This window comes from Xenopus laevis, chromosome 9_10S, assembly GCF_017654675.1.
Source record: "Xenopus laevis strain J_2021 chromosome 9_10S, Xenopus_laevis_v10.1, whole genome shotgun sequence".
Lineage (NCBI taxonomy): Eukaryota > Metazoa > Chordata > Amphibia > Anura > Pipidae > Xenopus > Xenopus laevis.
Genome location: NC_054388.1, coordinates 93175575 through 93247663, shown reverse-complemented (window position 1 = coordinate 93247663; position 72089 = coordinate 93175575). Strand labels below are relative to the sequence as shown.

At 39.6% G+C, this 72089-nt stretch overlaps 1 protein-coding gene and 1 long non-coding RNA gene across 2 annotated transcripts; one reads left to right on the top strand and one right to left on the bottom strand.

The window, feature by feature from the left end:
• Nucleotides 1-32323: 32323 nt before the first annotated feature.
• On the bottom strand, nt 32324-43499 carry drg2.S (developmentally regulated GTP binding protein 2 S homeolog). The gene is made up of 13 exons (NM_001086514.1): nt 43398-43499; nt 41719-41879; nt 40711-40800; nt 39962-40022; nt 38160-38250; nt 38005-38077; nt 37807-37897; nt 36434-36531; nt 35185-35261; nt 34093-34181; nt 33018-33076; nt 32788-32841; nt 32324-32698 (listed from the first exon to the last, which is right to left on the bottom strand). Exons 1-13 carry the CDS (start codon nt 43459-43461, stop codon nt 32612-32614), a joined length of 1095 nt encoding a protein of 364 aa, NP_001079983.1. The 5' UTR covers nt 43462-43499; the 3' UTR covers nt 32324-32611.
• A 54-nt stretch (nt 43500-43553) lies between these two features.
• On the top strand, nt 43554-54839 carry LOC121398869. Its single transcript, XR_005964562.1, has 4 exons — nt 43554-43612; nt 52149-52264; nt 52430-52606; nt 54595-54839. It is a non-coding gene; the product is annotated as an uncharacterized LOC121398869 (long non-coding RNA).
• The last annotated feature ends 17250 nt before the right edge of the window (nt 54840-72089 follow it).

Below are 72089 nucleotides of genomic sequence, written 5' to 3'. Positions count from 1 at the left end.
GTTCAGTTTGTTTCAGTCCAGAATTGGTCTCAAGTCGCCTGACTTTTTCTGGACCAGGAACAGGGGAGAATAAAAGCCCTTTCGCAGCTGAGAATTGGGCACTGGAATCACTGCTTGTTTCAGAATTAGTTTCTGGATATACTCTTTAAAATAATCTTTTTGTCTTCCTCCCGAGGGACCGGAGTCTGGATGAAATGATTTTATCTGGGTTTCCAAAGAAACTCTATCATATAACCTCGGGTCGCAATTGTTTTGACCCAAACATCCTCCGTCTCCCTTGCCCAGACCCCTGCAAATTTTAATAATCTTGCTCCCACAGGAATCTGGACAGGCCTCATATCATTGCTGCTTGGCTTGCCCTTTGGGGGATCTAGCTTCCTTGGGTCTGAACCCCTTGAACACATAGGACTGCCCTGTCTTCCAAGTGTTGGGACGAAAAAACTCTTTGCCTGGTCTGTAAAATCTTGTGTCCTCCTTTCGTCTAGGCATGAAACGATCTTGACGTCTAGGAGGGTTCCTAAAACGTCTGGGAGTTTGAGGGAGAAAAGTGCTTTTCCCTCCTGAAGACTTATTAATGATCTCTTCTAACGCCTTTCCAAAGAGCATCTGCCCCTCAAAAGGAAGTTTACATAGAACATTCTTAGAGGCAGTATCCGCAAACCAAGCCTTAAGCCACAAGGCTCTACGGGCTGCGACCGAAAAAGTCATACTTCTAGCCGCCAATCTGGTTAAATCCACAGCAGCCTCGAGACAAAAATTACATGCCATCTTGATGTCTTCCAGAACCTGCAAAGACTGCTCGCTTAAAGTCTCCTCATTGGTATTAACAGCCACCGACTCCGTCCAAAGAGACATGGCTTTAATTACTGAAATTAGTGAGACTGAAGGCCTCAACATCGCCCCAGCAACCAAATAGGTCTTCCTCAACTCTGTCTCCATCCTCTTCTCCATAGGATGCTTAAGTGCTGAGAGATCATCTATTGGTAATGCCGTCTTCTTAGAAAGGCGTGCTACAGGAGCATCCACTGTAGGGGGAGAGTCCCACACCTTGGAGACTCCAGCAGGAAAGGGGTAGAACTTTTCCAATCTTGGTTCCACCGGAACTCTTCTTGGTCCCTTCTGCCACTCGGCAGATACTAATTCCTCAACTTCCTTATGCATAGGAAAAGTTTGTCTCACCTTCTTGGAGACAAAAATGGACGTGGATGCCTGCTCTTCATCCTGCAGAGTAAGGGAATGCCTCACAGCCTTGATCAAGGCTGGAATAAATTTGACATCGAAAGAGGGATCGGATTCATCCTCCGTATCTTCATCCTCCTCTGAATCCTCTTCATACGGTACTTGTTGTCTATGATTTGAAGGGCCGGGATTCACCGTTGCTTCCTTAATGCCCTGTGACACAGCTTGAGAAATCCATGATAAGATATCCGCTGGAGAAGGATCAGATAAGGCAGACTCAGCCCCCGAAGGGGAAGCTTGACTATCCAGCTCTACGGATCTTGCTTTTTTGCTAGCTGGAGCAGATTGACCAAAGTCTTTGTCAAGCAATTCGAGGATGCATTGTTTGCAGAGCCTCTTCCCCTTAGCAGCGGGATTTTTGCAAGCTCTGCAGACTATCACAACATCAGATTCAGAAGTCAACCTCCTTTTCCCCGATGGATCTTCCATCTGTAAGAAACAATTTACTTTCAGTACAGATAATGCCTCTTGAGAGATAATGCAGAGAGAAAAAGAAGACAGGGAGGAAGTAGGTAGGTGGGGCTTTAAACTCTGATAGGGGACACATCTGTCAGTGGGAGGGGATACCCGTCAGTTAAATGCTGACGGGGGATGGCCAGGGAAATTCTTCTTACTTAAACTCTTCTTTTTCACACTCCTCTTACTTATGTCCAAGGCTGCAGTTACAAATCATGGAGAACCATTCTTTAGGTTGGCAGGGCCCCCACAGTAATTAGTCCCCTTCTGGGGGAGGGGGTAAGCCCAGCATAAATAAAACTAACTAAATTTCATTCCTGGTGCTAAGAATAACTGAAAATAAAATGATATGTAACAACACCTGAATTAGTGGATAACAGCCATTTGTTTTAACTATAATGTAAATATTATGCTTTCTGCATAGTATTGCAGCTATTTGGAATTCTGCAGTAATCCCTAACAATCATTCAGCAAATTTTTATTTAAGATTATGATTTATGGCCAGTGGTTTTAGACTTTAAGTTACAAGAAAATCTAAGACAACAAATGATTATCAACACTAGCAATTTCACTCTTTTTGGCTTTAATGCTGCAATTCTAAGAAAATCTAAGACAACAATAAGTTTTCATTTTTGCCATCTTAATACTGGCCCTTTATCTACTTTGTGCCCCATAGTGGGGCCAACTCACAGTTTGGGAAATCAACAGGGTAAATGGTAAAATAAGTTGAGCGTCAAAGGGGCAAATTCACTAAAGGGAGAATTGTCGCCAGCAAACATTTCGCCAGGCGAACATTAGTTACCACAATGCTAATTCACTGAAATGCAAAGTTGTGTCCTGGGCGCCAAATGCTGGCGACTTTTCGTTAGCGTTACTTCAGCAGTGCGAGTGTTTCAAATCGAAATTACGCTAGTGATCACTTCTGCCTATCGAAACTGGACGTCTTTATTAGAGATGTTGGTGGAAATGCTTGAAGTGGACACTTATTATTACAAATGTCCAAGGAACCTAAATAAAGACAAAAGAGATCCTATAATGTCCTAGGCATGAGCCCACCCTAAAACAAATGTGGCATGCCCCTCAAATGTCTGTGGAAAAAATATTAACCCAAAAAGGTTTAATAGACTTTTGCAGGCAATCCTGCTTAAAAAAGGACGTCACCAGCGTTTCTACAAATTAAATTAGCATTTCTAAATTAAAAGTCGCCATAGTTTTTTCAACTTTTAGGAATTTCTGGCAGACAGGGTATGATGTAACTGACATAAGATTGAGGAAGATGTAGCTTCATTTTAGCAGTTTGCCTGGTCTGAGATGGCAAGATAAACTCTGGCGAAAGAGGTAACGTTTAGTATAATTCGCACTTTACTGAATATGTGGAGTAACTACTGTTCACCTGAGCAAAAAGTCGCCTGGCGATAGAGTGCGAGCGAACGCTAGCGACAGTCTAGTTCGTTAGTGAATTGCCGTCTCCCATAGACTCCATTTAATCCAAATAATCCAAATTTTAAAAAAATAATCTCCCTTTTCTCTCTAATAATAAAACAGTAGTTTGAACTTAATCCCAACTAAAATATAATTAATCCTTATTGGAAGCAAAAACTATCCATTTGGTTTATTTAATGTTTTCATGGTTTTCTAGTAGACTTAAGATATGAAGATCCCAATTACAGAAAGATCCATTATTCAAAAAGCCACAGATCCCAAGCATTCTGGATAACAGGTCCTATACCTGTATATGAAAGACTAACGGAAAGAGTTTGTACTATAACATCATTGGGCCGCAAAAGGGAAATCTAAAATCATCGTTATTTAAATAAAAATGCTGTTTTTTATACTTTATTTTTTATACTTATCCTTCGGTTTTACAGGTCAAGGAGGCTGAGGGGATAAACCGGTTCACTGTTTTCACTGTTTGTTGACAGCATGCATAATTTGCAATAATTATAATAAACACCTACATTTGTATAAGCAGTTTAAGTCAGAATACTTTAAATTTACAGACATGACAAAATAAAAAAATGAAAAAAATTTTTAATAAATGAAGCCAAGACATACCCCCACCTGTACCTATATTTCCATACAGCCAAAGTATCTTCAGGTTCCTTTGCTTTTCTAATGTCTTGTTACAGAATGAGAGCCACACAGTGTTGGACTGGGCTGGCGGGACACCGGGAAAAAACCTGGTGGGCCTCGGCCCTCATGGGCCCCGCCAGCCCAGCCATATTCCCCCGATCGGGCACCCCATTAAAAAAACTTTTGCTGCTGCTCCTCTGTGCAGGCGTGCGATGTACCTGCTTTCGAACAGGTGTGTGGCACTGGCACAGAGGGCACAGAGGGAAGCCGGGAGGCGCAAGAGGAAGGCACACAGAGGGAAGCCGGGAGGGCCCCCCGATAATTGCCTGGAGGGGCTTTCATATGGCAGTCCTGGTGGGCCACCATTACTCCAGTCCGACCCTGGAGCCACAAAAACCACATATAAACAGGGTGTTTAAAGTATGTCTTTATACAGATTTTACACTAACGAATAAGCCTGAGAAATGAGTGAAACTAAAAAAAACAGGAGAACCACACTGGACATGTTTTAACACAGTCCCAGAAAGGCTATAGTTTTAGCCCTGAATAGCTTTAAAGATGACTATGCCTAAGGATTAATTTGAAATAAAACAACCAAATGTGTTTCATATTTCAAAAGGTATGAACTATGATACTATGATTAATATTTGATGTGTGGCATTGCTCGCTGACAGTGAAACCTGTCTTTTCTCTTTTTGTTAACATTAATGCTTAGGAGAACACAGCATAAAATATATAAAAGTACATTATATAAATGAAAGTGTAAATAACCTCAGGACAGTAGTGAGATGCAACTTGGATTGGCACATGTTTGCTTTTTAGTGTTTAGTTCTCTTTTAAGAACACCAGCCAAAACCAGCTGCCATCTGACAGTGTTTTGGTGGGCATACAGATTGCATTAAATAATTAAAGGCAAACTCACCCCATAACTAATAAAAACCCATACCCAGTACCTTACATAGTCCCCCTCCCTGCTCTCCCCCCGCAAAAGTGATAACACTTATAAGTACCCCATATCCTTTACTTACCTATAGGTGCAGAGTAAGCGCAACAGAGCTCATGGGCGCCATCTTCCAGCTCTTTGGTATTCTTTGGGTTCTCTTTCTTTCCTTCTGCAATTTCCGGCACTTTTGGCGCAAGTGCACGAAACCAAAAGACTGCTCCAACTGTGCATGTGCCATTACAACGCTCTCTTCCTAAAGTAATCTGAAGAGCCGGAAGATGGTGCCCATGAGCTTACTCTGCACCTATATGTGAGTAAAGGATTAAGGGAAGCTATAGGTGTTAACACCTAAACGGGGGTGGGGGAGCAGAGAGGTTGGTACTATGTAGGGTACTGGGTAGGGGTTTTTATTAGTGGGCGGGTTCATTTCTCCTTTAAAGGAGGAATATAATAAAAGATGCAAAGTTTGCCCAGGTGTTCTAAAATACAGCAACCAATTATATGTTTGCATTCAAACAGGTAACCACTAAATGGTACCTGAGGATTGGTTCATAGAGGAGAACAGGCATGCAAAGCCTATGCATCTATTATTACATTGCTGCCTAGAACAGGAGTGCCCATTCTTTACTACTGTGAGGTCTACTTTTTTATCCCATTATACATCCATAAAAGCTTTGTTAGCATTCTGCTCTACGGAAAATATTACTTAAATATTGATTTATTCCTTTGATATACAGTAAATCATTTGTGCAAAAAAGAATATTTAACAAACTATTTCTTATGTAACCTTAACATAATAAATATATGAATGAAAAGAATGAAATATGAGGGTGATTAGACAAGCTTGAGATCTACTGGTCAACAGCTAAAGGTCTACTGGTAGATCCCGATCTACCTTTTGTGCACCCCTGGCCTAGAATATCAAATCCCAGCCAAAATATGAGTATTGCACCACCTGAATGTTTATTATATAATTCCCCAGTGTCGGACTGGGACACCAGGGGCCGAACCAAAAACCTTAGACCAGAGGCCCACCATAAAACCTTAGACCAGGGGACCACTTAGAGTACTAATATTCTTTATCTCCTCAATCAACCTCTATTCTCCTTGTCTCTTTTCTTCATACTATAATCTATTATTCCATCTATTTAGCCTCTTTGTTCTCATAGAAATAGGGAATGGCCATGAAATAGGCCAAATCTTTAACAGCACAAGGGCGCACTGACACCTGGGCCCACCGGGAGTTTTCCTGGTATCCCAGTGGGCCACTCCGACACTGTAATTCCCTGCTCTCCATAAAAACACAAGAAGGCTATCCAACAACAGGCTATCCAACAGTTCTCGCAATTACAGTTCTTGATTATGATGTGTTGTATGTATTTATAACTTCCAAATTCCACGTTTTGTCATCTATAACATTTCACAAAAACATTTTGACTCCAATGTATTTTGCTTGAAAAAATGCCCTTTGACTGCAATGTATTTTTTTATTTTTTAAGAAATGTGCAGTGAAAAAAATGTCCATTGACTTCAATGTATTTTGCAAATTTTTCCATGGTTTGATGAATTTTTTGGCAAAGCTCATCATCACTACGGTAAGTACTAGTAGGATTCCCAGCAGTGCACAATTGTACAAGGTAAGTACACATAAGGAGGACAAGCATTATAATTAAAAGTATAAAAATAAATACAATATAGATTAAGTGCCATGTGATCATAGACACTGTAGGAAATAGGTCCCAATTGTATCATTCAGATATTCAGTATGTTTGCCAAATATTTACCCATAAAGGACATGGGTCATTCATTGAGCCTCCCTTGACTGAATATGTGCTGATCACTGCATGTATGGATCCAAAACGATCACTGCATATGGCCGTGAACCAACCACATGCATGGCCCCTAGTGTGAACCACCTCGCGAATTGTCTTTAGCTTCTTGCTGTAATTAAAAAATATACAATCAGTTATAGATCAGGCTATGTTAGAAACACTAAAGACACATTATTTTCCTTAATAAAATTGTAAAACACAAAACAAAAAATTCAAATGATTAAATACCAGTTAACCTAGCCAGTATGTTCATCCACTGGAAATGGCAGCCTGCATTTTGATTGCAACACGATTGAGTTTTTTGTCTCTTATTCAAGCCATGCTGTCTGTTTTCAACAGAAACCCCTGACCATTGTTATCATTATTCACTTGCTGATTCATTTCCTTGTGGGGAACACCCTGCAAGATCTACAGGAAAATTGTAAGTTGGGGCAATATGCGGGATAGATTGTTGTAATAGGATTTGTATATATTCTCTGTTAAACAACACAGAAACAATAAAACTAAAAACACATTCAGTTTACATTTGGAAGGAGGTTATTTAAGGGTCAAATTTCGAGTTCATGGGAGCTTTTTAAAATTCCCATAAAATCCCACGAACTCGAAATTTGACCAATCAAAATTTTTTTAAAAAATAGAATTTTTCAAAATTGTGTGAATACTACGGACACGAAAACTCGAATCGAATTAAAATTCATTTTTCTGTGCAAAAAACTTGAATGTCAGGAGGGCTGCAAACAACTCCAAATTCATCCCAGGATGTCTTCCTTAGTATAAAAGGCAACTTTTAGGTGGGGAATAGTCGAATTTGAGTTCTTAAAGTGTATGATAAATCTAGAAAAATCTAATTAGAATTTTTGGAAAAACTCGAATTTTAACAATTCCCTAGTTGAATTTGACAGTTTTGGCCATAAAAAAAACTCGAAGATTCTAATTTGAAATTAAAAATTTCACTTTGACTATTTATAAATCTGCCCTTGATCTCACATCCCGCTGCCCCTTCCAGATTACAACCTGCGGTCTTGATACATATAGATACCAATGACAAAGTAAGAGAAAGGGAAAGTCCTCAAGAATGATTTTGAAAAACTAGGTGAAAAGTTTTTGGGCGAGGACTTCCAAGGTAATTTTCTCACAAGTGTTGTTAAGAAGCTTAGGTGTGGCTGAGAGATAGGTGTAGGGAGGAGGGCTTTGGGTTTCCACAAGCTGGGCTGATTTCTCAATTAACTACAGGCTCTTTGCCAGGGATGGGCTGCACCTCAATGATGATAGTTCAGCTGTTTTGGTGGAGAAATTGGCTAGAGGTTTGGAGGAAATTTTAAACTATGCATGGGAAGGGTGCAGTAAAGGATTCCGTAAAGACTGGTTAGATGAGGTAGTGTGCATAGTAAGGGAAAATGGGGAGGAGAAAATAGGGGTACGGAACGCAGGGGAGCGCAGGTAAAAACGCTCATGAGTAAGAGCCCTTATGGTTGGAGTTCTTCGCCAATTGTAAAGAGTCCAAATTAATTAATTAATTAATTGTTGGAGTCGCTATAGACCCCCTAATGTAAGTGAGGAGGCAGCTATGTGGCAGATGAGATTCAATGTCGATAAATATAAAGTCATGAACCTGGGATGTAAAAATATGCAAGTCACTTATACCCCTAATGGAACTTAACTAGGCAAATCCATAATGGAAAAGGACCTTGCAATCCTTGTAGCTAATAAACTTGGTTGTAGCAAGCAATGCCAGCCAGCAGTTTCAAGGCCAAACAACTCATGGGAGGAGAAGGTTATTCTTCAACTGTACTGAGGGCTGGTAAGGTGAGACAAAGGAACCATTCCGCCTAAATTTTCGAAAGGGGTTATTATACAGTGAGAGCTGTTAAGATGTGGAATTCTCTCCCTGAATCAGTGATACAGGCTGATACATTAGATAGCTTTAAGAAGGGGTTGGATTGCTTTTTAGCAAGTGAGGGAATACAGGGTTATGGGAGATAGCTCATAGTACAAGTTGATCCTTCCTGACTCCGATTGCCATTTTGGAGTCAGGAAGGAATTTTTTTCCCCTCTGAGGCAAATTGGAGAGGCTTCAGATGTTTTTTTTTTGCCTTCCTCTGGATCAACTAGCAGTTTGGCAGTTTAAAAAAAAAACTAAAAGGTTGAACGTGATGCATTTGTGTCTTTTTTCAACCTAACTTACTGTGTTATTGAAATCCTCCTTACCTGTTAATATAAGACAAGCCAGCAAGTAGACAGAGGTGAGGTATTTATATATACTGAGAGCTTTATTTCTCTTTAAACTGATTCCAGTAGGTGGAAAGAGAACACCAAAGGAATAATCTTTAAGTGCTGCTAATGAGAAAATACTATATTTATTTAACTTAAATCAGAAGACATTTTTAATACTAGCTCTCTGTAGTTGGCTTGTGATCATCATGGGTGTATTTTTTCCTTTTGAGAGACTTACTGGGTTTGCCATATCAGACCTCTGTTAGTTATGCTCTGTCATTTCACAATGTAATTTTACATTTCCTCTTGCTAATAAAGGAAAGATATTATTCTTCTATTGTTTGTTAGACCACTGGCATGAACATGCACATATTATCAACAAACAAGTGTCTTTAAAGGGCATGTAAAGTCTAAAATAGAATAAGGCTAGAAATGCTGTATTTTGTATACTAAACATAAACATGAACTTACTGCACCACAAGCCCAATCAAACAAATAATTTATGCTTTCAAAGTTGGCTACAGGGGGTCACCATTTTGTAACTTTGTTAAACATCTTTGCAAGACTAAGACTGTGCACATGCTCAGTGTGGTCTGGGCTGCTTAGGGATCGTCATAAACAAAGCTGCTTGAGTTCTGCATGGCTGGGAAGTAAGGCTCCCCTGCTGTTCATAAGTATGATTGTTTCCCTGCTCAGCAGTTAGGGACCATCTGACAATTCCTATCCACAGCAGTAAATGAAGGGAGAATTTCACTGCATACAGTCAGGTTTCTTATAAAAACGGTACACATTTTTTAATTAAAGTATATTGGAGATAGGTTTCTTTTTCATCAAGGAAAGTAAAAAAGGGATTTTATTTTTTTGCCTTAACATGCCCTTTAGGAGGAACAGTTCAGTGTGAAAATAAAAACTGTGTAAATAGATAGGCTGTGCAAAATAAAAAATGTTTCTAATATAGTTAGTCAAAAATGTCACATATAAAGGCTGGAGTGAACAGATGTCTAATAAAACAGCCAGAATCCTGCTTTTCAGCTCTATAACTCTGAGTTAGTAAGCGACTTGAAGGGGGGCCACATGGTACATTTCTGTTCAGTGAGTTTGTAATTGATCCTCAGCATTCAACTCAGATTCAAAAGCAACAGATATGACCCATGTGGCCCCCCCTCAAGTCTCTGATTGGTTACTGCCTGGTAACCAGGGTAACCAGTCAGTGTAAACCAAGAGAGCTGAAAAGCAGGAAGTAGTGTTCTGACTGACATGTTATACATCAAATCACTCCAGACTTTATATATTACATTTTTGGCTAACTAACTATATTAGAAAGATTTTTTATTTTGCACAGCCTATCTATTTACACAGTTTTTATGTTTACACTGAACAATTCCTTTAAATTACTGGGACAGAAAAAAAACACATCTTGAAAAGAAAACAATCAAGATATCCCCAGATACCTTGACTCATTAAAGGAGAATTAAAGCGTAACTAAAAAGTAGGGCAGAAATATTGTACAGTTAGCTTTGAGCTTCTACTGTATACCAGCCCAAGGCAACCACAGCCCTTTATGAGGAAAGATCTGTGTCTCCACAATTGCCCCTGTAGCTCCTAGGGTTGCCACCTTTTCTGGAAAAAAAATACTGGCCTTCCTATATATTTATCTTTTTTCCCTATTAATAACATTGAAATCAACCATCGTTTTTACCGGCCAGGCCAGTAAAATACTGGCCAGGTGTCAACCCTTGTAGTTCCCTGTCTTCTTTTCTGTTGATTCACTGCACATGCTGTGTGCTGCTGCCAGTTATGAACTGTAGGGACCAATTGAATATACAATATAAATGTCAAACTATAAGGCTGATTAGTAATAAATTCAGACAGTTGGTACATGGCAGCTCAAAAACCAGCACAATTAGCATCACAATTAATAATCATACATGTAACATCAGCTTGTATGACATGCAACTCTCATTTTCTGCTTGATGATTTGCAAAGACCCCTAAGCTTAGCATCGCAATCGCCACCCATGGCACACTGAGCATGTGCGTGTCACAGACACTCCTAACAGAATCCAAGATGGGAAATTTCTATGACAACTTTAAAGGCCTAGATCATTAGTACTATAGGGATGGTTCAATAAGTTCAGTATATAATACTGTATATGGCATTTCTAGCCATATTAATTCTTAGGGTTTAGTTCTCCTTTAATAGGGAATTATCTTGTTGCAAAAAGCATGCTTCCTATATGAGGAAAATGCAAAACCAACTATCACGCTACACCAAAGCTTGCCTGAAACTGATTCTCCCTAGATCTATAAAGTAGGCAACTAGAACTTAAATATGTAACAAGTTCAGATGCACAGTTTTAGTTGAAAGCCAAAGAAAGTTCTGGAGCCAACATGAAGATATCTCAAGGAAGTATATATTTCACAAATGAGGAAGCTTGAGAAGGTTCATCATCTGAGACGACGACTCTAGACATCATACGTTAATTTTAATACAATGGCTGTACAATGCACTGCAGAACATTGCAGGCTAGTTGCTTAGGATATCTGACTGATAGACCTGCAAGCAGATGAGATGAATGTGTTGGGCAGAATCTACTTACAGCATTCATCAGCCAGTTTTTTTTCTAGTTAACAGACTGTATAGGATTTTGTTATTTTATGGACAAAATATGATCCTCACCCACAGCATCAGCAACAGGTGGATTTCTCAGCCATCTCCCTTGTTGCTCATTATGCTTACCTTGTTCCTTCTTCTGTTGTGTTGCAAAACAGTCAAGACCCATCAAGGGAAGTCACAATCAGTGATTGTCCCTTATCATCACCTTGGACGACTTGGCCATTGGCTACCAACAACACACAATGATATTCACTACATGTTACCTCTGCCGCTTCTACATCTGCACTTGAAAATGAGATCATTTCTGACGATTGATGGGGTTTAGTGAACCCTTTCACCAGATTTGCAGCAAAATGGGTGGACAGCCAAACTATCACTATCACACCTCAGTGGCAACCGTCCTCTGCCTCTTTTCAAAACGCAAAGTGGTGGAGGAGTGTTAAGGGCCTAAGTATTTCATTAGTAGTACCTAAATGAGTGCTTAGTACTAAAGAGTTGCACTCAGAAAAGATCTTTTGCCAATAATGTATATAAATAACATAAGATGTGTGGAAAAAAAAAATAGGGAATAACATTTTTCCCCTGGGGGAATATTTTAAATAATTGTGATATTTTTTTTTAGATTGATAAGTGACTCTTCTCCTTTATCTGATAAGAAAAGGCTCATAAAATATACATTTACAGTTTACCCTCAGAGGTTATGTCAAAAAGACTGATTACATTAAGAATTCACTTTGGTTTCAGACGTTTGGTGATTTCCAGATATATTATATGTGCTTTTGACTATATTAGACGTATTAACCTATTATAGCTTCTTAAAGGGTTAATTATGCTTTGAACCTGCTTGTGGAGCATTTTTTTAAAGTGTTTGTTAAGGAACAAGAAAATCCTTACTGTACTTTGCTAGACATAAGGGCAGGTGTATAATGGTAATGTTGATTATTGGAATTAGTACAAATACCAAATTCATTCCAAGGATCCATATCCTTTCTTCCCATATCATGTGATTTGAATTGAAGGTTAAGGTTTCCGATAGGGTTATAGCAGTACCGGTGCTGACCAATATCATCCCTCTGAACAGAATTGTGTTTGACTGCTTAAAGATTTTAGTTGAATTGAGGCTATAGGGCTCATGGTTACATAGCAGATAACAACTGTATAGAATACAAAAAATCAACCCTCCCTCAATCCCACCCACTCTCTTGGATTCTACACCCCTGAACTATCCCAAATAAAAATAGCAATCTAGAAGTATTAGACCATTATAGGAGTACAAGGTAAAGCTGCCAATACACACAATCATAAAAGTTGGCAACTCGCCCCAATGAGATCAAGTTAGCAGCCTATTGACCGATGTATTTGGCCAGATATCTATCAGGTGGTTGAGGACCACCTCAGCATGTTGATGCATTCCTCATCTGAATAGTGTGCATAAGCCCATATTAGCCAAGCTTATGATCCAATGAGTTAGACCATTGCACCTTACCAAAACGTTGTTTTTACCGTCACTAAAACTGGCAATACATGAGTAGATTTAAGCTGCTGATTCAGTCTCTTTAGACCAAGCCACAGCTCATCTGACCATGTATTGGCCATCTTCAACTTTCTCCCAGATATTTATTGCCCTGGTGTAAAAATTCCATGAGGGCAAGGACCACATTGGCACATTCATGTGGTCCTCTTCTGATGGTCTGTACTGGCACCCATTATGATTGAATTGTTGGCACAAGGGCCAAATGATCTGATCAGCCTGATATGGTCCAGTCGACCTTTTCAGGCAGAGAACAACTCAGTTCTTCAGATGTATGGTCACCTTAATTCATATAGGCCATTACTAAGCTGGTCACAGATGAGCTGCTTTTTCATACACCTTGCTAAATTCAAGACCACACAAGATAATTGTCCTCAGCAAACTCTGGGAAAGTACCACACCAGCACTGATCCACCAAACAGAATGCTCTTCCGATCAATGACCAGATTCTCAGCATGTGTGTGTCAAAGGAAACCTCAATGGGTAGCATTGGATCTCTACATCTCTGTAAATTAGCCCTTGTGTAGATATCCAGGTAGCACTGACATTGTATTTTGTTGGTACAGTGCTACGCAATATGTTGGCGCTATATAAATACATGTTAATAATAATAATAATAAGCCTGTTTCATGTCGTGTGGAATGTCAGCTTTCGCAAACGAAACATGTACAAGGGTTTGTTATTGCTTGCAGGGATTTCAGTGCTTTGAAATATGCTTGGAATGGTTTGTTTGTATTCTTGGAGAGATCCCAGATTATGTAGGTTGTTACTTTGGGTTCTATATAATTTACGTGCTTGTGCAATGAACTGCTGATAGTGTTGTGGCGCCTTGTACGTATTGAGGTTTCTCAGAGAGTTGAGTTAAGTGGGCTAATGAAAAAAGTAGTTGAGGGGACCTCAATCAATCATTACCCCTGACAAAGAAATATAGAATTAAATTAAATGAGTTGAATTAATATATGTAATGCTTGTGTTGCTGCTTTACTTGTTCATTGTTATGGCTTGCTGTTTTTAGCTAACCAGGTATCCAGTGGTGCCATAATTGCTGTTTTCTTGCAAAAGGCTTAACAGATCAGGCATAAGAAACTGCTCTAGCAATAGTCTCCTTCACTAGTGAATTGTCGTTCACGCCTGTTAGTAAATTGGGGATGTCCCTGCGGATGAGATTTCTGGTGAATTTTCACTAGCGATGGCCACTTCACCTTTTAGTAAATTTGCCCCCATGGCATAAATTCCAGAAAAAAGCTAAAATTTAGGCAATGTAAAATTGGTGTTCTGTTGTATTTGCACTGAGCACTGCTGTGTTTCTCTTGCCTTCTGTTTCAAATCAAGCTCTGTTGTACCCATTGTTACAGACTGCTGTGAGGACCCTGCCACCTCCAAGCGAGTCGGTAGTTCCAGGGTTGCCACAGTAGCCTGTGTTGATAGGCGCAGCTCAGATGCACCAAATAAATCAGGTGCATGCATTGCATCAAGCGCATCTCCACCTGGTGAATGCAAATGTGCTGGAATCATTAGAAAACATACTGCATTGTTGGGAAATGTTGTTTTGCTCAAAAAAGTATTAAGTAAATGACTAGTGATGGGCGAATTTGCGCCGTTTCGCTTCGCCGAAAAATGTGCGAATTTCGCGCGAAATTCGCGAAACGGGCAGGGTCTAGTTTTTGACGCCGGCGATTTTTTTCGGGCGAATTTTCGCGGGCGTTTCGCGAATTTATTCGCTGGCGGCGAATCGCACAAATTCGCACCTGGCGAATAAATTCGCCCATCACTATAAATGACTCCTGTAGTCTACTATGGAAAATACCTTTGGAGATACAGGGAAGATATCCAATAGAAATAGTAGCCAAATAATTAGAGAAGATCAGATAGATGCTAATAAAATATTTGTTTGATGTGCCATAAAACCTAAGATCTACAGTGCTGGCTCTACAGTACCATAGTGCTTGCACCTTAAACTCTGGAATTCACTGGTCTATGCTGTGTTGCATGTTTACTGAGAAGTGGCAACATGAAAGACCCACAGCAGCACTCACTTTTTGTCAAGGGGAGATTTATTGATGGTTTCCTTTCTGTCACCGCATGAGAATGTCTGGTGTTCCAATTCAGCCCACCTCACTCAACCCTCAGAGAACTTAGAAGACCTGCAAGGCGCCAGAACACTATCAGTAGTCCAATTACACAAGCATGTAAATAACACAGATCCTAAAGTGAGAACCTGCATAATCTGCATGTTGTCCTTCCATGTCTGCAAACAAATCATTGCTAACATATTTCACTGAATCAATATGCCCCCCAGCAGGAACAAACCCATGAAAAGAATTCATTTCAGCAGACATTCCATAGATACTAACTTGTGAAAGCCTTTGAAGGAAAATACACTTTGTCAAAGCTACCTGGATGTTTACTTGATAGCTAATTTATAGAGGTATAACTAACATACGGTTTATTAGGAGTAGTCAGGTCAGGACTGGAATTCAAAATAGGCCCTGAAATTTCAAGTACAGGTGTGGGATGCATTATCCAGAAACTTGCATCCAGAAAGCTCCAAATAATGGGAAGGCCATCTCCCATTGCCTCAATTTTAATCAAATAATTCAAATTGTTAAAAATAATTTCCTTTTTCTCTGTAATAATAAAACAGTATCTTGCAATTTATCCAAACCAAGATATAATGAATCCTTATTTGAAGCAAAACAATCCTGTTGGGTTTATTTAATGCTTCAATTGTTTTTTAGTATACTTAAGATATGACGATCCAAATTATGTAAAAATCCCTTATATGGAAAACCCCAGGTCCCAAGCATTCTGGATAACAGGTCCCATACCTGTATACATTTATATACAGTTGTGTTCAGAATAATAGCATTCTGACATCACTCACCTGATGAATCACTTTTTGGTAGAAATTACATTTCTACATGGCAAATAATTTACTAGTAGGTGTAGTAGAGTTCAAAATAATAATAGCTTGTTCCAAATAATAGCAGTGTGGAGTTCCATTAGTGAAATAACAGGAGTCTATTCCAGCCCCTATTTAAGGAAGGAAGGAGCAGATGGTTTGCATGCTGATTATAGTGCATTTCTCTATGAAAATCTGAGTAAAATGGCTCGTTCAGAAGAACAGCGTACTTTGATTAAAAATTTGACTGGAGAGGAAAAAACAAATAAAGAAGTGCAGATAATTAGCAACCAGAACCTGAAAGTTACATTACGATTTGAATGGATAGAAGAATATCCAAAATGGCAAAGATTCAGCCATTGATCAGCTCCAGGAAGATCAAAGAAGGTGTAAAGTTACTTATGATACTGTTACAATTCTATGTGAAGCCAAGCTAACCACTAGAAAAAGTTCCCCCACCCCGCAAAGTCCCAGGCCCATGTAGTGTCAAATAGGCATGTCGTGTTTCCTTCCCTATTTTACTATGTTACACTGAGTTTTCTCTACTTGGAAAGAAATTGCTGGTTAAATGATGTCACTGTCTTACTAAATATATAGGAATTAAGCAGAATCTTGGTTATAGATTTTCATGTTTTATTTATGATTTATTTTTATGATTTATTTATGTTTTATAATATATATAATAATATAATATATATATATATTATATAGTGGATAATGTACCCCCTACTGTAATTTATAAAGATATGTCACAGAGGAGTTATGTGACCATATAAAAGTGTGAGGCCGCATAACTCCGAGGTGATCACATATCTGTATAAATTAGGGGGTACATTATGAATTATAATTTACAGCAGGGGTGTCCAACCTTTTGGCTTCCCGGGGCCACATTTGAAAGATTTTCTGGGGCCGCACATGAAATACATAACACTTTTGATTTCTAAAAATAAAGGAAATACGCAGAAATTAACTACAATACCTGTGCAGTAAAAAAAAGTCAAAAAAATAAATGAATATATTTGAAAATATGCCTTTTTTAAATGTTGCAAATTTTTCCACGAAGCAAAATGGGACAGATTTGACCATCACCAGGGGTGTAACTACAATAAGGCCCTAATTAGCTCTACTGCTATTTCCCTTGGAATGACCCAGTTCATCAAGTAGCTGGCACATTAATTATATCTTACTTGGGATCAAGTACAAACTACTGTTTTATTATTACAGAGAAAAAGGAAATCATTTTTAAAAATTTGGAGCTTTCTGGATAAGGGATCCCATACCTATACATATTAAACTAAAAAAGAAAGCACTTGCTGAACTAGAACTCCCCCAACCCCCCCCCCCCCAACAGTCCAGATTGTGGCTGGTACCTGAGCAGCACAAACATTCTTAGCAGTAAACAGTGTCAGTGACCCCTCTCCCCAGCTCCCTTCCAGTGTCTATAGCTTTAACCTCCCCCTATATGCCTACTGAGTAGTAGCTTTTCTCAGGACCTCACATGCTGACCTGATGGATTTATGGTGCAGAGCGCAGGGGCAGGCAGTCTCTCTCTCTCTCTCTAAAGGAGACGAGTCACGTGGCTGTGACGAGAGCCATGACATCTCCAATAACTTTATTCAGCACACGCCCTGTCCAGCCAGCTTTATCAGTAAAGCTGAAGTATTACCTTCGCCTCACTCACTCGCTCTTTCTCCCCCTCCCTCTGGAAATAGCTTTGGCGTGCGCACCTGAAGTATGTGAACTGTGCGCTCCTTGCTCGTAAAATATATTTTCCTTCTAATAGCAGATACCGGTAAGTGCATCGCCCGGCCCACTTGATTACAGGATAGAGAGGCCGTTCGGGCAAACGCCCGAACGAACAGATTACCAGTCCGGGCCTGGTAGCCAGTTATACGCAGAAAAGCTCGAACCTGCTTCTTATTAAGAGGGCGTGGCCACTGTTTAATAGCTGCTATTTTATGTACCTGGGGTTTTACCACACCTCTGCCAATGGTGTAACCTAAATACTTGGCCTCCTCCAAACCAATGGCACATTTCTTGGGGTTGGCAGTAAGGCCTGCTTTGCGGATGGCATCCAACACAGCCTGAACCCTGTGCAGGTGAGACTCCCAATCTGTACTGTGTATCACCACATCGTCTAAATATGCAGCCGCATACTGTTGGTGAGGTCTTAATATTCTATCCATAGCCCTTTGAAACGTGGCAGGGGCATTTTGTAGGCCAAAGTGCATTACTTTGTACTGGAAAGAACCGCCTGGAGTGACAAAAGCAGTTTTTTTCCTTGGCCTGTTCAGACAATGGTATCTGCCAATACCCTTTTGTTAAATCCAATGTTGTCAGATAACGCGCAGTACCCAGGCTGTCTATGAGCTCATCTACCCTAGGCATTGGGTAAGTGTCAAACTTGGATACTTAATTAAGCTTGCGAAAATCATTACAGAACCGCCAGCTACCATCTGGCTTGGGAACAAGAACAATCGAGCTAGACCAGTCACTATTGGACTCTTCAATTACCCCTAACTCAAGCATTTTTGCCACTTCATCAGCCACAGCTTTTCGTCTAGCTTTGGGAATCCTATAGGGTTTGAGTTTAACACGAACTCCTGGCTCAGTTACAATATCATGCTCAACAACGGGAGTCTTTCCTGGGAGGTCAGAGAAAGTATCCGTATTCCTCATTAAGAATTCTTTTACCTCCTGTTTTTGGGAGGTGGACAAAGTTTCTGCAATGGTAACCTCAGGGACCAGAGGGGTCTCGCAAGTTACGTTAGAAACAACATAGACTGGTACCGCAATCAAGGATATCCTGTCTTTCCAGGGTTTAAGTAAATTAACATGATAAATTTGTTCTGGCTTCCTCTTGCCGGGTTGGTGTACCTTGTAATTTACCTCCCCAACTCTCTCAATTACTTCAAAGGGTCCATGCCATTTTGCATGGAACTTACTTTCCACCGTGGGGACCAGAACTAGTACTCTGTCTCCAGATGAAAAGACACGTATTTTAGCATTACGGTTGTATATCCTTTGTTGGGCAACCTGGGCTTGGGCCAGGTTTTCTCTTACAATGGGCAAAATTGAAGCAATTCTGTCTTGCATTTGTGATATGTGTTTGATTAAACTCCTGTGGGGCGTCATTTCCCCTTCCCAGGTTTCCTTGGCTATGTCTAAGAGCCCCCTAGGATGTCTCCCGTAGAGTAACTCAAATGGGGAATAACCTGTGGAGGATGGGGAACTTACCTAATAGCAAACATAAGATAGGGTAAAAGGCAGTCCCAGTCTTTCCCATCAAGACCATCTGTCTGAGGGTGGTAGACAGAGGTTCGCAATTGTGAAATTTTAAACAATTTACAGAGTTCCTTAGTTACTCTGGACATAAAAGGGGTACCCTGATTGGTGAGGATTTCTTTAGGGATCCCAACCCTACTGAACACATGAAGCAATTCTTTGGCAATGTTTTTAGCAGAAGTGTTGCGCAAAGGAATAGCTTCAGGATAGCGAGTGGCATAGTCCATAATCACTAAAATATATTGGTGACCCCGGGCAGATTTTAACAAAGGGCCCACCAGATCCATGGCTATCCGCTCAAACGGTATTTCAATAATTGGTAATGGGATTAAGGGACTACGAAAATGTGGCCTTGGAGTGGAAATCTGGCAAACAGGACAGGACTCACAGTAATCCTTTACCTGCTGATATACACCAGGCCAAAAAATCTCTGCAAAACTCTTTTGGTAGTTTTTTCCACACCCAAATGTCCCCCCATTACATGACCATGAGCAAGATCCAACACCATTTTTCTGTATGGTTTGGGTACCACTAATTGTTCAATCACCTCATTTGATTTTTTTAATACTTGGTACAGCAAATCCCCTTTTAAAGACATGTGAGGATAGGTCAACCTGAGCCCTGGCTCAATAGGTTCCCCATCAATTATTTTCACATTTTCTCTAGCTTTTATAAGTATAGGGTCTTTTAACTGTTCTGTACCGAAATTCTCTTTGTGTACATTCAAGTCAGAGAAATCCACAACATTGTCAATATTATCTGACTTACTGGTTTCCCCAGTAGGGCTTGGACCATCTTCAGGTGCCTCCAAGTCTCCTGCTAATACAGAGAAAGGGAAAGCTGGGGTTTCCTGAGGAGGATCCTCTGAACCTGTTAGCTCTGAATTTTCTATGGGCACAGGTCCTTCAACCACTGCATCAGAGCAGGGAGAAACCGATTGATCCCAGAGATCCCAGAACTGGGGAAAATCCCTCCCAATTATAGCATCATGCAGAAGGTGTGGTACTACCCCTGCAGAGTGAGTCACTGTACCAAGGCCTGTTTTAAAGTTTAGGGTTGTACGGGATACTCCCATGTGTCACCATGAATACAAACCACACCAACTCTTTTTGACTGGAACTTAACAGGGCCTACTGAGTCTAATTTTACCAAAGTGACTAGACTGCCGGAGTCTAGCAATGCAAGCAATTGTTTCCCATTCACACTCACTTTACACATTTGCTTTTCTTGAACCGGCACCGCAGTGCAGGCAACCGTAGCAAACAGGGACTGGCGTCTATTCCTGGAAGAAAAATCACATTGCATGGTCATCAAGCAAAGGGCAATTTGCCACAATATGACCAAAATCATGCCAACAGAAACATTTAACAGTCTCGGAATTAAACCTTAGAGTCTCAGACTTTCCAGTCTTAGATGGCCAGCCTCCCGGGTTTTTTCCAAAAGTCTCTCCCTTTCAGGGTGATTTACTATTACCACCACCGTTTCCCCGTTAACAGTCTTACCAGGTGCCAGAGGGTACCTCCCTTTCAGGTATGGAGCCCGGAAAGATGAGGAAGAGGTGCCATAAATTCTCAGTGGCAAAGTACCTTTCCACTAACTTCACAAGGTCATCTGCTGTTTTAGGGTCTCCATGGGTTACCCATTTGCGCAGGGCACCAGGAAGGGACCTCAGGTAGCGATCCAGCACCACCCTCTCAATAATCTCTGGTCCAGTCAGGGACTCCGGTTGCAACCATTTTCTCACCAGGTGGATCAGGTCAAACATCTGAGAGCGTGGATGCTTGTCCGGGTGATAAGCCCAGCTGTAGACTCGTTGGGCACGAATCGCCAGGGAGGCGTTTGTTGCCTTCTGTTCAGCATTGGCTTGCTGAAGTGCAGCATTAGACAGCATTAACTGTTTCATAATCTCCTCCATGCTGCACAGTTCTTAAGGGATCACCACCCCTTTATTTCACAGTCTCTGCAATATTATCTGCAATATTATTTTGTGCCAGAGCACCCTCCACCATATGTAAGGGTTTGGGTAGCTGGGATCAGCTTTCTGGGGGTAACGCAGCCCACAGCACAAGCACAACTCATGAGAGTATAGTCTCTTTTTGGCAGTTTATTGAATCTTGCAGCAAAATAAACAAAACAAACAATTCAAATAAAATCCTTGCCGCTTAATGGGCTTCTAACTAATACAAGTCAGTTTTCCTAACTAACCAGGTGAAGACCTACCGCCTGTCTCCCCAAAACAGAGAACATACAGGAATATACAAAATCCCAAACCTTTTGGTCATTTCAATCCCTCTCACACAGGCAGCTTTCCTGTGTCTTTTCCCCAGCAAGGAACTCCCCACTCTGGCTTGAGCTGCCTTATTAATTAACCACCTGAGTTACCTCAGGACAACTTAAAACACCCGGGCTGGACTAGCAGTCCCGGAACCACTCTGTTAGGAACCTGGGGCATAAATAAGCTCCGTCCTGGACTTTCCCCGGTATCCTAGAAGTGACCTCACCACACGTGTTTATTGATGGCTTGATTTAAGTGACACTAGGTCCACAGATCCCGCATCTGAGGGGAGAATATAAAGTCATGTCAGGGCCCTGATTTCTGTTGCTAGACTATTTCTACAAACACATGGTCAATGCTAGTTTAAAGGAACAGTTCAGTGTAAAAATAAAAACCGGGTAAATAGATAGGCTGTGCAAAAATAAAAAATGTTTCTAATATAATTAGTTAGCCACAAATGTAATGTATAAAGGCTGGAGTGAGCGGATGTCTAACAGAACACTACTTCCTGCTTTTCAGCTGTCTAACTCTGACTTTAAGAGGTGCCATATGGGACATATCTGTTCAGTGAGTTTGCAATTGATCCTCAGCATTCAGCTCAGATTCAAACAAAACAGTTATGGCCCATGTACCCGTCCCCCCTCAAGTCACTGATTGGTTACTGACTAGTAACCAATCAGTGGAAACCTAGAGAGCTGCAAAGCAGGAAGTAGTGTTCAGGCTATTATGTTACACATCCAGTCACTGCAGCCTTTATAAATTAAATTTTTTGGCTAACTGGCTGTATTAGAAACATTATTTTATTGTATTTCCCCAGATTTTATTTTTATACTGAACAATTCCTTTAAAACAAACAAAAAAAACACATTCAGGATATCCCTCTCAGTTTCTGTGAACCTGAACCTTGATTTATTCATGAATCTGCCTTTTAGAGTGGCATTATCTGGAACCTTTCAAAATGTTCTCCCATAGAAATACTGATGTACTCTCCTTAGTTTTCTGCACAGAATATGTTTTTGAAGAAAGCTGCTGTTTTCAGAAGAAATAATCTTCACAGTGAAAACTGGATTTTCAGGGGACACTTGGGCCAATGGGTCAAATCAAACTGGTATCCGGTCAGGATTTCTTTTGTTTCCTGTACCTCTGCTATCTACTAATTGTCTTGTGTTATTGGTTTCATTGCAACTGGCCCTCTGATTTGGTTACTGGCTTAAATCAATCTGTCAGCGGCTTTAAAAATGATACAAACAAAAGAAATGGCACTGCAGAAGGCAGGCTTTATTGAATTCTTATAAAATAAGTAGGTGATAGATCACAAGGCCTAATAGGTTTGGCCAGATGTTCCAGTACCTCCTGCATTAGAAGTATTATGAAGTATTATGAAGTCTGCATGCTGCTAATTCCATTCTTGGAATCGGTATTGTGTGGAGCAAGTTGTACACCCAGAGCACATGATATGTGGTTAGGCATATAATTATATGTGGTGGATTAAACCTGGAGAGTGTGGTACAACCAGTATTTCTTGTTCAAAATATGATTGTCATCATCATACAAGTTGATCCGTGCCAATTTTATACACAGCATGCACTCATTAAACATCTCTTAACTAGGATTACTAGCACCTGAGAACACCACAGCCAGTTTAACCCTTGGCTTAAAGGAGAACTAAACCCCCCGTGATGTTAAGTCCCCACTGGCCCCCCTCCCTGTCTCCCTCCTGCACAGTCATACCCCTGAATGTGATATTCTGAGACAACTTGTAATTGGTTTTCATTTGTTTTTTGTGGTTTTTGAGTTATTTAGCTTTTTATTCAGCAGCTCTCCTGTTTCCGTTTCCAGCCATCTGGTTGGCAGGGTCCAAGTTACCAAAGTAACCATGTACTGATTTAAACTAGAGACTGGAATATGAATAGGACAGGACCTGGATAGAAAGATGAGAAATAAAAAGTAGCGATAAAAATAAATTTGTAGTCTTACAGAGCATTTGTTTTTAAGATGGGGTCAGCGACACCCATTTGAAAGCTGGGAAGAGTCTGAAGTAGGCAAATAATTTAAAAAACTATACAATAGAAATAATGAAGAGAAATTGAAAAGCTGCTTAGAACTATAGCATAACAAAACTTTACTTAAAGGTGAACCACCCCTGTAAGGGGGCCACATGGGACATAACTGTTCAGTGAGTTTGCAATTGATCCTAAGCATTCAGCTCAAATTTAAAAGCAACAGTTATGTGCCCCCCCCCTCAAGTCACTGATTGGTTACTGCCTGGTAACCAATCAGTGGAAACCAAGAGAGCTGTAAAGCAGGAAGTAGTGTTCTGTTATGTTAGACATCCAATCACTCCAGCCTTTATACATTACATTTTTGGCTAAATAACAATACTGGAAACATCTTTTTATTTTGCACAGCCTATCTATTTACCTAATTTTCATTTTTATACTGAACAATTCCTTTAAAATATATTGCAAGGCAGAATGCAACAGACTCACGTGGACAAAGTAGTAGGCATACAAAGATGGATAGTTTTTCCCAGTGACAATCTTTTTTTGTGAGAAAGTATCAGCTGACCGTTGTTCGAGTGGCTTCTTCTAATTCACATGATGACATGCACTAATCTGACCCTACACAAATGACATCCAGATGGTTCTCGAATGATCACGTACTGTTGTGGTTTCTCCGTGAGAATGATTATTTCCTTAACCCTTGAGTACTGTAGATTGTAGGATACACCATGTACTAATAAAACAGCTATGAAGTAGAACAGAGTAAGTGCAATTAACTTTAGACCTTGCTTTTAAATATGGGGGTAAGCAGCCTGCATGGACTTCCCAAAGTGGTAGACGTACGCAGCTCCAAAACGTATGAAACCAAATTATTGATTATAAATATATTTTTACTGGAACAGGCAAACCAAAGCAAAAAAAAAATTCAATTTCCAACTTCTATCGTCTTAAAATAGAGGCACGGGCAAATACCTTTCCACATCCCTGTATTGAGCCAATAATTCTGATTCTGTAAGACACATATTTAATTCATATTTAAAAAAAAACAAAAAAAAAGCGTGTATATATAATTTTTTAACCCCTGGCGCTGAACATGAGCATGTAGGCAATCCACACAGTAACTATATTGTCCAAGGGAGTGCTGAAATACACTCTACAGGAGAGCATGTAATGTCCCACAGGATGCATCATACTTAGGATGTAGCTCAAGAAGGACGAGCGAACCTTAAGTGACTGCTGTTAATAAATTCCTATAGAGGCACTTGACAATTAACAAACCTTAAAGGGATACTGTATTTTAATTTTGAAATCTGACATGGGGCTAGACATATTGTTAGTTTCCCAGCTGCCCCCAGTCATCTGACTTGTGCTCTAATAAACTTCAGTCACTCTTTACTGCTGTACTGCAAGTAGGAGTGATATCACCGCCTCCCTTTCCCCTTAGCAGCCTAACATCAGCGCAATGGGAAGGTAACCAGATAGCACTTTCCTAACACAAGAAAACAGCTGCCTGGTAGATCTAAGAACAGCACTTAATAGTAAAATCCAGGTCCCGCTGTGACACATTCAGTTACATTAAAAAGGAGAAACAACAGCCTGCCAGAAAGCAGTTTCCTCCTAAAGTGCTGGCTCTTTCTGAAAGCACATGACCAGGCAAAATGACCTGAGATGGCTGCCTACACACTAATTTTACAACTTGCAGGTGCAGGAATTCAATTTTATATTGTGCGTGAATTATTTGCAAATACATAATAAAAATCAAGACAGAATCCCTTTAAAAGTGGCAGGTGCCCCTGTAGAAATTATTAACAGTAGTCAGCAGATGCAGCTGCCATCACCATTATCAGGCTATATTCATAACTGAAATATTAAAGTTTGATTTAGCACAAAAATAATTTTCCTGTACAGACTGCAATATGACCCAAATGGCCATTTTTACTGGTTAACAGAGAATTTCATTAGAGAACTATCATTGCAATTTCAAGAAAAAAAAATATAAGCCTAAATATTTTACTCCATTCGAAACTGCCAGTTTAACCCTGTCACTCGTTTTAAGAAGAAAGCAACCGTTATTATTATCTTAAGAAATCTATACAACTACCAACAGTTACTATACCTTAAATGGGTTGTTCGCCTTTAAATCAGCTTTTAGTATGATGTAGAGAGTGATATTCTGATATAATTTGCAATTGGTTTTTATTATTTGTGGTTTTTGAGTTATTTACCTTTTTATTCAGCAGCTCTCCAGTTTGCAATTTCAGTAGCTTGGTTGCTAGGGTCCAAATTACCAGTAAATATAGTAACCATGCATTTATTTGAATGAGAGACTGAAATATGAAAAGCAGAAGGCATTAATAGAAAGAGGAGTAATAAAAAGTAGTAAAAACAATAAATGGGTAGCCTTGACCCCCATTTGAAAGCTGGAAAGAGTCAGAAGAAGAAGGCAAATAATTAAAAAACTATTATAACCAATTGAAAAGTTGCTTAGAACTGCCTCTTATACTGTATAACATACTAAAGATTAATCACCCCTATAATGTCAGTAAGTTGTTAACTCTTGTCTCCAGTAAAGACAGTTCCAGAGCCTTCTTTAGTGCTTCATCTTCATTCTAAACACAAAGGGGATTATTTACTAAACTCCGAATGCAGAAAATGCAAAAAAAATTGTCATTTAGTATAAAATCGGAATTTAAAAAAAAACACGAATTTTTCAGAATTTATTATACCCCGAGGATGGAAAAAGTCAGAATCTGAAAATCCGGCATCTTAGACCTGCCGAGGTTGCATATAAGTCAATGGGAGAAGTTCCAAAGACTTTTTGATCTGTGCTGGGTTTTGTGAAATAAGCCGAAGATTTCAGGGCTTTCAGGCAAAAATCAGGGGTAGAGCATAATATAAATAAGATAATTAACATTCCTAATTGGTTTTATACTTAAAAGGGTGGGTTAAATGCTGGAATTGAGAAATTACTGCCAGAAATTCCTATGATGAATACCGGAGGGTAGGAAACGCGTAAGGTGGATCATACGGTGTCAGTATGTTTGTATTTATACTATATAAAATAAAAATAGGGTTTTTACTTTTTACGAGTATCGGGACATTTTTTGTTTATTGGTAATAACATGATGCTTTGAAAACTGGAGCAAGTCCCTAACACTCAGCTGCCTTAATTTGGACTGGCAATATAGACCCCCGTGCAAACTTTCTGTTCTAGAACCGCGTTTCAAATGCTTTAAATCAGAGGCTGCTGGTGGGATACTTTAATTTAGTAGCTGGGAGCCATCTATTAGACATTCATGTAATATGCTAAAGTGTTTTCATATTGTTGTAAGGGCTTCAAACCCAAAGACCTTTTGCTTTGGTCTTGAAAGATCCGAGGTGCAATTTCTGTCAATGTGCTGATGAACATCAATATCTGCCATTTCTCCTTTCCTGGAATTGGAGTGCCACACAGTGGACATGCAGGGACTAGCACATTCTAAGGGAAAAAAATATCTACAGTTAATCATAGTTCACTCAAAATATAATGTATGTAGTGTAACACACCCAAACACACACAGAATTTCAACCTGCAGTAGCATAACTACAAATGTACCTTCTTGTAGGCAGCTGAACAAGACTGTTGGTCATACGGGACATGAATTTACAAAAAAGGCATCACATTTTAGGGGAAGGAAATCAGAAATAAAGATAAAGGTAAAGGCTAAGCAAAGCAAAAATTAAAAAATAAAAGTTAAAATAAACAAACACAGGCACAAGGCAGGCAATAGTTGAATTTGAAGATTACACAGCCCAATTATATACACTGTGAAACAATATGATGAATTTATTAGAAAAGTAATTAAAAGTTTGGGGCAAAGGGCATTTCTGAGGATAATATAAATTTCTAAGGCATTACATGGCTCTTAAAAGTGTGACTTCATTATGAGACCTCAGCATTTGCACAGCTAGCCAGGGGAAAAAGACTCACTCTGCTAAATAAATATAAAAACATGCACAACTCGTTTTAACTATAAAAGGAAACATTTAATAACATAGCAAGTTGCTTGCATGTTGCCTCTGAGCAATGATGCCCTAGATCTGGGAATTCCATTGCACAAACAAGTAGGTATGCCAAAATCTTCAACTGTTGAGCAACCTAAATAAATAAACCAGTAATAAGAGGAGAGATTTTGAAGTTTCAGACTTTTCCACATCCCACATCAATACCTGTGCTATAAGTTTAGAACACAGTTTAGCGACATCATTGATAAACTGCAGCAGCACACTCACCTATAGCAACCGTCATATCTTTCCATCTTCTCTTTTTGATCTATCCATAGTCCTTTAAAGTGGACCTGTCACCCTAACAAATAAGCCCAATAGAAATTATTTAAATATTGTTCCCTTCAGTCTTGGAACTCACAATTACAGCAAGCAGGCAGGTATCATTTTGTGGATACTGTTGTTAAAGGAGAATTCAACCCTAAACTTAAAAAAACCCTACCCCCCTACCCTACATAGACCCCCCCCCTCCCCCCAGCCTGTTACCCCAGGCAAATGCCCCTAACGTATTACTTACCCCTCGGTGCAGATTCAGGCATCAGAGTTCACGGGCGCCATCTTTTTCTCTTCGGAAATGTTCGGAATGAGACCGGCGTGGCGGCGCATGCGCAGTTGGAGCAATTTTAAGTATCACGACAACTGAGCATGCGCCGGAACTCACGAAAATTGACGAAGCACTGGTCTCATTCCGAAGATTACCAAAGCAGTTGAAGATGGCGCCCATGAATGCACCGAGGGGTAAGTAAAACGTTAGGGGCATTTGCCTGGGGTAACACTTGGGCTTGGGTTAATGGTGGATCCTGATCCTAAATAATACTTACCAAGCAAATAACCAATCCTCACTGGCAGGAGGGGGGGCTGGGGTTCTGCCAGAGAGCACCACGGAGCAATCGTCTTCTTTGCTCTTCCAATTTCAAGGGGCAGAAACATACGCAGTAAAATGAAATAGCCGGCTTTTTTGTTACAGGACAAGGAAAGCTTTTATTTTAAAGATTCTCCATATCATACATAGCCCTTTGCTGTACCCAGTCGCTGAACAAGTTCCTCTCAATAGTGCCTCCTTGATACTCCTATGAAACTTTTCGCAACACTGTGGAAGCTGCCTCAATGTTTCCTTGTCCCTCATCATTAAGATGGCTGACACCCTGTTACTGTGCATGCGCCACAATTACAGCCCGCTAAAACGCAATGCATAATCACGGTATCATTTTCTGTTGTGTAGTGTAGTGTACTGAAGCAACCGCAGGCAAGGAAGGAATGATCTATGGACAACTCTTACACGATGCACATAACTTCATTGCTACGCCAATCGAATGCAACCTATGTGATTCATTACGTAAGGGGGTGATTGGGAATAGACTGTCACTTCTACACATGTTCCAGTTCCCTGCTGGATTACAATGAGCAGAATAAAGCTCCTTCACGAAAGTGAAGATGACTTAAGGTAATCGAAGAGCACTTAATAACACCTTATAGTCAGTCATTTCACATGACCCGCCATGTTTATTGGACTTTCCTGTTTGGCTTTTCGCTCTACTGCACATGCACAGCCGCAAGAAGAAACAGAAAAACCATCACTTTGTGGTAATCACTTGAATAACCCTTGGCTGTGAAGTTTTCTGCTCATAGGAGCACTGACCTGGGATGTCAGGTAAGTAAGTACAAACACTTGGGGGTGTCTAACCTTTGGCACCCCCAGATATAAAAATACTTTCCTTCTCCTTTAAAGGTGTTTTTCACCTTTAAAGGAGAAGGAAAGTTGTTTACCACTTGGGGCTACCAAATGTTGGGTACCCCCAAGTATTTACTTACCTGAAACCCCGGACCGGTGCTCCTATGAGCAGAAAACTGCACCGGCCTGGGGTAATTCCAGTGAGCACCACAGAGCGATCCTCTTCCTTCTCACGGCTGTGCATTAGAGTGAAAAGTCAAACTTTAACTAAAACGTTGGCTTTTCCATTCTACTGCGCATGCGTCTGCCCTGGGAAATTTGTAGAAAGATATCGTCGGAAGAGAAGCGATCTCTTTTTATGTATCCGCTCCCCATTGCTGACTTACTCTCTGTGTTGCTAAGTCACTGTCCGGTGTCTCCTCACAGGAACCTTCCAGCCCGGGCCCAAACATTCTTGCTTTGTCACTTCAGGCCCACGGCAGGTTCTACTTCCTGTCCCAGGCATGGATGTTTATTGACAATAACAATGGCGTCACCCTCCACGTGACGAGCGCTGGAGAGGAAGCGCCTCCCCTAACTGGTTATAGCAACAGTGTGGTCAGTGGAAGTTATAGTGCCTGATGCTTTATTGTGACTACTTTCATTAATAAGGACTGATGGAAGCGGCCTCAGTCATTGTTTATTTATAGTGATGAGCGAATTTAGTCAGCAGGCATGGATTAACGGCAAAATTCCATACTTCTCCGCCTTCCATACTGCAGCAAAATTTTGCAGCGACAAAAAAAAGTTGCGTGTAAAATGCATCGCACTTACAAAAAAAAAATGTGATGCCCATTGCCGTTAATGCATTTGGACAAAAAAAGTCATAAAAGTTGCCAAGACAAAATTGTTGATGAGAACATTTTTTTTTTAACTTTAAAGGGAACCTGTCACCTGAATAAATAATTCCAAATCCTATGTTATGATGTTAGTGAAAAAAAATAAACTTTACTTACGTTATATAAAGTATTTAAATCTTGATTATTTTAGTCTTGGAATTCACAATCACATCACAAAGGCATGTGCCATTTTGTGGACACTTATTAAAGTAGGAACGCTGTGGAGGCATTTTATTGCCAATAGATAAGCTGCAATAGTGCAAGCTAAAATGCTATATTCGTTCTGTAGAATGTTTTACCATACCTCAGTAACAAAAGCTCTAGAGCTCTCCGTTTGTTTAGGATAGTGGCTGCCATATTAGATTGGTGTGACATCACATCTCTCCCTGCTCACTTATGTCTCTGAGCTCAGATTACAGCAGAGGAGGGGGGAGGGGAGAGGAGCAAACTGAGCATGCTCAAGCCCTTGCCCTGGAGGTTTAAGCTGAAACAGGAAGTCTGATACAGAAGCCCATGAGTACACAATAGAAGGAAAGAAATCTGGTGTTTATTTTGACAGTGAACTCAGAGCAGCATTACTTTGAGGGTTTACTGGTAGGGATGGGTGAATTTTTTCACCTCGTTTCGCTGAAAAAATTACGCCCATAGACTTGTATGGCGGCGTGGGTCAAAAAAAACAAAAAACATGCGTCAAAAAAATTTTGACGCGTGACATTTTTTTGACGCCAATAGACTTTAATGGGGGTCCGCTACAATTCGCCGGCAGCGAAACGGGTCAAATTGCCCATCCCTATTTACTGGTGTACTTCGTTGGACCTTTCTGATAAGGCTTACTTAGTTTTAACCTTTCCTTCTCCTTTAAGGCAAGCTTTGCTTTATGCCAAAATATTGTTTATGCACCAAAATGTGGCACCTAATGCCCATGTCTATGAACTGGCTACACAATTAGATGGTGAAGAGGGAAGAGGAATGTGGGAAGTGCAGTGACATTTAGGAAGTGCAGAATGGAAAGTGAAAGTCTGCCTCTATGCCTAAATTCATACTCCAGCCCAGTGATTGTGATCAGCAACCCCTCGTGATCATCAACCCCTTGGATGTTGCTCCCAGTGGCCTCAAATCAGGTGCTTATTTTTGAATTTCTGGCTTGAAGGCAATCTTTAGTTGCAAAAATACCTTGTGTACTGCTAAACAGAGCCACCTGTAGGCTGCCAGGCTACATAGGAGCTACTAATAGCGAATAACAGCCTAATTTTGGCACCCCCAGGAACTTTTTACATGCTTATGTTGCTCTCCAACTTTCTTTACATTTCTTATTTCAAAGACAGTAGGAAAGTAAAAAGACAAAGCACAGATGCTACGGAATACTGTGTCTTTTCTTTCTTACTGTAAAGTATGATGTTTATAACAACCAGCCATGTGACTTAGTCAGACATTTTTTAATGCTTAATCCTTGCCAAAACTCGCTTTAGCACCTAGCGGGATCTGGCAGAGATGACATTAAAATGCTTTTTGATCAGAAAGACGCTCAACATTAACTAATTATGTTTTTCAAGGCAAAGATTCTGCCATTAATTGAATGAAATAGACTTCATTGATACACTCGGTGCTGGACAAGATGCATAAACCAAATTGCTGAACCTTCATTGTTCTACTTGGTGCTGCAGAAAATGCATAGGCCCAAATGCTGGACAGACATTCATGTACAGATTTATTAAAATCTAAGATTAGTCCACAATCACCCCCCAGGAATCATCAAATCAATAGGATGCTAGCTACAAGCTGGGTATAATCAGCAGTGATAAGTTTTGGTTGCGGGATATATTGCTGCACAGATCACTGTTCTATTAGAGTTGAATCTATAACTTGCTTATTATTATTACTTGTTAAGACTGTAATGATGACAGAATTTATTTTCTGTACCTCCAAACTCCTTTCAGATTTTATATTGTTATGAAAATTCAATAAAAACATATGTTAAAAAAATCTAAGATTAGAGATTATCGCAAAAAACTCAACCACTTTCATTCTTAGCTCATTCCTATGGGATTTATAGAAGCTTGTTCAAATGGTAATTTCTAACTTTCACCCATTGATAAATACGCTTCTAAAATCCCATAGGAATGAATAGAAAGTGGGTCAGTTCTTCTGTGATCTCTAATCTCACATTTTGATAAATCTGCCCCTCGTTGTTACGCTGCACTGGACGCATAAGCCAAAATACAAACCTTGTGTGTGTGAATTCTATTTCCAGTAGCAAAGTGGAAAGCAAATTCTTTGGGACTCCCCATGCAAGTGCCAGATATTAGAATGATAGTGTAAAATGGTATTGTAGACTCTACAAAATGACTCATTAGGTTATGAAAGCTCCAAGTCTGATTCCATTTATTTAGTGCCATTCAGTGAAACCTATGGAAGTCCTTTGGAAAGATTATTTCCCCCCCAAGTGCTTGTTAGCTGCACAATAAGCCAATAACAAAATTGGTTTCAAGTCACTTTTCAATAAGTTGTTCCTATTTTCATTTTTCACGCCAGTAAAATCTTTCCACAGTCTTCAATTGACATGAATCCTTTCTGCAAACAGATGGAAAGACACTGGGAGAAATGGCTTCTTCTCTGGAGATGGAAGAATGTGATGTGCTTAAATCAATTTATTTCTTGAAAACTTGGATAACATCTTCGTGTTCCATATTGTGGGTCAGGCCTACTCTTTGGGGACTGTATTTGGTGCTGGTGCCCTTTAAAGATAAAAAAAATGGTAATTGGGATGTAAATGGAACATAAACTTAAAAAAAAATGCAATACCACTGTTTTGACCACTACTTACCCAAACCAGGGCATATTTAAACTGGCTGGTAAGGGTTCTGTGTATCCGATGACACTGTAATGATATTAAAAAAAACAAACCTTTAAAATATTGTTCCAGACCACCTTATGGAGGCTCACAAAGAATAGTGGAGGTAATACTAAAGTTTACTGTGCTAAAATATCTCAATAATTAGCGTGGGTCCAATTTCAGCCCTTTTTACAGCTGCCACAAGTGAACAGAATTCTCACCACATGCTCCACTGAAGCTCCTTTCCGCATAATGATTGCGTCACCAAAATCTGGTCTCTCTAAAAAAAAAAAAAAAAATCTCACTTTAGTGGATTTTTTTGGCAAACAACATTGCATTTCATGACATTTTACAGTATGCATATTATAATTAAAGGACTACAAAACTTTACTTAATTACTCTTAATTCTATGCTAAACAAGTGGCTATTGACATTTTGCACTTAAGTGAATATTTGGCCAATTTTCTGGCTTAAAGGAGAAGGAAACCCCCTCTGCGCTAAACTCCTCCCCCCCTCCCCCGTGTTGCCCCCCCTCCCTCCTCCCCCCCGGCCTACCTGTCCCCCTGGGCAAATGCCCCTAACTTGTTACTCACCCCCTCTGCGTAGGTCCTGTCCACGGAGTTCACAGTCGCCATCTTCTCCCACGCGCGTCTTCTTCCTGCTTTGACCGGCGTCTTCTGGCGCAAGCGCAGTAGGAACAGTTACCGTTACGGATCTACTGCGCATGCGCCTAATGTCACAAAGTTTTCCGATTTCACTTCGTGACATTCGGCGCATGCGCAGTAGATCCGTACCGGTAACTGTTCCTACTGTGCAAGCGCCAGAAGACGCTGGTCAAAGCAGGAAGAAGACGCGCGTGGGAGAAGATGGCGACTGTGAACTCCGTGGACAGGACCTGCGCAGAGGGGTGAGTAACAAGTTAGGGGCATTTGCCCAGGGGGACAGGTAGGCCAAGGGGGGAGGGGGCGCAACACGGGGGAGGGGTTTTGCGCCAAGGGGGTTTCCTTCTCCTTTAACTGAAGCCGGGCCCCCAGCAAAAAAAAATCAACAGAGGGGACCGACTCACAGAGATGCCAACACAAAACGACCTGCCTGACCCCTGTTGAATTCCTTTACTGACATCCCGCCTGCTTCACCCTGTAACCTGGCTTCAGGTAGGAGAACGCAGGTGGGGTTTCCCTGTGGTCTAGGCCCCTCTGTTCCCCCACGACCGCGTCTGCTTCCTCCATAGTTACGTCAGTGCTGGCTAAAGAGAAGTTTGCATTCTAAACAAATACAACAAGAATTAGTCCTTACCTCCTCTTTTCTTTGTGTAAATGCAGGTAAGAGCAAGGTTTTCCCACAACATCTCCAGTAAATAATCCAAATTTAGCTTCATCCCACAGCTGAAACACAGACAATTGTTACAAAGATTACAGGACCACATGTAAACTTAAAGTGATACTGACACTAAAAAATTTATTTTCAAAATATTAATCTACACTAAAAGTTACCTATAGGTCATGTTGATCTTTTTTCGCTGATGGTTCAGCTTTTGTAAGTAATTGTCACTAGAAGTTCCTAAATCTGACTGTTTTGCCAACCTGACTGTCCCTTCTTAACTATTCAGTTAGAGTTTCTAATGCTAACGGACTACTGCTGCACAAATATGGCAGCCCCCTCATACAGGTAAGAAAAGTAATGTAAATGCATCAGACAAATACCTTTATGGCAAAATTATAAAAAGCATTCAAAGAAAATGTTATGCCAGATACGGTTATTTTCTGGTGTCAGTATCTCTTTAAAGTTCAAATAAAACAAAACGTCATCTTTTTAGGGTGCCATGGTCAATTTTGAGCATGGTCTTGTAGAGCATATTTACTGAGGCACATTTCATTCATTTTATAAAAGCTGCAGAGGCCTTTCTACTGATCCTGATGCAGTCTGTATCTTAAGGGTCCCACTACACGGACGATTTCTGCGTGATTCTGTCGGATCCGACGCTGGGCGACAAAACGCCCGTGTCAAGCGGGATGCGACGGGAAACAAGTTAAGTAATACAAAAGTCGGATAGTGTCGTAGCGTTCGTCCAACGCGACACGATTGTAGGATGCAGACGCCCAGCGTCGAAACCGAAGCACACAGAAATCGTCCGTGTAGTGCTACCCTTACACTCTTTACAACAGCAAAGTGTTTTTTCATGTACCTTGTTGAGTCATTATTAGGGAAACTATAACCTACATTAATGTTTATACAAACACCATTTCAGACATTTCCAGGTTTTAAATAAAGGCAGCCAATGGCAAAAAAAAACCTCACACACACACTAACTTGATACAGCACATCAGTTTTTACAAAGAATGCACAATCCATTCTCCAGCCTAGGACTCTGGGTTAAAGTGATCTCACCTGATCACCACACTGTAAGGCTGTCTGGCCAGTCGGTCCACCTCCTCCATGGAAATCTGATCAATCTTGTTATACACCTGTGAGAAATATACTGGAGACAATGTAATGTGCCTTCTTAAAATGACACCCTATATTTTTAGTGGCCCAAATGGGGATGATCTGATCCTTGGATCACAATGGGGCCTACTAAGACCCATCAGAAGAGGATCCCATCAAAATGCCAATGTGTTCCTTTCCCAATGTGCTTTTCCAACAGCCCATGTCTATTATTTGATGTGTAAACATGTGCCCTATTTTAGCTTGAATAGCTGCTCCCATGGCTTTGCAGCATCTCACTTATAAATTATATATAAGCCTCTAAAACAAACACGCAACACTAGTGAAGGGTAAAATGTAATAAATCAATCTTCATTTTATATTTCATTTTTTGGTGTTACTAGTCCTTTTATTGCTTATGGTATAGGAAAATTAAGTGATATAACGAAGACTGTTGACTCAATGGGAAAGATCTTGTCTGCTTTGCTGCTTTCAACAAATATTGTTCTTAAAGCATATAAACATTATATCATTAGAACACATTCGGGGGGAATTCACAAAAGTGGTGATATTAAGACAAAATAAAGTGGAAATAAAAATGTTGAATTTCCCACCAAATTCACAAACCTCTAACTCCTCTGTGAATTTGTCTTTTAAACAGACAGTTTTCAGATTTTGTCTTGCGCACAACATTTTAGCGATTTTTTTTTCTGAATTTGTCTTTAGCGGTTACTAAACCTGTCCATCAGCCATCAATTTGGAATTTCAGTGGGAGGGAGTTTATTTTACCTGGGAAAATTATACATCATTTTTTTCAGGATAACATGGCTGTTCTAAATCTACCTATGTGTTTGTGTAATTCTACTTCTTGATGAAGATTGAGTGAGCCAAAGCAGAGCAAGTTACCTTAGAATTGATCTGACCAATGGTGGAGAAGAGTTATACTGAGCTTTACTCCATTTTTAAAACGTCGGGAGAAATTGTCATTTTTGCACCATTTTTATATCGTTTGAAAGACAAATTCATAAAAGTGTCTGTAAACGATCTTTCTTTCACTATATAATTAAAAGTGGAATTTAGGTGGATTTCTGTTAGTGAATATGGAGAGTATTTTACACCACTTTACCACCACTTTTACTCCAAAAATGGGATCTCCCCACTTTTGTGAATTCCCCCCTTAGTAACAATATTTATGTGTAACTCGGTAACTTACATAGAGACATGGCATGTAAACTCTGTTTCCAACAATGACATCTATAAATTCATCAGGAGTGCAGTCCTCTCGGAACAGTACTTCTGCATTGAACATTTCTGGGGAGGATTAAGTAAAGGATTGTCCTGAAGAGAATGATTGCTAAAAATATTTAAGAGCATTCAGCTGCAGTTGACTTCAGTGAAGTGTTGAGGGGGCTACAATACAGCAGATCACATATTCCAGTGCACTCTTTCCCGAAGTGACCACAGGGTCTGCTGTACTGTAGTTACGCCACTGCTATGCGTCATTACTCAATCCCGTTTGATGGCAGGGGAGATTTAGAAGGAAATATCAATGAGAAAAACATGAATAAAGATTTGTGACATCAAAGTGGCAGACAGAGTCAAGGCTGGATCTATTGCCATCTTATGATGATGGAGTATATAGCCAGCCCAGTGTAAGTTAAGTGAGCCCATTGTTTTAATTAAGAATATCTTTGGTTTTTGTTATTTCTTGAACTGAAACCAGTTTCTTTTTAGTACTCCCTGTCACTTCTGGTCCAAAAGAACTTCAAAGGAGATGATTACTAATCCACCAAAAAAACCCCTAAGGGTAAGGTCACACCTGGAGATTCGGGGAGATATAGTCGCCCGGCGACTAATCGCCTCTTTTTTGGGATCTCCCTGAATGGTTTCCGCCAGCTATAATAAAAAAATGGCTGCGGCATGGCACTCGTGGCCAGTAACAGAACTTGGCCCCCACCCTCGTGTGCACGATTTTTCTGTGCCGCTGCAGCCGACTGCAGCATGCACGATCTTCCGGGGGGGGGCCCTGGCCCATTTGCACCCCCTGCTCCCCCGGTAGTTACGCCCCTGCTCGTGGCGCTTCGTTTTCCGACGTTTCCCCGTGAGGCAACTTCGGAAAACGAAGCGCCGCAAGTGCCATGCCGCAGGCGTTTCTTCATTGTAGCAGGCGGAAGCAGGTCAGGGAGATTAGTCGACCCAAAGAAGAGGTGATTAGTCGCCGGGCGACTAAATCTCCCCGAATCTCCATTACCCTAATGATAGCTGTTCAAATGCTGCTGCTTTGATAAGGGAGAGGTTGGTTGGTTTAAATGTAGATAGGAAACCTGTTTATAAAGAAACAGGTAGTGAATTTAGTGAACTCAGCCCAACTCTCAAATTAGTGCTTTATAATGGCAAAAAATAGCAAAATATGGATTTTTTTTTAAATTAAAACAATAGGCAAAATGGAATTTCAACACAAGTCCTAATTAATGTGCTAATGTTTTGGCAAAGGTTTTTTTAGGTGTATACTGTCCCTTTAGCCAGTATACACAGTAAGCTGTTGCTCATTACTGAGTGGCCCCTGATTTCTATGAGGAAGGATACTGTATTCATGCAGAATAAGCTGCACCAGCTTCTCCGAACATTGGGTTAGGGGTACTGTGGAGTTAAATGAGATTCCTCCTCCTTTCTTGGGCTACAAAGAAAAGGTGTAAATAAAGAAATTTAGTAATGGTGTACAGATCAGCAGGTCAGTTTTCAATATGCGTGCTATTAGATGAATTCACAACCTCCTAATTATACCTTAAAATATATGTTGGGTTTTCTTTTGTTTAGGCGAATGCCCACTGATTCCAACTCCATCTCCAGTAATGATCTAAAGGCAAAAAGAAAAAAATGAAATTACAGTCCCAAGGGCTATTACCCCATGGCCGATTCAGCATGAAGGAGTAACTGACCTTTGAACCTCTCCTTTTGTGGCATCCAGCATCATTATAACCACATCTGAAGTCCGTGCAACTGCAATGACCTGACGACCTCTTCCCTTTCCTGGATTGGAGTAAAGTGCATTATTTCTACCATCCTGCTCACCATAAAGACTTGCTAAGTTATTAACCATAAATAAAGGGGCCACCATCACTTAAAGGAGAACTAAAACATAACTAAACAAGTAGGGCAGATATTTTGGGATTCCATACCAGCTCAAGGCAACCACAACCATGTAGCAGTAAAGATCTGTACCTCCAAAGATGTCCATTCTTATTTGCTGATTCACTGCACACATATGTATATACAGGTATGGCATCCGTTATCTGGAAACCCGTTATCCAGAAAGCTCCGAATTACGAAATGTCCGTCTCCCATAGACTCCATTTTATCCAAATAGTCCAAATTTTAAAAATGTCCTTTTTCTTTGTAATTATAAAACAGTACCTTGTACTTGATCAAAGCTAAGATATAATTAATTCTTATTGGAAGCAAAACCAGTCTATTGGGTTTATTTAATGTTTATATGATTTTCTATAAGGTTTGAAGATCCAAATTATGGAAAGATCCGTTATCTGGAAAGCCCCAGGTCCCGAGCATTCTGGATAACAGGTCACATACCTGTACTAATATATGTTTGATTATTTGCGATGACCCCTGAGCTTAGCTTCTCAACTGCTGCTCAAAGCACTCTGAGCATTAGCATGTCATAGACACTCCTAACAAAATCCAAGATGGGAAACTCTTGTGACAACTATGAAAGTCTGGATCATTATTACTATAGGTGCGGAACCTTTAGGCTGGTTCAATAAGTTTGATAGGGTATAGTGTTCCTTTAAAGTGGACCTGTATAATAAAAGTCCTTTTCAAATTAAACATAAAATCCAAATTCTTTAGTTTTATTAAAGCATTCATAGTTGTTGTAAACGTATTTAAAAATCTCAGCTGATAATCAAATATTGCCTGCCCCTCCTCTATGCCTTAGGCATAGTGGTGGCGCAAGCAATTACTTTCACTTTCCATTCAGCACTTCCTAGATGTCACTGCTCTCTCCACATTCCCCCAGTTCTTTAATTGTGTAGCCAGTGCATGGGGATGGACATCAGGTCCCCCATTCTGGTGCACAAACAAGATTTTGAGATGACGCAAGGCTTGTCTTAATAACAGTGTCCACAAAATGGCTCCTGCCTGCTTGAAATAATTATCAGTTCCCAGACTGATGGAAACAAATAATTTATATAGTCTAATTAAAGTTAATTTTGCTTGGCTAACATGATAAAGTATTTGGAATACTTTTTTTGGGTGGCAGGTCCCCTTTAAGGAAAGGGGACACTGCCACTTATTTTTTCAGAGATTATTTTTCTTTTTATTGTTTTACTTTTAGTTACATTTTTAATGAAACACAGATCTTACCATGTCTATATTCATTAATTCTGATGTCTGCCACTAAGTGGAGGATGCAATGAAACCTATTGTAGCATGGAAATCTTAAAACAAGGATTAGGTGCAAAGGTTTTAGTCATCACTGAAATCAACGCTCTCAGCATTTTAGCTACTTCCCTGTACCAACAAGCGTATTTCCTTTATATACTTTTGAAGATCTGAAAGCGACCTGGAGTAGCATATAGCAGAAGCATGTAACAAAGTCATTACAATCACTGGGGTTCCTAGAAAATTGGCAACCCCAGTGTCAACAGCAAAGCGATGTAAAACCTTATTAAAAATGTGTTACATTTCATGAAATAAATCAGTAGAAAAAGAATATGGAACTGACCCTGAGAAGCTCCTTCAATAATTCCTGGGAGATCAAGAAGCTGAATATTAGCTCCCTTGTACTGAAAGATAAAAACAGATTACAAAAAAAATAAAAATGCATTACTGAATAAAACCACTGCTTCAATACAAAACATGATGACTGTTTCACTAAGCCACATGTAGTGTCTTCAAGTGGCATGTACACAACTTGCGCAGAAGTGGGAATGAAGACTGAATGGCAGCCTCATCCATAGATTTTCAGCAATGCAAGTGGGTTTAAAAAATATGCTGCAAAGTGCACTAAGGAGCAGGTATGTTATAAGAGTGGCCAATAATTTCTAGATTTAATTTAACAGTAATGTGCTATATACTAAAAAAAAGCACAATATCCATTTTTCCCCAGACATGCAAATCAGCAAGAAAACAAAGTAAGATTGTATCATTGGTGTGTGTATATATATACTTATATATATTACATCTGATTGATTATTTAACCACTGGTGTGATAAGGGTCCCACGCGTCTGGTACAAAATTTGGGCCTGGGACCCCTTTTTTGTCCCCAAGCTCCCACTGCCCCTTTAACCACCTGTTTTTTTAACGTTACACCCACCCCTTATCCACCCATATACCCCACCCTACTAACTGCATTAGAACCTTGACAAATCAAAAAAACAAAAAACTACATGGACACAGTTTACACTCAACTCCACAACCCCCCGTTATTCTAACCACTGCCTGCCTATTAGCACGAATATAGTATTATTTACCTCAATTACTCCTGGGATGCAAGTGAGTGTGGTAAACTCATAGGATGCAGCTTCACTAGCTGTGGATGTCATCAAGCTCAAAAAGGTAGACTAAAAGGAAAATATAGAAACAAATGTGAACATAACCTTTGTCACTGCTGGGTGCCGGACTATGGTATACAGTATCATTAATCAGGTTTTATTTATTTTGAAATTGTATTTATTGAGTTTTGTTTTTATATCAACCAATAATAATACCAAAACAGCAAAAATTGGTCGACAGGGGTATAAGTGAACAAGGTGATGCAATCCAATTACATAATATTTCAGCAGACTGGAGTACCTTCAAACAATAATCAGGTTGTATAAACTTAACAAAAAAAACCAAAATTTCCAATTATTATATTATAAACTGTTCAGTTGTTGTTGTTGTTGTGGAACAAACTTATGGGGGTAGCCCCTATGTGGGTATGACATGTAAACTATTTCTGATGTTGTTTTTTTTTAAATATATCAACCTTTTAGCCTGAATAAAATATATTAGGACCCATTCAGCGGTGTTAGGGGCTGTTTCCTTCACCTGGTTTAATAATAATAAAGATGGGTCAAAAGTGTACTGCCTAATAGAGCCTGCTGTAGGCTGCCAGTCCAAATAGGACCTACCAAATAGTCAATCACATCCCATAATTTGCACCCCAAGAACATGTTGCATACTTGTGTTACTCTGCAAACTTTTTTTACATTTAAATGTGGCTCATGGGTAAAAAAAACGTTTGGGATCCCTGGTGTAGGGGTACTGTTAGCACCACTAATCGTTTCAGTCACCCATGTCCAGAATTGCCTTATGAGGTTTATTTGAATTTACATAAGTAATACATCAGGAACTCTCCTTTCTAGAAAGCAGACTGCAAATTAGCAAGACAGTGAGTGTGTGTGTGTGTATGTGAGCTGGGTTTCATTTGGAGGTGTTGAACTTGATGGACTTTGGTCTTTACTGCACAGAAGGATTTGCAAATGTAATATACATACCTTGCCCACGGATGGGAACCCAATCAGAGCCACCCGGGCATCTCCAGATTTCATAACATCAAAGCCCTCTCCTTTGTTGGCTGCAGATTTGGACGGTTCCAAAAGCTGAGATCGGTACTTTGCAAGTTTGGCCTTAAGCAGACCCAGATGGTATTCGGTAGCTAAAACAGTAAAAGCAGAATCACACAAGGTAGGAAGGCACCAAGCTCGAGAAATTCAGGTAAGAACATTATTATCAAATAACTTATTTTTGAACTCATTTATTTTATACACATTCTAAAAGGGTTGCATTATTTCTTAGCACGTTGGAAAGTCAGAGTTTATATATTTAAGGAAAGTGATGGTCCGGGGATGCATTTTGAGTTGATTTCAGAAATGTGGCCACCTGAATGGCCAAAATGCACTTTGATTTAGGGTCAGGGCACACAGATTCGAGGAGATTAGTCGCCCGGCGACAAATTTCCTCTTCTTTGGGGCGACTAATCTCCCCTAACTGCCTGCTGCTGGTTGAAATGTAAATCACTGGCGGGATGGCAGCGATTCATTTTCTGAAGTCGTCCGAAGTTCCCTCTTGGGGTGACTTCAGAAAACGAATCGCTCCAAGTGCCATTCCGCGGACGATTTACATTTTAGCTGGCGGAAGGCAGTTTGGGGAGATTAGTCACCCCGAAGAAGAGGAGATCTCTCCGAATCTGCCTGCGTGCCCTGACCCTTACAGGGCAGTTGGTTTAACTACAGGCCCATACTGTTCTCAAAGGCCTCATACACACTCTAAGGGGTGTATGTATAAAATAGAGAACACAGATTTACCCAAGAACTCACTAGAAGAGAAAAATGATTCACTTATGTAAGAATAAAGAGTTCCCTGTTGGAAAGTTCTAAGCTGAACCGTTTGTTCACCCTTTATAAATATTCACGTAAATCAGGTTATCAGGTATGGCAGAATACACTTTTCTTCAAAAACAGCAGGCTGTGCCCATGGAAGTGTACAGAGCGGAACAGGCTGCATTCTGTGAAGCAGGTTATTCTCCATGAGGTGCTCTAAGCAGTATAGTAAAAAAACACATCAGTTAATAGTGCTGCTCCAGCAGAATTCTGCACTGAAATCCATTTTTAAAAAGACCAAACAGATTTTTTTATATTCTATTTTGAAATCTGACATATTGTCAGTTTCCCAGCTGCCCCCAGACATGTGAAATGTTTTCCCATGACAGTAACCCTTAAGCAATGTACAGAGGGAAACAGACTGGGGCAGCTGAGAGGAGTATACAGCGGCGGGGAGTCTATAGGGTCCAGTTGGGTGCTGAGTGATTTTCAGGTAGTGAAATGGTTTATATGAAAGAAACATGAGGTCTACTCTGCAGCAGCAGCAATCAGTTCATTTCTATAGATAGACCTAGAAGCAGCAGCTGTCTTACGGAACGCATTTTAGGACATTCTCCGGCGAAATACCTGTCCTCCGGAGGATGTCCTAATATGCGTTCCGTACTGTGTAATGAATGAGGGCTTGTCACTGCTGAGTTGTCGCATCCCAACTGCCCCTTCCCATGTGAAACTGCCATGATGCGGCTTCCCCCGCACTTCTCCATGTCATTGTTCCATTTACACACACACACAGCTGGGAGTCACTACAGCACTCCGCCCTCGTCTAACCAGGCCTTGCTTTGCGCCTGCCTCACCCTTGTTCTTCTGAGTCCTGGCGATCTCCTTTTCTATCTCTGAAATCTTTTCCAGGATCCCCATGACTGCGGCCCGCTGCTAAACCACTCGCTGGACTTCTGATGTCAGCACCATGCGACTGAGCAGAGCAGGAAAGGGCGGAGCCAGGCGTGGAACTCCGCCTCCGGGTTACGTGATGCTGCGTCAGGCTTTACTTGCTCTGCGTGTTGCTGAGGTGTGTGGTCAATACATGAAAGAGTGTGTGGAGAGCGGGGTTTTCTGTACAAAACACTTGTCGCTGCTCTTTCCTCTACAGTCTACTCCATCATTTGAGGCTTCTTACTGTCTCCCTCTTTCCTTTAAAACAACATACCTCCCAACATTTTCGAAGTAAAAAGAGGGACCAAAAATGTTTTTCCGCACGTAGCGCAGCAATTTTTTGACCACACCCCTTTATGTGGCCACACCCCCTAATTACCATGTTTGTTTTACAAAATTTGGAAGGTTATGAAAGTTTGAAAATATTTCTCCTTATCTAAACTGTGTTTTTGTGTCTTAAAATTGTTACAAAGTATCTTATTTGCACCTGTTAGCTGTTCTGGGCTCTCTGCTAAAAGCCAATTAAGTGAGAAACTTTGTTTCTTTTTCTGGCTGTTCAGTGCAGAGAAAAGAGGGACTTTCCAGTACAAATGAGGGACTGTGGGTTGAGCTGTCAAAAGAGGGACTGTCCCTCCGAAAAAGGGACAGTTCGGAGGTATGTTTTACATATTGCAGAGACTCAATGGGGGTCACTGACCCTATCTAAAGACAAATGCTCTGTAAGGCTACAAATGTATTGTTTTTGTTACTCTTATTTCTAGTGAGACTCTCCTGGTAAAGTCTTGCATGGAACCAATTTGTAAGACCTGGACCTGACCCAAATCCACATATTTACCCCGCTTGATCCACTTGCCAACCCAGCCTTATCCGCTTACTCACCGACCACAATTAAACCTTATCCATACCTTCCAACATTTTGGAAGTAAAAAGAGGGACTGCATTTTTATTTCACACATAGTGCAGCAAATTTTTTTGACCACGCCCTTTATCTGGCCACACCCCCTAATTACCATGTTAATTTTACAAAATTTGGCAGGTTATGAAAGTTTGAAAATATTTCTCCTTATCTAAACTGTTTTTTTTGTGTCCCAAAATTGTTACAAAGTATCTTATTTGCACTTGTTAGGTGTTCTGTGCTCTGCTAAAAGCCAATTAAGTTAGAAACTTTGTTTCTTTTTCTGGCTGTTCAGTGCAGAGAGAATAGGGACTTTCCAGTACAAATGAGGGACTGCGGGTTGAGCTGTCAAAAGAGGGACTGTCCCTCCGAAAAAGGGACAGTTGGGAGGTATGCCTTATCGGCTAACCCAACCAACCACCATTAAACTGGAAGTGACATCATCAGAACTGGGTGGAGACAAAAGTTTTGTAAAATTTTAAAAGAAGTCAAATATAGACAATATACTATAAGAAATATAGACGAGACCACGACCTGCACCCAAAAATCCTACCCTTATCCCGCAAGGTATCTGCTTTTTTTGTGTGTAACCCGCTGCTACCAGCCTACCTATATATTTTTTTCTTTTTCCCCTATTAATAACCTTAAGATCAACCAGCATTTTTACCGGCCAGGTGGCAGCCCTACCTGCTGGTACCAGACCCACTGCAGGGCTTTACCTCCCGGTTCATATTCCAGTCGCTTATTCAAAACAATGCATGGTTGCTAGGGTAGTTTAGACCCAAGCAACCAGATGGTTGGTATTGCAAACTGGAGAGCTGCCGAATAACTCAAAAATCACAAATAATAAACATGAATAGCATCTCTACTTCACACTTAAACGTTAACTAAAAGGAGATAAACGCCTTTTATTATTAAAAGTGTTCTTGCACTTGGGGTTGCCAAATGTTAGGCACCCTCAAGTGATTGTATTGACTTACTGAAACTCCAGGCCGGTGCTCCTATCAGCAAAAAACTGCACCGACCCAGGGTGCTTCCAGTGAGCATTACAGAGCGATCCTCTTCCGTCTTCCTCACTCTTCGTGCGGCTGCCCATGCGCAGTAGAGCAAAAAGCCGAACTAAAAAGCTGGTTATATCATTCAACTGCGCATGCTTCTGCCCTGGGAAATTTGAAGAAAGAAGAAGCCAGAAGAGAATCGATCTGTGGTGTTCGCTGGAAGAACCTTGGGCCGTTGCAGTTTTCTGCTGATAGGAGCACCAGCCTGGGGTTTCAGGTAAGTAAATACATTCACTTGGGGTGCCTAACATTTGGCACCCCCAAGTGCATAAAGACTTTCCTTCTCCTTTAATGAATCTGTAATTGAGCAAGGACAGGGCCAGACATATGAAATTATAAGACATTACTTTACTGGTGCTGCCACATTTTAGGGACTGCTTTAATAATAACATCACATAACATTTGACATAAAAAAAATAGTTTGAAGTAGCTAATTGCGCAAAAATATGAAAAAAAAATCCACTATACAGCAGCAGAGTATCCAAACAGCTGGTGGTGGTGCCTCTCATGGACTTGGTCCTCCTTCTGCAGCCTCTAGCCTGCTTTGAAGGCTCTCCCCTGGAAGTTGGAATGCAGTTTGTATTTGCTTCCATTCAACCATAAGATAGTTTGTAAACTTGGGCACTGATATTGGGCTATGAGGCCTGGCTTGCAATTCACATGTTTGGTCAGGTTGAGGTCAAGGCTCTGTTCTCCTAACCCCACCAGAGCCAACCCATTGTTGCCCCAACAAAGTAGGAATCACAGAATTGTCAAGAATATTATTGCATAAGGGAACTAGACTAAACAGCCCAAAAACTACTTCACCACACTTCTCATTTGCCAGTGCAACAGAGTTCTCATATCATTAAAGGGGTTGTTCACCTTCAAATAAACGTTGACTATGATGTAGAGAGTAATATTCTAAGACAATTTGCAACTGATTTTAATTTTTTTTGGTTTTTGAATTATTTAGCTCAGGGCTGTCAAACTGGTGGCCCATGTTTTCATGTTAGTAAAGCAAAATGAACTTTAATTACAGTATATATATGATTTGAATCTTGTTTCCTTCGGTCTGGGAATTCCTAATTATAGCAAGCCTTGCATCATCTCAGAATCTTGTTTGTGCACCAGAATGGGGGATGCATAGAGGAGGGGCAGGCAATATGTGATTGACAGCTGAGATTTTTTAATTAGTTTACAACAACTATGAATGCTTTAATAAAAAAAAGAATTTGGATTTCATGTTTAATTTGAAAAGGACTTTTATTATACAGCTTTTTATGTCTGGGTGACAGGTCCACTTTAAAGGACACAAAGGATACACATGATTATGGCTAGATTATGGCTAGAAATGCCATAATATATATATTAAACTTATTGAACCAGCCTAAAGGTTCCGCATCTCTATAGTAGTAATGATCCAGACTTTCATATTTGTCACAAGAGTTTCCCATCTTGGATCTTGTTAAGAGTGTCTTTGACTTGCTCATGTTCAGTGTGCTTTGCGCAGCTGTTGAGTAGTTAAGCTTAGGGGTCATCGCAAATAATCAAACATATATTAGTATATATATTTAGCTTATTATTCAGCAGCTCTCCAGTTTCGGTTTTCAGCAATCTGTTTGGTAGGGTTCAAATTACCCTAGAAACCAGAAATTGATTCAAATAATTGACTGAAATATGAATAGGAGAGGGCCTAAATAGAAAGATAAGTAAATAAACAGAAGCAATAACAAAACATTTGTAGCCTTACAGTGCATATTTTTTTTAAGATGGGGTCAGTGACCCCCATTTGAAAACCGTAAAGTTGGTTAGAATTAGCCATTCATTAACATACTAAAAGTTATCTGAATCGTGAAGCACCCCTTAACCAGACATCACTCTAGTGGATGCATTTCCACTAATCCAGTGTCAAGTGTGAATGTTCCAATGTGGCTTAAAGGAGAAGTAAACCCCTTATTAAAACACCCTACCCTACATAGACCACCCTCCCTCCTAGCCTAGCTGCTACCCCAGGCAAATGCCCCTAACTTTTTAATTAGCCCTTGGTGCAGATTCAGGCATCGGAGGTCACGGCAGCCATCTTCTTCTCTTTTAATTAAGTCTTATTGAAAGCAAAATAAGCCCTGCATACGCTTAACTGTGTACCCATGCCACACACTCTCCCGCACTGGTGCTAGATGTAAGTATGGGGCAGTCCATTAACAGGGACAGCAGGATGTGAGCAGGAGTTGTGGGACATAACTGGGGATGTAGCAAAAGGAAAAACATATGCTTTTTTAGTTTTTAGGGCTCCTGAGCGTGGGCATGTGGATGTGGCTAATGTACTTAGTTCCAATTAAGATTGAAAGCAAAATCAGCCTATTGGGTTTATTTAATGTTTACATGATTTTATTATAGAGTTAAGTTAAGAAGATCCAAATTACAGAAAGATCCGTTATCTGGAAAACCCTGGGTCCTATACCTGTACTGCAAATAATTTGGATATTTTTTGGATATTTTTTACATAGCTCTGGGGTATCAAATATAGTATCTGAAATATGTGCAGAGATTATTAATGTTAATAGTGTTTGTGAATTGAAAAGTTTCCTTTGTGTTGTTTCCTTGTGCTTATAATGTCACAGCTATAAATGTAAATAAAGCCTTCAGCTCATGAAGTAATTCCAGTCAAGGGAGATCCAATGTGTGGTTACCTAAATGTGCAGAACTGTGGTGCCACTAGATGGCAGCAGTTTACTGTGTGTGGTAATGCAGTTAGGATGTTAAAGTTCATCTATCGATTTTTAATTTGTTACGCTGCGTTATAGAATTCTACCAGATGAACTCTGAAACATTATGGGGTCATTAATAAGTGCAGAACAAGGTACAATGTGCAAAAGATGTACTCCATCCACCAGCAGCATAACAACGTGCCGCCGGGCCCCCGCCAAAAAAATAAGAGGGGCCGGCATGCACAGTCTAGGATTGCCACATGTTCGGTTTTGACCCAAACAGTTCGGTTTTTCTATGGCCTGTTCGGGTCTCAAGTTTCTGTTCGGTGTTCAGCCTTGTGAAAACCGAACAATTATCTGGCCAATAAATGAATTATCAAGTGAGGTTAATCAATCAAAAATAAGAAATTGTTTTTTTCTAAATTAGCATTGCTGTACTTTTAGAACTTTCTGGATAACTGATTTCTGTATAATAGATCCCATACCTGCTGTGTCGGACTGGCCCACAGGGATACCAGGAAAACTCCCGGTGGGCCCAGGTGTCAGTGGGCCCTCATGCTGCTAAACTTTTCACATATTTCATGGCCATTCCCTATTATATGAGAACAAAGAGGCTAAATAGTTGCAATAATAGATTATAATATGTAAAGAAAAGAGACTAGGAGAATAGAGGTTGATTGAGGAGATGAAGAATATTAGTACTGAGAGTGGGCCCCTGGTCTAAGGTTTTTGTGTGGGCCCCTGGTATTCCAGTCCGACACTGTAAATAAAGGATTGGGTTTACTCATCTGGCAGAATATAGAAAGAGATAGGGTTGCCCCCCGTGTGGTTTTGAACTGGACGTCTAAACGTTTACAACATTGAGAAAGCTAGATGGAAATCCAGCCAGTTGTGTCTAAAGCTGGCCACAGACGCAAAGATCTGATCGTACAAATCAACGTACGATCAGACTTTCCCATCTCCCGACCTGCCACTAACCATAAAGATCAAAGTCTTACCATTCAGAAGTAGTAAGAACAAATCAGCCAATGTTCTGCCCCTGACAGCAATCGTACGATAGTTATGTCTGACAAAGCTAAAAACAGTCTCCCTCTGAAAATCATACGATCGCCAATACATGCAGAGATATAACCCGCAGAAATCTTTTAACCTGTCCGATCGACCAAATGACTGATCTCTGCTGGACGAAAAATGTCCGGACTCTCCACACACGGTCCGAATATTGTACGAATCCTCGATTCGTGCGATCGGATCTTTGCGTCTATGGCCATCTTAAGTGATGCAATAACCCCACCCTGGCATCATTACTCCACCTACTTCATTGTGCCTGCCTCTTATGTCATCACTGCTCCACCCCAATGATATTTGCCCTGCTCTCTTTTTTGGGGAGTCACAGTCACTCTTGCTTTGCCCCCCAATACCCGCCCACCTGTCCTGGACCCCCCTTGTTCACTGGGGGACGCCACTGCCATCCATTATGTTTTCTGCACATTTTGTACTGCTCAGCACTTCTGTGCATTTTTGGAGATCTCTGTGCTCAAAATGGAATGCAGAAACCGACATGCCCCTCATGAATACAAAGCTGCCTGCATTTGGCAGTGCTTTATTTACGAGAGGTGGATAGTGGGAAATGTACAACTTTGGCGCACTTCACCATGCTTTCCCCCAAATTCCAGCATAATGGCATCTGCCGTAATTCTGCACAGACAGGACATGGTCATATATTTTTAAGGAGCTCATATATGAATGACATTGACAGAAATCACGTGTAGGAATGATGCACAATGGGAGCTCATTACTTTACACTTTCACCTTTTTTTCATGCATCTTCATTCTGATAAGCAAGACAGGCACATGGGCTTGATATTCTATGAGCTTTCAGTGCAAGTACTTGATGTATTGCAGTTTTGTGTTTATAAGTTTGAGGCTGCTTTTGCTCCTAGCGCTGCGAATACAGTTTGTAAATGGCTCTTACAATTTTAAACCAATATCACTTGTGTTCATTTATTTGTGGGGAAATAGCAAGACGACTTAGCACCTAGGTCCTACTAATTACAGAAAATATAAGGGTTGTTTATGAAGCACAACCTCAGTTGCGGTCACTCAAAGTGCCACAGCCATAGCATGAATCGTCATCGTCCGTTAAAGGCCATTCATTAAAGGCCAGTTTGTTCAGACCCTATTTACCCAAGGGAACCATGAAACTACTGCCACCTTCCAGGGTTCCCACAGTGACTAGTGTCAATAGACCGAGTGTACTTGAGCCTAAAGAATCAGGCACAGATGTTATATAAAGCTCTTGTATGTGTGATATATACAGGTATGGGATCCATTATCTGGAAATCCATTATCCAGATAGCTCCAAATTATGGAAAGGTCGTCTTCCATAGACTCCATTTAATCCAAACAATCCAGATTTTAAAACTATTTCCTTTTTCTCTGTAAAAATGAACCAGAACCCCGTACAGGATTCAAACTAAGATACAATTAATCTTAATAAGCAGAACCAGCCTATTGGGTTTATTTAATGTTTATATGATTTTGTAGTATACCTAAGGTATAAAGTAGGGATGCACCGAATCCAGGATTCGGTTCGGGATTCGGCCAGGATTCAGATTTTTTTCAGCAGGATTCGGATTCAGCCGAATCCTTCTGCCCAGCCGAACCGAATCCAAATCCTAATTTGTATATGCAAATTAGGGGCGGGGAGGGAAATCGTGTGACTTTTTGTCAAAAAACAAGGAAGTAAAAACTGTTTCCCCCTTCCCACCCCTAATTTACATATGCAAATTAGAATTTGGTTCGGTATTCGGCCGAATTTTTCATGAAGGATTCGGGGGTTCAGCCGAATCCAAAATAGTAGATTCGGTGCATCCCTAGTATAAAGATACCTGTACACCCATTTATTGACTGAGGAATATGCTGGCATTTTATAAATACATGTTATAAAAATAATAATAAAAATAATTTGTGCTTACAAACCCTGCAGTTGTCATCTCACAGGTGCCGATGTATATAGTGAGAAACAAGTGTGTTCAAATACACTGTAAAAATAATTTCCCCTAAAATGCTTCGTACCTCAGTGAAACATTCAAATTCCTGTTTTGGTAGCAATTCTTCATGGCCTGTTAGTGGAAAGGTTTGGACTAATTAGTGGTGTTTATACGCATCGGCCTGAATTGGCTGAGGCTCAGAATTGTTGAGACATATGATTGGCATGATAAATTCTATATTTTATATACACCACATGGGTGGTACATTGTGTGTATTAGAAAAAAAGAAAATAATCTCTGTCCCGTTAATTAGACTGCTGTAGATCCTGATCACCATGAGGCTATGAAAGTTTTGGCAGTGATCTTCAGTGACCCATTCACTGGGCATTCGTTTGCCAAACGTGTGGATGACCAGATTACACAAATCTGACCATTTAGCCCATGTCCAATTTAATTAGGCAACCCCCAGGTCTGACAGTGTATGCCCACCTTTCGAAACAGAGGTATTTCCACGGCCTTCTTAAAAATAAAATAGTTTTTTCCAACTTTCACATCCAGACTCCAAATTTAAAGATATGACATTTAGCCCTCACCATCTGAAATAAGGATTTCTTATGGGGACACGATAAGACTTGTATTTTGTTATCCCTGCAGCTCAATATTTAGATTTTATGGGACTCATTTTTACATTTAGTTTTCATGCTCAAACCAGTTAGTGAGGCCCAAAATACATAACCCATCAATCGAGCATCATAACATTGAAGGGAACAATATCTTTATTTTTTATTTTTTTTTAAAACAAATAGTAGATTCTAGCTTGCATAGGAAGTTTGATTTAGAAAACTGGGGATAAATAAGTCACGGGCACCAGCAATGTTGCAGTAAACCAGAGGGTGTTGTATAAGCAAATCAATAATGATACAATTATAGAATGTGTTCTCTTCATCATGAAGCCTCTCTGGGGGCCCAGAGTTTAATCATACTTACACTAAGTAATTACGTGGAACTAAAAACATCTTTGCATGTATTTTTATAGACCATTATTTTGGCAAAACGGTCACGCAACATTACTCCAGTGCAGCCTCTGTTGTATTGAGGAGACTTGGCTTCCACACTTACAGTCCTTGGGCCAAAAACATGAGAAGTTCTGCTGTAAGTGGATTGCAAAAATCTTGGTAATTATTTTAACAGGCATGTTACAGGGGGGGAGAAGGAATTAGAACACAGGGGTCTTAAAAATACAGCAAACTTGATGTAAGTATTTGGTGGTGTAAGCAGCTCAAACATTGTATAACACTCACTTAAATATTATTTCAGGCTTCTTCCCCGTCACGGAGAACTGACAAAGCCTTCCTGGTAAAAGGGGCCCCAGATTTAATTCCTTTCCAACACACATTTTTATACAACTAGCCTGATCCAGTGGAAACGCGACCCAGACATTACTCTCCTTCCTTTGCCGCTGATGTGTACAAGCCTCTGATGGGGCATCAACAAGTAAGTGCTCAACATCAACCTCTGTGGGGCCAAGCTGAACCAAAGAGCTGAACTAAAGAGGGTTATCACCTGCCTGGTATATTATGATATTAATAATGCTTGGTGCCAATGTTATTAATAAGGAGGAAAGATAAACATACTACAAGACTGGTATCTTTTTACAAATGAAAAAATTAGATGAACCTCCTCCACTTGGTATACACGTCCCAATTAACAGTTTTGGGGACACCACAATATATAAGAAGCTCTCTAATCTCAGGTTCCACAAATGTGGATAAGCTAGCTCAAACCGTCCCTTTACCAGCTTTTTAGCTAAGAGTCCAACTTAAATATTATGTTGACTGCTCCTGAAGGCAACCCCTAGCTAGAGGAAACTGAAGAAAGTGATTGTAGCCCTTCCAAGCTACCATTCTACTACTGACACTGCAATCTTCACTCCTTCCACCACTTCCATTTTGTATATGTCTCGCATTGTGTTGCAGGTAAGGTTATTGGGGAAGTTAGTTCAGTACCCTTTCTTCTTGTCCTCCCAAACCCACAACATCTTTCAACCAGCTGATATCCTCAGGAAACACAGGGTTTCCTAGATGGCCTGTGTGACCTGCCTGGGTGCACTGATTTGTATCTAAGGGAACCAATTAAATGAGGAAGCCCTATTTATATACCAGGCAGCAGGTCAGGACTGGGATTCAGAATAGTTCCTGGCATTTCAAGTGCAAAGAGGCACACGATTCCAGGCAGTAGTAATCAGTGCTGATACAATCCTGGCACAACTGCAACTGCTACTGCTATGGCTTCTAGTGGCGGCCCAGGGTAAAGGATGAGAAAACAATCTCTAATGAGATCTAATGAGACAAAATGATAAGACTCCAGACAACAAAAAACAGACATAATGTATAGGAAATAATATGTACTATTATTTAACATCTGTGTTCCATTATAGTTCCCCCATTATCATTAAAAATGAACGTTACAGTAGGTCTCAGTGAATGATGCAAATACATGCATTTATCCAGAAAGTTGTTATCCAGAAAGCCTTGAATTACAGAAAGCGCATCTCCAATCGACTTCATTTTAATCAAAATATTCACATTTTTAAAAATGTTTTAATCTGAAATAATTAAAACAATACCCTGTACTTAATCCCAACTAAAATGTGATTAATCCTTATTGGGGAAAAAACAGTCCTGTTGGGTTAAATTAATGTTTAAATGATTTTTTAGTAGACTTAAGGTATGAAGATACAAATTATGGAAAGATCCCTTATATGGAAATCCCCAGGTCTCGAGCATTCTGGGTATACTTTTAACATGCAACACATGTTAAAAGTGCTTTGACCTTATCCATTATATTACAAAATGCAACATGCTTATTTTTCGGCTGTATATTGTAATATTTGCAATATAAAGCGAAAACCTTATGGCTAAGTTACTAACATAGGTGATAAACTGCACAAGTATATACAGTATAAATACTGTATAGGAAATTCTATTCCACAAAAAGCATAAAGGGAAAGTAGCAATAACAACACAGAGTGCTTGAGCTATTGTACCTAAAGAGGCAAATTCATAACAATTAAATATTGTCTAATTATGCTTAGGTTTTTAAAATCGCCTACGAGGGTCTCTCGGGGTTAATATGTATAATCACTGTTTATACTGTATGTTAAGCTTACTAGAGTGACCTTAATTGTCTGTATAGCTATAACATGTTTTTTAAGTGTGCACCTAAAAAGCCCATTTGTATTCTGAGTATATTCTTGCTTAGAGTTTTGATAACCCAAACAGGGTAATTAGTGTCTTTTCAAGTCTGAAGTGTTTTTGTTTGGTTGTGCATTTCATGATTGTAAGTGTCAGCGGAGTAAACCACTTTATTTTACGAAATTGATCTCATGGGAAAATTAAAAGAGGGTTACATTAAATTTTAATTTATCTGACTGCTAGTATTGAAAGGAAAATAAATTATAGCATTTATTCTATGTTTTATAGTGATTCAAGATATATACAAGCATCCCAGATTTCTTATACAATGAGAACAAGTGAGCACCTGTGCCTCAGGTACATAAGATGCACTTAAATGCACTTAATAAAAAATAAATATAATGATACTGGCACCATACTCAGATTTTCTCTCCCTTTCTGTGGCTTTTATTTTCAACAACCATCCATCACCTTATGTTTATCTATGCTAGCCTCTTATTCTTCCCTCCTTTCCATTTTGTTTCCTTTTATGCTCTTATGTTCTGTGCTTAATTCATGTTCTCCTGCTTTCTTTATCCTCCCATTTTTATCTCCCTTTTCACTCTCTTCTACGTTCTGTTTTTAATCTTTCACTGTATTAATCTTCCTTTCTTGCAGGTTTTCACCTGTTATCCTAATATTTGAACTTCTCTACAGTCCAGGGTTGCCACCCATTTGGTTTTGTCCTGGACAGCCCAGTTTTTAGAAGGTTTGAACTACCTGCCTGGTTTTTCCAAATTAGGAAAACCAGGCAGGACTCCTAGATGACGCAGCGATTAGCCAATTGCCGATCACCATGTCAACGCCCCACTACATCTTTCCTCTGCCCCCATCGCCATTACTGTGCTCTGTGGCATCAGTGACATGCCCCAGCTACCGCTCCCAACGTGTCCCCAATGCAGGAGTGCATGTGTATTCGATGCCTGTTTTCTTTCTTTTATAATTTCTATATGAAAGTCATAGTTGTTACTGCAAACTGTTTAGTTTATTTTCCTAGTGGAATCCCCCTGAGGCTGTAGATCCCAGTTCCCAGTATATTTCATGCAAAGAGGCTCAGGTCACCTGATTGCCATAGCAACTGTGCCAAGGTAAGTGAGTGTACCAACAAAGGATTACATCTGTTTAAGGCAGTGGTCCTCAAACAGGGGGCCTGGAGCAGTAGAAGGTGGCTCAACCTGAAGGCCCATTAAGGTGAGATTCATAGAGAATAGTATTGGGCGAATCTGACCAGTTTCGCTTCACCAACAATTTGCGAAACAGCGAAAATTTGCAAAAATGCATTGAAGTCTATGGATGTCTAATTTTTTTTTTGTTGTCGCATGACAATTTTTTTCACCCATTGGAGTCTATGGGCATCATTTTTGTGGTGAAATGCTGCAAAAATGTCACTCATCACTAGTGTAGAATATTTATTTGTTGTCCATGATACACCTGAAAGCTTGGCTTGAAGTCCACTTAGTTTGAGCTAAGGGGTCCATGCTCTTGTATAAAGGGACCAATGCTCAGTGCCATATGGAGGTGTTTAGATACATGGGTAGAGAGGGGGGTGAAATTACGAACATGGGTGTTTGGATGTGACATCAAGCAAAGTTCATTTGTAACTGCACTGTGCGCTGTTCAGAATTATCACGCCCCAGAAATGCATTTAATTGACAATAAATTTTAGGAAGCTGCAGCTAATGAATTACTTGTCAGTTAAAATCAGAGGGCTTTTATTCTTAAAAGCACAGGAATAGTCATATAGCACATATATATATTAGTACTGATGTTACACTTTACGAGGAAACCCATCAGGGTAAGAATCTATTTTTTGTTCTAAAGATGTAACTAAAATCCTTGCAGCTTCTTTTCTGCAAAGTTTATAAAGTGGGACATCTACTGCAGTATCAAGCACAGTAGCACTGGGGCAGTGTATGTGCTGTAATGGATCTGTCAGTTTTGTGGCCCTTTGACTGTAAACTCCTACTCCCACTATTTCTGGCCACACTCTGTTAGCAGGCCTAAAATAACCATGAAATAATATAATAAATAAGGGGAAAAGAATCAACATTGATAAATGATATGGTTTTTATTATGGCCTGAAAGGGTCAACGCCAATTGCAATTATGTGATGATCCATGCATGTCCATATGTTTAGGCAATAAAGTTGAAATCAGTCAAATTGCCTGACTAAATCTGACCACATATATATACAGTATATATACAGTATATATACAGTATATATATATATATATATATCCACCATTAAGGTCCGCACTCGTCGTTAAGGACTGAACTCGGGTGCTGTGTGTAGATCGTGAAATCCAAAAGTCCAAAGGTTTACACGCACACCGATGTTGATATAAATGTTACTTTATTAGGAAGTCATTAATTTATTGCATCAACGTTTCGGTTCGGAATCTAGAACCTTTCTCAAGATGCTTTTCCCTCTGGGAAAAGCATCTTGAGAAAGGTTCTAGATTCCGAACCGAAACGTTGATGCAATAAATTAATGACTTCCTAATAAAGTAACATTTATATCAACATCGGTGTGCGTGTAAACCTTTGGACTTTTATATATATATATATATATATATATATATATATATATATAGATATATATATATATATAGATATATATATATCTATATAGATATATATAAAACGTGAAATATTTTTCAAAAATGTTGGATGTACATATTAATTTACCATTTATTTGCCCTCACCTCCCCCCACTTACCAGTCCGTGGACCAGAATAAAGTGCTGCTGCACCCTCATTTATTAGTAGAGCCTATGAGCCAGATATTAATTAGGCAGGCCTCCATATACTGACCGTTAAACTGCTGCCTCAGTCTAGGGAGGACCTTATATCCAGCTTATATCATAGCATGTTTAGCCAGTGTAGCTTTCTTGTAAAATGCAGGAAATTAAAGCTCTTAAGAAAATGCTGTATGTATGTTGCTTTTTATATTGCATTGGGCAGGACTAATTCTATAGGTTCATCATGTCTATAACCTCCATCTGCTGTACTGTGCGTCCCTCTAGAGTATAAAAATAAACATATATAATTGTCAGTGGGGTGCAACAGTAAAAAACGATACCCACTCCCATATTCTGTATTGGACACACAATGCCTGCTGGGTGGATAGAATAAACGTTTTAACATCTGTCCTGACCCATTCCCCCCACCTTCCCCTCTTTACTGTTAACATAAGAAGTCAAATGTTTAACCACTGACCCATACTGTATATACAGGGGTTCCAGTCTTAATAGGGTCCCTCCTAATCGATGTAGTTAAACAGAGACCATGACGTCTATTTCTGCCAAAGAATCTGGAGACACTTTAAAATAAAACTATGAACCATATGACACCTATACCACTCTTTCTTATATGAATAGGTCTGGGTTTTCAGATAGTATGGCTACAAGTCTATATTAAATAGCAGCCACTGAATAGCCTCAAGTTTATCATTGGTGCCTTTAATTCCTACCTGTGGCAGTAATCCCTTCTGCCCACAAAGTGTAAAGAGTTTCTTAAATAAATCAAGGGACTAGAGGGCTGAAACCACCGAAAAAGCAAACTAGCTCTATCTATATATCATCTATCAATCTTATCTATATATCTATCTATATATCTATATATCTCTCTATATTTATCATCTATCTATCTATCCATCTATCATCTATCTATCTATCTATCTATCTATCTATCTATCTATCTATCTATCTATCTATCTATCTATCATCTATCTATCTATCTATCTATCTATCTTAATCTATCTATCTCTTATCTTACTATCTATCTATCTATCTATCTATCTATCTATCTATCTATCTATCTATCTATCTATCTATCTAGCTATCTCTCTATATTTATCATCTATCTATCTATTATCTATCTATCTATCTATCTATCTATCTATCTATCTATCTATCTATCTATCTATCTATCTATCTATCTCTCTATATTTATCATCTATCTATCATCTATCTATCTATCTATCTATCTATCTATCTATCTATCTATCTATCTATCATCTATCTATCAGTATGATACCTGTTATCCAGAATGTTATCTGGATTGTTTTTGACTTTATCAAGAATGTGTTATATTTTAATTGGGATTAAGTACAAGGTACTGTTTATTATTACAGAGATGGTCTTCCAGTAATTCAGAGCTTTCTGCATAACAGGTTTCCAACAGATCACAGAAATGTATATAGTTTGCTTTTGGAAACAAATAGCGAAGCTCCAACAAATGTTTATGATCATTTTTAGGGCCACATGCCCCCTTCAACAAGAGAGATCAAATTAAATATGGTATAATTACCATGCCTTTCTAGAACAGCATATAAAGTCATAAAGATGGGCTCACCTATTCACTCTTGGAAATAGATAGCAGGCCACGTGACCCCCCCCCAACAGGTAGAAGCAAATTTAATATGACATCATTACAGTGCCTTTTTAAAATAGCATATTAAAGTCATAAAGAGGGGCTCACAGATTTGTTATTGGAAACAGATAGTGGACTCAAACAAATGTTTATGATACTTTTTTGGCCCATGTGCCCCCCTAAACAAGGGAAATTAAATAAGCTATCATTACAATGCCTTTCTAAAATAGAATATACAATTCATTAAACAGCCCAAGGAGCCAAGGTAACTGAACATACCTACAAAAACAGTTTGTTATAATTATGATTACACCCTAATTACCTGATTAAAAGTCATTTCTAATTCATAAGACTTGTGCCACAATGTGGAGTGTTAGCTGTTTTTTTTTCCACTCAGAAACACACAGGCCTTTGGCTATTGAGTTAAAGCGGACCAGTAATTAACTCCAAATCAGTTCCCCCAAATGACCTAATCTAATTACCTATCTAATTTAGGCATGCTACATTTGTGTTTGTTTCTGTAAAAGGTTCAGTAGGAAGAATTATAAGAGGCATTTACCAAAATTTCCTAGCTGTCAAATGTGCAAAAAGAAACATTAAGTGTATTGAATAAATCGCAATTGCTGTATTAAGTAATTGACCTAACTCTGTTCTCAGCATTAGAAGATGGAATAATCCAACATGTAGTTTTCTAGTTAAACTACTTAATTCCTGATAGAGAAAGATGCAATCAATGGACCTTTTGTGTTTCCCCAGGAAAGCGTGCCGCACAATTCCAAACACTGCTGCCCCAACACCAAAGAGTTAAAGGTATACTGTCATGGGAAAAAAACATTTTTTCAAAATGAATCATTTAATAGTGCTGCTCCAGCAGAATTCTGCACTGAAATCCATTTCTCAAAAGAGCAAACAGATTTTTTTATATTCAATTTTGAAATCTGACATGGGGCTAGACATTTTGTTGATTTCCCAGCTGCCCCTGGTCATGTGACTTGTGCCTGCACTTTAGGAGAGAAATGCTTTCTGGCAGGCTGCTGTTTTTCCTTCTCAATGTAACTGAATGTGTCTCAGTGAGACATGGGTTTTTACTATTGAGTGCTGTTCTTAGATCTACCAGGCAGCTGTTATCTTGTGTTAGGGAGCTGTTATCTGGTTGCCTTCCCATTGTTCTTTTGTTTGGCTGCTGGGGGGAAAAGGGAGGGGGGTGATATCACTCCAACTTGCAGTACAGCAGTAAAGAGTGATTGAAGTTTATCAGAGCACAAGTCACATGACCAGGGGCAGCTGGGAAATTGACAAAATGTCTAGCCCCATGTCAGATTTCAAAATTGAATATAAAAAAATCTGTTTGCTCTTTTGAGAAATGGATTTCAGTGCAGAATTTTGCTGGAGCAGCACTATTAACTGATTCATTTTGAAAAATTTTTTTTTTCCCATGACAGTATCCCTTTAAGATGACGCAATCACTAAAACAAAAGTTGTAAGCCTTTTGTTGCACTGAACACACTGGGGGTCATTTATAAACTTCACGCAAGGCAGATTGGTTCGCAATGTGAATATATTTGCGCTGTGCATGGTTATATTTATAAAGCTGAATAAGAGGGTGCAAACAGAATTGTGATTTTTTTTTCACAATGCGAATGTCTATAGCAGCTTTTTAAATATGTCACAATTCGCAAATTTGAATATTTATGCACACACTCTGCAACTCAATTACGCTACAAATTTGGTTGCGGATAAAATCTGCGCAAAACAGTTTTTGCAAACTGCGAATTTAAGTTACTGTCAACACTATTTTCGCGCACAGCAACCTCACACATTGGGTGCGCTCGCGCAAAATCCTGTCTCATTTGCGTGCCATTTGCGAAAATTGATTTACACTGTGAATTTGCAAAAACCGGAAAGACGGACAGAGCAGTGCAATATATTAGCGTTCAGGAAAAAACATGCACAACACAACCAAATGCGAAAAATATGCGCTGCGCGAACTTTATAAATGACTGTGTTGTGTTATTGCACACAAAGTATTTGTGTATTGTTGGATATTATTTTAAAAGCAGGCATAAAAAGGTACCAGAGATACAAGGGAAATGCCCTATATATATTTAAGTAGTACAAGTATGGGACTTGTTATCCAGAATGCTCAGGACCTGGGGCTTTGCACATAAGGGATCTTTCTGTTATTTGGATCTCTATACCTTAAATGTATTATAAAATAATTTAAACATTAAATATGGTTGTTTTGACTCCAAAAAGGATTATTATATCTTAGTTGGGATCAAATACAAGGTACTTTTTTATTATTAAAAAGATAAAGGAAACCATTTTTAAAAATGTTAATTATTTGACTAAAATGGAGTCTATGGGAAATGGCCTTCCCTTAATTTGGAGCCTTCTGGATAACAGATTCCTGTATCCCATACCTTTAGTTGCTGGCACTGCACCGAAAAAAAAACCCTGCATCACTCTCTGCTATTTCTTATTGTGTTCAGGGCCACCATCAGAAATCACGACTCTGGCCTCCTAAGCTTTGCCCACCCAAGCACTCCGTGCTCACCTTGCCATGGCCCCGTACACATTGAAAAAACATTGGCACCTTGGCTCCCTACAAGTTAAAAAATCATTGGTGCCAGGCTCCCCTACACATTCAAAAATACATTGGTGCCAGGACTCCCTGTAGTGCAATTTCCAGCTTGGCAGGTGGGTGGTAAAATGTTCTGAACTGCACCTCTTTATGCATTATCAGAAAGAACATAATTCAAAAAAACTAAAAAATTAAAAAGTAAATAATGAAGACCAATTGGAAGCAGTTGGAAGCCTAGCAAATACAGTATCCCTTACCCTGCAGCTGTAACCATGCCTGCACCATATCCAAGGTTCAGTTTGTTGATTCTGACAAATCCAACCATTTTTTTTTTTTGCAGGATTTGGATTTGCCCAGTCTAAATCCAAATCAACAGAGCTGTAACATAGCTAAAAGTTATCGGACCCAATGGCAAAATCATTTTAGTTCCCCTCTTAACTTTGGAAATAGGCAATAAGATATAAACATATATTAGTGTCTCACTTTGTTTTTTACAGTTAAATGTATAAATGAGGTTGCAGATACATATTGGTATTTGGCCAAATTTTGCAAATTATTGACTCCAGCCAACTTCAGACTGTGGGGCCCATAGGGTTTTTCCCTGTGTCCCAAAGCTTTCCCTCATTAATATTAGTACAGTTGCTGCTTTGGTCACCATCCCTTATCAGCAGGAATTTTATGTATGCAACAATGCCTTTATATTACATTGTTGATTAAATATTAGATATATGGTAAATATAAATACAAGCTATGTTTATAAATGCTGTATATAAATTATTTAAAACACTTTTATTATGAAATATTTAAAGCTATTTCTTGAAATGTATAGCTCCGAGTAAAAGGGGGGAAGACAAAATAATAGGTGTCTTTAATAACTTTTAATGAAAATAATACATTTCTTCTCAGTCTTTTTGTAATATTATTAAAATATGTAGTTGTGAAAAATAAACTTTTCTGTATCGTGATGCCAAAGAACTCCCCTATTGCTCACTCTTGCCTTAGAAGGTGATCCCCAAAAAACATATCTGATAATGCATAAAGAGGTGCAATTCAGAACATTTTACCACCCACCTGCGAAGCTGGAAGTGGCACTAGAGGCAAATTGTTTGCCATTACATTGTGTGTTAATACCTAGAACCCTGTATATAATAAATGTTTGCCCAGATGCAGTATCCGAGGCAACCATTAATATGTTTGCTGTTAAACTTGTGACCAGTAAAAACCTTATGCTGATTGATTGCTAGATGATTAGCCTAGTTTCAAACTTTGCTCCTCTTTTTACATTTCTCTAAAAATGTTATCATGCAGCTGCTTCTCAACTGTTCTCAACTTAGGACATATACCCTTAAGTTTGCCCAGGAGCAGTAACCCCATAGCAACCAGTATGTTTTTAAACAGGTGCTCAGAAAATGCAACCTGCTGATTGGCTGCTATCGGTTACTGCTCCTGGGCAAACTTAAGCTGGCCATACATGGGCCTATACCGGGTTGGACTGGCCGGGCCAGACCCCACTCTCCCGATCTCCTGGACCTATAAAAAAACAATTTGCGGTGCCGCACACTGTGAAGCTCCAGTGCGCTCATGCGCTCCATTCGACTCCTAGGCGTGCCGTGTGGCTCCTGTGTGCACATGCGCAGTGTCGCAGATGGGGGCCAGGGGGTCCGGAGGGCGGCCCTGGACAGCAGTCCCGGTGGGCCCTGGGCCCCCCAGGCTGACCCTGGGTCTATAAAAGCTGCTGACAGACCAAGGCTGTGTATGGGGCCCTCCGATGGGCTTCCCCGAATGATGGCCGAAAAGAGGCCAGATGTTGATTGGGCAGGTTAAAAAATTCCATTGGATTGAGGACTGTATCAGTTAGTTGATTCGATAATATGAAAGTTGCTGGCCAGGTTGTGATTATCTTGATTATTCCGATATCAGGTTCCCAAACTTTATGTTCTCAAATAAAGTAAAGTTCCAATCAGGGGCGTAACTATAGAGGAAGGGGGGCCCAGGAGTGTAGGGGGCCCAGTGAGACCCTAATTAATTAGCAATTTTAATATATCTTGGTAAAATAGGCCAACTTATAAATATTTTGGGGCCCTAAATTGAATTTGCTATGGGGCCCAGTAACAACTAGTTACGGCACTGGTTCCAATGCGAAGTAATTATATTAGGAAAGAGATACGCCAATGCAGAAACTATGCTGCTACATTGTTTATTTAACACAACATGTTTTGAGCTGTGGGCTCTTGAAAAACACATGAAAAACACTTGAAAAAGAGCCCTGTTGTGTTAAATAAACAATATAGCAACATAGTTTCTGCATTAGCGTATCTGTTCCCTAATATATTTACTTTATCAGTTAGTTCATGTGGTCCTCACAACGACCTCCTGCATTCCCCTTTTTGTGATCTGATCATTGGGTCCTAGGGCCCAAGATCGGATCAGGACAATATTACCCACTCAAGGTGAACTTTTTTTCCCACTTTTTTGGTGTCTCCAAACAGGGGAATCTGCACATGTATGACCACCTTTAGTTCCTATTATTAATAGTATGTTGGCAGTCCACGTTTCTAAGCAACAATCTCCTAATGAGCACCCAATGGTGTAACTAGCTATACAGCAGACCCTGCAGTTGTGGGGGGCCCGGGTGATGGGGGGTCCAAGAGTCTACTGCATTGTAGTTCCCTTCTCCTGCCTGGAGTGGTGCAAGACAGGAGGGGAGCTGGGGGGAGGAGGGACTGTTGGCGCTGGGACCCCTTAGAATATTTTTTTTAAGGTGGACCCAACGCGCTCAAGTTTACCTGCTGTAAGCACCTACACAGGGCTTTCATTGGATTGCCATAGCAAACAATGGGGAAGGGTGGGGACTTGGGGTACTGTGACCCTTTCACTTTTATTTAAAAGCCCCAGTTGCAGCATATCTCTTTGTCCTCTAGGCAACCACCTGATAATACAGTCAACCAGTCGGCTAAATCTGCCCACTACATGTGTTGCCACTGCCAATCTGCGCAGTCATGTACCTGACCAAGTATAAAAATATAAGCACAGTTGAGATTAGCAGTACTAATGAAAATAACTATTGACATAAGAGCTTTTAGAATAAAAACTAACTATGCAGAGCTACAATTTTTATTTCATTAATTCATGATAAAATTGTGTGTATTTGCACATTTTCTCTTACAGATTCATGTACATTGTGCTCTCTATAGACAACAACACTGAAGGGCTAAAGAGCCAACAATACATTCAATAAACCGGGAGATCACATTTCATCTGTTCCATGGGGGCAACCCCCCTGGTGCAGATGAGTTAATGGGGCAGAAGCGATCGACAATGGTGACAGAAGTGTCCATTGAATGAGAAAGGGAGGGTGTCAATAAGAAAAGAATGGGAGACAAAAGACAAAACACACAAACCCATGGAAGGGACAGATGGAAGGAGGCGAATGGGAGGAAAACAATTAGGAATCGATGGACTTGAAGCTTCATAACTCATTGCTAAATCAAAGGGCCCCGTGTGTTTCTTGGACAATGAGAAAACAATTATGTAGCGCCCACATATCCCACAGCATTGCACGTTTACTAGGCAATTATTGGCTCCCAAACAACTAATAGTCCTATTTGAAAAGAACAGGAGGGCTACATTCTAAGCAAAGTGTGTTAAACAGTCCTGGACTGGGATATAAAATAGGCTCTGGCATTTCAGGTATTAAGAGGGCCAAACAGCTCCCACCAGCCCACTAAATAGTTTTATAAGTATAATAATATGGCAAACAGGAGCACGTGCCCTTTGCAACTCTACATTATAAGTGGGATATGCTGCTGCTGCTGCTGCTGCTCAGAGAGTAAACAGGGACTAAGTTCTGTTTAAAGTTTAAAAAAAAAAAAATATATATATATATATATATATATATATATATATATGTTTTGGCCCCACTTGAAAATGGTGCCGGATAAAATGCAAAAATAAAAGCATTCATTCACTATTGAAAAAGGAGTGTGCTGATCCCTTATTCACATATATATATATATATATATATATATATATATATATATATATATATATATATATATATATATATATATATGAATAATAGTAGAGTTAGTTTTAGTTTTAGTCATGCTGCTACTGAGAAAAATTGGGTGTAACAATATTAAAATCCACAAGGTTAATGAATTTTGTTTATATCCTAGCAAATTATAACACAACACCTTCTCATAAACTCATATTCATATAACCAAAATTAATATTCATATATGCACATGTGTTTTCTTAATGGCAGGCATGGCAGCTGTATTATACAGTAGGCTGGGGCCCTTCACCTATAAAACGTGTCATTGACTACTGCCTTATTAGTATTAAAATGTGAAAATCATTATCTGTAGCGCAAACCAAAAAAAGCAGAGAAAACAATTTAATTTCACACTAGTTTAAATGTGTTTTTTTGGGTAGCTGTCAATTCAATGGCAGACTGTAGGCGGCACTATTTGCCCTCTTTCGCGTGCCAAGCAAAATAATCCCGTTCTGTTTTAATTAACGTGTAAATTGAGTAGATTAAATGACTCTAAATAATTATCCACAGCTCCTATAAACAGGACAACATATTTAATTAAGTAGCTATATGGATTTTGAAAACTGTTAATGTTTTCATTGTGAATTGCTGGTCTATTTTTGTGTGTGTTTGTTGTTTTATTTTATTTTTTAAATTGTTTCACTGTTTAATTGTGATTTCCGTGGTGAATATTTTAGTGAATAACATAACCCCAGATCCTCTATTTTGGACATGTCCCCCCCATTAAAAAAAAATCTGCACCATGCAAGGTGGTTAATAGGCAGGCTAAACTTATTTTATGGGTGTTATGGAATTAGTGAGGGGGGTAATGAATAAGGAAAGTAAAAAATAAAATCCAATTTCATTATATCAATCAAATTTAATTGGCAATTTGTACAAGCTATGGGCAGGCTGACTTTAGGTAAAACTATTAGAGGGAACTGGGGTTGCTGGTGAAGATTTTGCCTAGTTAATTAGCGTCTGAACTGCAGTCGAGAAAGATCCTTAGACTTACTTTCTACAAAGAGAGAGCAGCATAGACAATTCATTAAGCAGGCGTCTTGTAAATTAGAGCTAAGTTAACCTGATTTCCCTTAATTAAAACATCTTTTCTCGTTTACGATGTGGATATAAGTAGATCTCTGGGGTTTTGAATTTTCTACAACACCAGATGGTCAAGCTTGAAGCAGATAATAGTTAACGCTTTCTCTCTACCAGATCAGAACAACGTGAGTCACCGACCCATCTGAGGATTGAAATGAGTGATTACGAAGGGCTGTTAACCCTATACAACCCAAGCCGACAAAAGAGGGCTCAGGGCCAGATTAGAAATAAACTGTGCTGAGGCAGGACATTCAGTCCAACAACCCAAAGTAGCAACGGTAATAGCTCTAACATGCCATAGTTCCTCACCACAAACCTGGCCCTTCATTTGCCCTGGGGAGCCTACTAGCACCAATCTGCTCTTTAGAAAAGGCCAAAAAATGAAGAAGAAAAAAACGCACATACATATATGAGACTGGAGGAAAATAAAGCTTTTTTTTTGTTAAATAATAATACAAAACCTGCCAATTTTAATAATGGAGACATCCGTTTGATAAGAGTATGTGTACAAAGGCGTTGGTGGCCCTTAATTGGATTACCATTAACAAAAGGGACCATTAGACCATTATAATGTCAGTGGAAAGCCTCTGTGTGAAGGGGAGTAGGCAGGGTCATCAGATCACCTGACACATACAGCGCAATTAGTCCGGCTGCAGTAATTGCATTTAAACTACACCGGCTCTTAATTAGCAGTGTTGCCTGTGTTTTTGATATTTTTTCTCTCTTATGGGTTTTTTTTAAATCTGGGTGAAGGAGTGATTTATAAGCAAGGATAAGAAGGTGAGCAGATCAATAAGGGACACTTCTAGAATGTGCATTTTGTTATGCTGCACAGATATGACATTGTTTGCTTTGTAGTTAAATACAATATGCTTAGCATGGGTCATCACATTTTGTAGAAGTGTCATTGGTTTCTCAAATGCCCACTGTTAAATAAATGGCATGCATAGTCCAAGTTGGTTGGGACCAAGTGCCTTATCTAATCTGATGTTTGTGGTTTAACTAGAAGGGGCCTCTATGGGGTCTTGGGCCCAAAAGCAAATTTTCTCAGGCTTCTTTTGGTGGTTAAATTGCATGCAATTCATTTGTGTGACCTTGTTCATATGTGCAAACTTTTGGGCAACATGACTATATATATATATATATATATATATATATATATATATATATATATATATATATATATATATATATATATATATATATGGCTGCACAATATGTTGTGTGGTTTCAGCCATTCCAGTCATAAGGACTACAGTTGATATATGGTGGTGCAGCGCAAGCGCAAGTGTTATATAGATCAATGCCAAAGGGGCTTATGGGGTTGGCATTCATCATTCTATGTAAATCGCAAATCTGTCATATCCTGTCTTCAATGAATAAATTAATTTAAAATATATATATAATTTTTGGTGAAAATTTGATAAAACTGGTCAAATAACTATCAGGTGCACCCAATTCCAACAGACTTAGAGAGGATATCAAATGGTAGTGATGAGCCCCCAAGGGACCAACATCACTGAATGGTGAATTGCAATTAAGTTTAAATTTGTCATCTCTGGGGCATGGTTGGGATTATAGTAAGGGTGATCGTTACCATTTTCAGTTAAGAGGGAAGTGCTAACTAAATATTGCAGAGCAGGGTTTAAAGTCAAGGAGTCTGAAGATTTCTGCTGTTGTCTCAGTTGGTGCGATTGTGATTCATATTTTGGTCCATCTCTCTGTCTGTCTGGGCCACTCCCTAATTGCTGGCAAATCAGTAAAGGCCCAATTATTACAGCACATTATATCTGCTATACAGTTTTTTAGGGTACTGGGAATGTCACCAAGCAAAATAGTAATCAAGACCAAATTTCCCCTCTAATTTCTTTTAAGTCTCAGTTCAGACGATTTTCAGGCTGTATGTGGATCGTCCTGATATTTTTGTAAACATGGCAGTCGTTTAGTCAGGCTAGAAGATATCTGCCTGCTAACAATAATATCTCTGCACGTATCTCTCTATCTGACAATATCAACGGGCGACTGTCACTACTATTTGTTGGACATAACTTTTGTACAGTTGCTGTCTGTCAATTCAAGGCCAAACTGGTTTCATTTCATCTTTATTTCATCTGAATGGTTAGTTGTAGGTCTGAAGATTGCAACAAATGATTGTCCATTGGACATGAAGATAAAATCTGCACAGCCAGCTTAAGGGAGTAAACAAACATGTCAAGAGTGTGTGTTTGGATCATAACTTGGGAACATGCTGAGCAGGCCTGGACTGGGAATCAAAATAGGCCCTGGCATTTCAGGTACACAGAGGCCCAAACAGCAAACACAGAGGCCCAAACAGCCCCCACCAGCCCAATAAATAGTGACTGACTATGGCAACTTACAGCAGCCTCTATGGCATTTGCCAGAACTCACAGATTGCCAGTCCGGGCCTAATGCTGAGTGGTACACACTTGAAACTTCAAATACATGTACCGATAAAACCTCACACCACATAGATGTTGACCTAAACAACTGTAAAAAGAGAAAAGTGTCCATACTGTTTAATTAGCATCTGTTTCATTGGACCACAGGCCTATTATTTTGATATTTTGGAGTAATGTCTAGTGTGTGCTCAAATGTCAGTGGTAGTGTCACTTTGTTCTCATCTCAGTAAAAGTGAGGAATGGATAAAATATATATATATATATATTTTATTGAAATGTATAACTAAAATATTGAATGCACTACCAGCCAAGCATACTGGAACATTACTTCAGCAAGAGGGCTAAAATACATATGATGTATATGGTTATAACTGGGTCATGTGGAAACCATATTCTTACTTCTAACAAGCCATTGCCCCAACTGCTTCTACCCCCTACACAAGCCATTCAGAAATCTGCAACTTGGCAGCAAAGGAGTTCATTGCTATCATGTTAAAACATTTCATTGACAATATGTAAGTAGGAAGCTATACTCCCAGCCCAAAGCTCTCCACAAAGTGATTCTCCATACTGAAGTTCACGTAAGCTCAGACTATAACCAAATGTTTTTTATTTAATGATTATAAACATTGCACTGGTATTGGACTTGTTCTCTAGAATGCTGGAGACCTGGGGTTTTCTGGATAAGGGGTCTTTCAGTAATTTGGATCACCATACCTTAAGTCTGCTAAAAATATTTTAACCATTAAAGGAACCGTAACATATCATCCAGTGATATGATTAGTAGTGATGAGCGAATTGATTGCTAGGCATCGTTTTGCGGAGAATTTCCGCATTTCGACAACTGCGAATTGTTTCGCAAAACTGCTGCAAAGATTTGCCAGCGGAAAAGTTTGCTGCAACGAAAAAGTCGTTAGTGTAAAAATTGTCGCACGTCTAAATAATTTTGACACCCATTGACTTTAATGCATTTGGACAAAAAGGTTGCACGTCTATTTGTTGCGCGTCAAAACGATTTGGACACCCATTGACTTTTATGCATTTGGAAAAAAAAAGTTGTGCATGCAAAAATTGTCGCTCATGTAAAAATTTTCATTTGTCAAAATAATTATTTGATGCCCATTGACTGGGTTTCCAAAATTTTCGCTCATCAATAATAATTAGCTGACCCAGGGGGCACTTGATCAAAGAGTCCCTAAATGTGGCCATATAAGGATAACTTGATAGCGGGGTTTTGTGTCATATGTCCATACATATAGTCACATAAACATATGGACCTGAAATAAACTAAGAGGAGCTGTAGTGTATCTAACTTCCACATATGATAATGCCCCATTAAACTTCCAGTTTAAACTGACCAATTGTGCAGTGCTCCCATTAATTTCCTATGGGCTTTGTGCACAAAATGAGCTGTAATTGCAGAACAGTGAGTGGCTTTAGTAAGAATTATGTGTGTGTAAATAAACTTTTCTGCTGTTAGAATTTGTTATAATTCATGAAAAAAATATGGCTACTTTAAGCCAGTATCCTGGTTGACTTATTTGCATGGGTTCTTTATACATTCTAACATGGCAGCATTGCTGTATAAAACTTCAAGGTGTGAGCAAAGTGTCCAGAAATTGAGTAAATGTGCTTTGCAGTGTATGATGCACTCGGCATTGGTGGAGTGACATTTGCATCAGTAAGCAATATGGGGAGTAATGGAATGACTTTGAAGCTATTTACTTTTTGCTATAGTTAAAATGAAATGGTTTTACAGGAATCTGGAAGCAAGCTAACGTATAGTCTCCTAATTGGAATTGGACAGATTAAAGAGACTGCCAAATGGGAAACAAACTCTCATTGCTTTCTGAACTGAGTTCTGTAAAAGTGACACATGCAGTTTGTAGGCAATGATGCAACGGCACATTATGGCATTCGTCAGCCTGTAATACGCTCTCTCCTGCAATAAAGATACCATTTAGTATGGGGCCTCTTACAGGTTGTATGGGAAATGTGCTCCTGTGTATATGGGACTTGGGGATATAAATCTCCCTTATTGCCCTTTGGTTACATTGCGTTGAAGTGTTTTTTTTATGCTGTGTTCTTCTAGGCATCCTTCACAATGCTGTTTTACCTATAACATTAAAATAGGAAAACATTTTATTGGATACTATGCTTAGCCTGCAACTCACATAACTCACATAACGCACATAAAATATAAACAACTAATTATTGCATCCTTAAATGTGACCTGTGAGGTCATTGTCTGAAACCATTTTACTTCCTGGATATTACAGATAGGGGCAGAGACTTGTCTGTATTCCAAGGTCCATAGGTGATCATTTGCCACCACAGTACCATCTTTCATTGGCAACTGTCAGAAATAAGCCCCCTGTTTTTAGTCTGTAGCTGTCCTAAAAGTGCTATGGACAAAACAAATATAGAAGCTGTCTGAATTCAGCCAAATTATTCCCTGGAAATAACACTGGACTGGAGCCTTTAATTTAACTGAATTTCCCCAACACTTTCTGGTAAAGAATGTGGGCAGTGGGATAAGTACTAAACAACTTAAGGCAACATATGTTACTCCCAAATGATGCAAATGTATCAGTAATGCTCCAATTTGAATAAGCCAAGTAAAGTTAGGATCCAGGTCGGATCACCCTTGAACAAACCATGAACAAAAGATTCTTATGAACAGAAGATGCTTATTTTCCTGGTGGTCTTTGTTTTGGATCAACCATAAACATCTACCGGTCCGGGTTGCACAAACAGGGGCATTGTGATGGGGTATTGGGGTACAAACCTCACACAGATGGGTGAGCAGTGGGGGTGCAAGTGCCTTGTGCTTACTGCCAGTCCAAGGGAGATATTATGTTCTTGCCATACTTATATCTTGCTCTTTGCTACTGCTGTGCACTTGTCTGTCAAGGTATCACTGATCCACAAAAAAATTAAAATTCTTGCTGACTGTGGACCCCTTTCTGCGTCTTCATGAGTACATGTATTTATAAAGAACCCACATATACACACAATACAGCTGTCATATTGCATGCAACTTCATTTTCCATGTATAAAGAGATTTGGGATTTAAAGGGAAATGCACTTTTCAGTTTGCAATCAAGTACATGGAAATTATTACAGATTTAACTGGGGGGTTCTTCTTTCTTAATTGTAGGGGGGAAGTGTATTAAAAGGTGCAAAGTTTGCTACTAATGGTTATTCTGCTAATAGCAGGCTTTTCA

Bases quoted from the DNA above. Each gene is read 5' to 3' on its own strand.
- drg2.S (NM_001086514.1), bottom strand. From the start codon at position 43,461: ATGGGGATCCTGGAAAAGATTTCAGAGATAGAAAAGGAGATCGCCAGG. The intron at 37,898-38,004 runs GTATAATTAGGA...TTTTCTTTGTAG, and splicing joins AACCCAACATATATTTTAAG to CCCAAGAAAGGAGGAGGAAT. The intron at 33,077-34,092 runs GTAAGGACTAAT...TTTTTTTTTTAG, and splicing joins TTACACAAAGAAAAGAGGAG to AGAGACCAGATTTTGGTGAC.